This window comes from Aptenodytes patagonicus, chromosome 4, assembly GCF_965638725.1.
Source record: "Aptenodytes patagonicus chromosome 4, bAptPat1.pri.cur, whole genome shotgun sequence".
In the NCBI taxonomy this organism is placed as follows: Eukaryota; Metazoa; Chordata; class Aves; order Sphenisciformes; family Spheniscidae; genus Aptenodytes; species Aptenodytes patagonicus.
In genome coordinates, this window is record NC_134952.1 from 73,896,104 (window position 1) to 73,968,192 (window position 72,089).

At 37.2% G+C, this 72,089-nt stretch overlaps 1 long non-coding RNA gene across 1 annotated transcript; it reads left to right on the forward strand.

Annotated features, from left to right (window-relative positions):
- The first annotated feature begins 12,338 nt into the window (after nt 1-12,338).
- LOC143160124 (uncharacterized) lies at nt 12,339-30,022 on the forward strand. Its single transcript, XR_012995329.1, has 3 exons — nt 12,339-12,571; nt 25,750-25,839; nt 29,259-30,022. It is a non-coding gene; the product is annotated as an uncharacterized LOC143160124 (long non-coding RNA).
- Nucleotides 30,023-72,089: the final 42,067 nt, after the last annotated feature.

Consider the following 72,089-nt stretch of genomic DNA (forward strand, 5'->3'; position numbering starts at 1 on the left):
GAGAGAAGTCAGGATGTTTCTGAGCACTTTGGAAAGAGACAATGTCATTATACTAAGTGAACACCAAAGTAATCTATGGGGTGGAAATTGCAAGATAAAGCTGATGGTTTTATTTTTAATCCTTCATCCACATGCTTTAGACCATTTAGGAAGACCGTGCTAGTTTTACAGAATGTTGTATTTAAAATAAATATATTAATAGAAGATATTAAAAATCACTGTGGCTTTAGGTAATGTTTTTAATGTTCAGCTCTGTTTGACACATCTGTCTGGAGCCATGGGAAAATTGCAAATTAAAAAGCTCCACAAGATATGCACACCCCAGTGTCTGGGAGAGACTAGTCATTTGGGTAGGCCTTTTTTTTTGCATGCTCTGACCCAAATAGCTTATTTTTCCCCTTTGATTTAGAACACAGGAGAAGTTATTTGCTATTTGCAGATCAGGTTATTTGGGTCAAAGCACTGGAGTAGGCCTAAAGTATCTGAACGGATGGAGTTTTTTCTTTTTTTTTTGCATCAGCTCTGTTCTACTTCACTGCTGCTTCACATTACAGCGTCAGCGACTGGTGCCAGCTCCCTGATCCCAGCACAGCAAAACTCCATCTGGGTCGGAGTGCAGGTGGGATAAATATGCCTGTGGGTGTGCGGTGCCTGTGTGTGGCGGGCACTTCTCTTTTCAAACAGAATTAAACATTAGCTGGCAAAGAATACGAGCTGCATGCAATGCACATGATCTTTGATAAGCCACTTGATGCAGCATTTCTTAAGTGAAAACATAATTCAAAAATTATCTTGGATGAGAACTCTGCCATTAGGCAATGACAAGTAAAGGGTAATGATCAAAAAGTACTGTAGCTAGCAGAGAGCTGCAGGAATCATCGCTTAGTCCAGTCGTCCTTAACATCTGTGGAAGAGCAGGAGCAGCATATTACTATTTTGGAGTGGATAGTTAGCTGGGAAATGTTGAAAATACCCATACAGATGAAGAGAGAGGACTGAAGTGGATCTGGGAAAAGATGAAAACTGCTGCTTAGAAAATTATCTGAAAAAAGGATAATGTGGGGAAAAGTGATAATGATATAGACTTCAGAAGAGCAAAAGAGAATAGATTATTAGATGGGCCTCTGTATGTCAGTGTAATAGACAAAAATCAGTTAGGGTTTATATATGCAGAATTAATGAACTGGGAAAGAAAGAAATGATAGTGAGAGAGAATACAATATGCATACACCCTCTGAGTTTGCTTTGCCTGATGAGTCTGATGATAACTTTTCTTGTAACTCAACAGAGAGTCACAGAGAGGACATCTATCAGGAGAATACCTCTGCTTTGGAGTTGGTCCTCCAAAGTAGATGTGTGAACTTTAAGTCTGACAAAACATTGTGGTTTATGCCCCAGCAACGGGTGTCCTGTAGTTCTCTGTCTCTGAATGCTTTCCTTTCCTTTACAGTCTTCATTATTGTCCCACAGGTAGCATCTGAATAGGAACCTTGGGGAAACTGAATCCAGGAATGCTTGGCAAATGCTGTTTATCTGCGATTTAAATACATGAAGAATAGGTGTGAAGCGCTGCTCAGCTGCATCTCTGCTAGGTTTTGGGTTTCTGGATTTAAGCTGAAGTCAGTACCCTTGTCTGTCCACTTCTTAATGAGATTACTTGTAATCACACACCAATTGTGCATGAATTTTTACAGATGTCCATAGCAGCTGCATCCTGCAGGATATACAAGCTGTTTTCACTTTGCTTTTGAAGGGGAAAAAAGAGGAAGGGGGAAAAAAAATCTTTGTAATAAGATGTAACACTTTCATCAAAGTAAACTGAGGCCTTTTATCATGTCCTCTTATGTACTCCAGTTCCTTGCTTGTCCAATTTGTCCCAGCGGCACATGTGAATGTTCCTCTCCTTAATTCACTGTGTTGGGGTAGTAGCAGCAAACTGAGTGACCATTTAACCAGCCTTTGCCCAACAGAACTCAAAATGCTTTTTTGTTGTTCCATCACCTTTTTTTAGGTCTTCTAACACCTGAAATAGGACCAAGGTTTCTTGTTAGCTTGCCTGCAGAGTGCCATGTTTAATAAGGAAAACACTGCTTCCAGTTGCAGTGTTTTGGCATCAGGCATGGAATAACGCTTAGGTAGGAGCCGCACTTGAAATTAATACCCTCAAAGAACGCCTCCAAAGGCTTCTTAGGTGCACTGAAGCTATGGAGGGCAATTGCTGAACAGCGTGCATACTTCCGCTTAACAGTCAAAAATGTCATGGATTTAGAGAAAAGGTAATTTTTTCTGAGAAGCTAAGGAAAACTTTTACTTGCATAAAAGCCTAACAGGGATATTTGACATTCACTTTTCAGAAGATTTAGATGTTTAAAAATGTTCATACTATTAAGTTGTATAATTAAGTAAGCAAACTATGTGCATTTCAACTACAATTTTGCCATATAATGTTGTTAATTTGGCTCAGTTATGAAAATCTAGGGTGCTAAGATCAAATACAAATATTGCTAAAGTGAATGAAAAAACTCCATCCCTATTGCTATCAATAGATTAAAAAATAGTTGAAGAAAAAGCCCCATAAAATTAAATGGTTTTCTCACAGATCCTTGCATTGTTGCATGAACATCCTAAATGAATCCTTACTATGTATAGGGGTTTGTTGTGTGATTCAGTGAATGATGAAATTACCTTCAGTGGTATTTTTTTTACAGGCAGCTGTTTCACATGCATTTCCATTAGAAAGAACAAAGTGTTCAGGATTAAGATGAGAGTGCTCTTTAGTGGCCTCAATAGCTGGCTCATTCAACTCTTCAAACTGTCAATATGCCAGATATTTCTATGTAGTGTTCCCATTAAACATTTTAATCAAGAAAAACTACTGTAATAGCACCAAATTGGGCATATAATTAAAACAGCAAAATTTCCTATTTTCTCTTTCATGTAACTGTACTAATTCTCTAATAAATTTCATAAAGTTGACTCATAATTCTGCTTTGGCATTCTGACAAAAGAACAGAATTCTTTGCAAGTGTTTGCTTAATTTCCATTTTTCAAACCTAATTTCAATTTTTATTGCTTCATTTTGAATATACTGATTAAAGTAATATTAAGTCTTGCGAAGCTTTGCCAAAGAAAATGAAAGAATGAAATTATGTATATTTAATTAGCTACAGTTCTTATTTAGGAAAACTTACTCTTTCTCTTTTAAGGTTGATTTTTTATCAAGTAAAATCTAAATCACTCATAACTCATTAGTCAACCCTGTGAGAAATTTGCGAGGGGTGCAAAACAACACTTTCATATTTAAAACCTGTTCATTTAAACAAGTTGATATATATCATTTAAAGAAAATTCAGGAAGCTATTTTATAAAACAGAAGCCCTCTGTCCTCCTCAAATCTCCACAAGATCTATATTTTGATCTTGTACCACTCCAGCGTTGGCTTCACCATTGTTATTTCCAGGTAACAGGTTTCTGGAGAAAAAAAGAATAAAACATGGTAACATATGAAAAAAAAGTTTATAAAAAAAAAATTAGTACAGTTTAACTCCTGAAATTCCTGAGCATTCATTTCAGTTTAAAATATATTTTTAGGTATGGTTTCTATTAAAACAAGCAGGTATTAGTGTTGTTTGCTGGGGAGAGGGGGGTGTTTCCATGTATTCAGGCTTTAAGTAGCCTTCAGAATGCTTAAGTGTGTGAGTAGTTTTCCTTATTTAAAAGTGGTTTTGTTTTCATGGTCAAATGTTTTGTTGAATTGGGATTATGTTCAGCACCTTCACAAAGAAGTCTTAAATGATCAAGCCACATTAAACAATGTCATGTGTCACATTACAGCATTAACAGTGAACAATAAATCAGTTAATCAAACATAAGTGTGACAAAACTAATTTTCAGTTGAAAACTAAAATTAATTTCTATCAGAAAGAAAAACATCTAGAACTTACAATTCAGCATCATACTTATACAGAACCAAGGGCATGAATTTAATATACCCTTGTTTATAGAAACTAATTAAGATTGAAGATAACAATCTCTAAAAGTTGAAATTGTAAGGTCCCTTTTACGATAGCTTTCCCTTAACTCTGTAGAGAAGAATACAAAAGTTAAACTGCCCTTTTTTCCCCAGATCTGGGAAACTTGTTCCAGTGGAGCACTGAAGAAAAGTCAATACTTTCCCACTCACAAGCAACCTTTATAAAAGAAAAAATCAGGGGTAAAAGCAAAACACACTTACAAAACCACTTGGCAAAACTGAAAAATCTACCAAAGCTGAGAATGACAATACTTTGAAACCACTTCTTCTGCTACAATTGTAGAGTAGCTGATGAAGTAGTTAGTCATTCCCCCCTTCTCCTGGATAAGGTCTTACAGTTTTTTGTCCAAGCCCCCCCAAAAATCCAGTGGTCAGATAGTCACTTAAACTCCAGCCATGTAACCACTAAATGATGTATTTTCTGTGATATAGATAAATCCCCCAAATCATGAGTAACAGTTAAAGGGAGCTCAGAAGAATCCAACCACTAGAAAGACCAAACTCTTATCCTTGAAGCTACATGTGATTTCCTCTTGCCATGGGCTCTTTTGCATTTTTCAGCATTTTAGCTAAAAACTAACCCCTAAGTAAAGGGTTCTCTTTCCTTTCCCCCTCTTCTTTCCTTTTTTCTCTCTCTCCTCTTCCTCCTTTATGGCTCCTTCATTTCACTGTGGGAGGCTGTAGTCAAGATGACACAGATGTCAATCAACTTGGACATCATGTTCAACTGTTCCAATATGAACAGTAGTGTCATATTCATCCTAATATCAGACTCTAACAACTTAACTTTGCAAATGTATCTACAAAACTGGTCTGTAATGCACAAGCAGGTTAGGCATGGCCCATGACAGCAGTTTCTTGGTGCCAAAACATACCAACAAAAAGGTGTTTCTTTAGCAGGACCCCATACACGTGGGGAACTCTGGGTTGCTCTTATGACTTCCTTTGAGTGTCAAAAAAAATATTCCTATCTTTTAAGATTTGGCCACAGACTTTTACTTACAACAATGAAAGTTCTGTACTATATGTGTAGTACTGTACAGCTTCCCTGGTCATCCATGAAGCTCTTTTAGTTTAAAAATATAATAGTAACCACAGGAGCAAGGAAGAATAGCTTCTGGGTACAAATGGCTACAATGCTATAAAATTCTGTGGATTTCCCAGACAATTAGATTTTGAAGTACCACTGAGAGAACAGTCTGTTTTCTGTATTCTACTGTTGGAAATGTTGCTCATGGTATATGCCATATAAAGCATATATTGCCTTATAATACAATTTGGTTTTATTTAGTACATGTTTAATAAGAGTGTCTCAATCCACTAATTAGAACAAGTAACCCAGAGTTCCTTTATAAATTGCTAAAAGGACAGATATGATATCCCTAGAAAAGAAATATGACTGCCTTTATTTATTATTAATCATTACTATAGTTAACCAATTAACAAATCACTTTATCCTTTCAGGCTTATAAGGATAGGCATATTTCTATGTTAATTATTATCACTGAGTTATTAATGCTATAGAATAAAAGAATTAAACATTTTATGTTACTTTGTTCTAAGCAAACAATAGCCCTTAAGGTTTGGAACCTCCAACCCCCTAAATAATTTATTTAAATAGTGAAATAATTCATTTTCTAAATGATATAACCATCTTTACACTGCAAGCCCATTTTCCTAGGTAAATATGCTGCATTTAGGCAGAAGCGCCTCGGTCTTCACAGTAAGGACTATTGCTTTTCCCGCTTGTATGTCTCCAGACATTATTCAATCTCAGAGTACGTTGAGTAGACTGGCTTTGATACAAAGCCAGCGGTGGCACTGCTCTATGGTTATTCCATCTACTTGCCAGAGTCCCACTGTCAATTCTTAGTTTTGTGTGAAGAGATTCAACAGAACATTTCATGCATATCTCTAAAATAACTACTATACTGGCTAGGGAAGTAGGATGTGTCCTATTTTGTTCGCTTTGTGTAGAGTAGTTCACTCTCTTGAGAGCAAATATTTTAGTTCTTGTTTCCCTGATTACTGTGTCAAGGTTTTCAGTGGAGCAAGAACTGGATTCGTGGCTCTTCATCTTAAGGGGGGTACCCATAGCCCTTGGCTAAGGAATTGCTCTCAAGTTTAGTCTTTTTTTGGTGCACTGAATATTTAATTAGTTATTGCAAAGTGGAACAGCTTTCAGGCTGAAATGAGAGGGGGAAAATATTTTCCTCCCTCATGAATATTTTATGGGATATTCTGGAAGGTAAGAATTCAGATCTTCTCAAGCAAAGAGAGTAAACCCAGGTCGCTTACACTCAAGCTCAGGGCATAAGCTTGGAATTAAATTGACTAGAAAGCTGCCTAGTTCTAAATGGGTCAGCCTGTGTGTGAGTAAAAATAGTCCAGGTAAGTTAAGTCACCTTGCTTTTGCCGCAATAGGCAATCACCCTGTGAATCTTAACTAGGGAGAGGGGTCTGCCTCTGATGGGATCCATATTTGAGGCACAGTTTTTCATCATCACAATTTCTAATTGTTCCCTTAAGCGTGTGCACTGAATTTTTGTGAATCCTACTGTGATCCTACTCTTAGAGATTTAATTCTTCTCCTGCAATGTATAAGAAACCTCCAAGCCAAAGCAAGGACGTATACTTGACTAGGTAGCTACACACCAGAAAGCAGTTGTTTTGTCTAAGCTTTAAGCATGTGTGTACCCTTACTGGAGCAAACGCTTACAGATAGCATGGCCCCCCAGGTAAACCAAAGGGAGTACCCTGGGTGCCTGGCTTTCTCAATAGTATCCTTTCCTGATAGACATTGTCAAAAGGGAAGTTTAGGGAGTGAGAGAATGCTCTTAAAAAGTATACTTGACTGGATGTAAGCACTGTGAGAACCCAAAGATTATACTTGGTATCAGGTTTAGCTTCAATACTAGCTGCTTTTTTTTTTTTTTTTTTGTGTGAATTATCTGTATTTTTATTTTAAATGGCTTAGGAGCTAAGCTAAAAAAATATATAATTAAAAAAAATGGGATCTATGTCTGAAATGCTTACCCATTCAAGATTCATGGAAAATAGAAATCACAAAGTTTTTCTCAATAACTTTCCACTTTCTTCTAACCTAGATATTACCTTCTACTTCTGAAAATCATCAGACCTTGATAGATAGCTTGGGTGTTCCATCACTTTTCTTTGTTAAATATTTGAACACTCGGCAGGTTTCCTCTTTTCAAGTTCATGTACCAAGTGAAAGATAAAATAGAAATAATGACAAATTTTTTGTTAAATGAAAACTATGTCAGTTTGAGGTTAATTCTCCCATTGTGACTATGTTCCTCCTAAACATACTTTTACCATTCAGTCAACAAATACAATTTGGGATCCCATTTACAATAAGAACTCCAAATGGAAGATTTATCTCAGAAAACATTCTAGCAGTTCCAAATGACGGCAGTTGTTAATGATGTAAATAAACAAGTATTTTTGTAAATTGATGCTGAATGATTTCTTTATGATAACTGAGAATTCCCTGACTCTCACTAAAACCGCTTTTCCTTGTGAATACCCTGTATAATTTGCAGTTTTTGTTGTTTTCCAACTTAAACTTAAGCCATGATACAAAGCTTTTGTTGTCAAAGTCATGTGCATTTTAAAGGGCATCTATACTATACTTCTACTACAAAGACATAGTAGAAAATATGTGGGGGAGAAAGGAAAATGGAGGGGATGACGTTGATTTCACTTTGGCACTTTCACTGCTTATATTCACTTGTTAAAACCTGCCAAATTTGATTTTGGAGTGTGCACATACAGCATATATCAACAGTGCTAGTAAATTTTCAGAAGGGAAAATCAAGACAATAATTCAATGTGAAAAGCTCATTCTTAACTGGTAGATTAGTTTAGGTTTCACAGCTCACTGTACATTATAAAAGCAACATAGAAGATGCTGTTACTAATCATGGGAAAAAGTTCATCTGAAGAGACAAATTTGTTTGTTGAGGAATGTTGACTTCATGATATACTTTCTACCCAAAAGGTCAGAAATACCTGAAGCCATCTATTGATGCTACACTCCTAGGACAAAGGTCACAAAAGCAACACTTCAGAATCAAAAAATTGGAATAGAGCTTGGGAAGTCATCTACTCTACTCTCCTGTAGGGTCAGCCATCCCTGTCTCTGTGTGGACAGGTGTTTGTCTAATCTGTTCTTTAAAACCACTCGTGATTGATAGAAATTCCACAGCCTCCTTGAGTAATTCACCTCAGATCTTAGCTATTTGAACTGTAGAAAAGATTTGTCTTTTAATATCTTAATATCTTTTAATATCTTATCTTAATATCTAACACGGCGTAGTTTTATACCAGTTTTATACATCCAAAATTTTAAATATTAAAAAAGTCCTTAAAATTTACATTAAATAGATTTCATTATTCTCTTCCTTTTGTTAGAGGAAGAAAGGTTCAAAGAGATTAACTGATACAACTGAGGTCAACACTGCAAGTCCATAAAGAAAAACCTGGGTTGAGTGATCCGCTTCAAGCTTGTTTCAAGGTAGTTTAAGGCAAAAGTCTTTTTCAAACTCCCCTCACTTTTTCAGTCGTATAAAATTCTACAGCACAAAGATATGCTATCTTTCTACACTTTTTGTGTAATCAATCTGTGTTGTTAATAGCTCACCAGTGAGATGATATGTCTGCATCACCAACTCTTTTGATGGACAGCTTTTTATCAGTAAGTTGCAGAAGCTATATAGTAATAAATTCCAAACTTCCTCTTTTATAGAACAAAAATGTATTTATACAGCCACAGTCAGAGCTGTGCACCAAAAAATTTAGAGGTATATAAATTTCCTTAGAACAAACCCCACTTAATGTGATACACTTGCCAAAATTTCATTGTTATTTTTATTCCTATTGGTTCAAATTAATTATTTTTTTACCTCCCAGTGAGCTCCCCCTCTCTCCTTCTCTCTCTCTCCATCAGTATCTCCTCAGTATCACCAGGAATCTGGATCAAAACTTAAAGGGTTTTTGAATGCAGCAGAGTGTGTCTTCTCAGCAGATTAATGAATGGATGGATTTACTAAATCTCACACCTGGCTTAGAGAAACAGGAAAGAATCTGGACATAACAAGAAAAAAAAAAAATCCTTCTTTTCTGTCTGGTTCGTTTTTACAAAAAACAATTCTGAACAAATCAACAGCTAAAGGCATTGCCTATAGCTGAGAGTAGTGCTATGAGAGCTCCTTGCTTTGGCAGTGAACCTTATTCTTCAGCTCAATACAAAAACACTGCTTTATCAAGCCAAAACTTCCAATTATTGCAAAATTTTCCACTATGAGGACTGATCAGAAATCTTATCCAGGGCAGATTAAGTTATGAAGATCCTAATTCTGTTAACTATCTGGTGGTAGCTTCATCCATAACAGTCTCTATCCATCTACAGAAAATATTAAAGTATGGTTCTGGACAATTTACAAATTTTGCTGGCAAATGAGAAAGAGGGGGGGAAATAAAGCTAGTGGTCTTTTTACTGATTCTGTGTCTTTTTATCTGAAAGACAATCGGGAAGAGAAAGAAGTTGGGCAAAACCTGATCCTTGCTGTGAGATTGCGGAGGGGAGAAACAAACGTCTAGCAGGTAAGAAATCTGTTCAGATTTGCTGAAGCTCATGAACAAAGGACAGATGTAGGGACTAACAGCTCTTTTCTGAACTGACTCTAACCTTTAAAAATAGCTCAGTTTGGGTTTGCATGAATCATAGTTCTGGTTTATCCATAATTTTTATTTTTAGCTTAGCTAGCCATGCTTTTGCTGATTTTCATCAAGTAGCTTGCAGGATATATATCGCCCTCCTACCTGTTGTGTCAACACCTGAGGCTTTTTCACCTCTCCCCTACCTCCAGATGCTTCAAATGGTGCATCAAAGTGTGACGGTAATGAGGTCTCTGGGAGCGCCATGGGGATAGCACTTCAGAGGTCTTGTTCCTTTTACGGCTGCGATGGCTGGCTGGGAGCAGAGTAGCTAGGTGGGTGGAGGAGGGAAATGGAGCAGCAAAGTGAAATTACCAAACACTGAAGCGCTGGAGCCTGCATTAGTGTCACTCTGCTGCTCCTAGCAGCCAGGAGCCAAACAGCAGAGGTCAGACTGGGACCCGGCGAGTCTCGGTGCATGCCCTGCGTCCCGGCCAGCACCGATCTGCACTGCACACCTCCACCTCCAAAGAGGGGAGCAATCTCAGATGCTACTCTTGCTCCACACTTCATATCCAAATACCGACCCCCCCGATACCTGAAGAAAGTGTTGATAAGAGATGGACAACACACTAATTTATTTTTTTTACTTAGCTTAGAAAATCGAGAACAATGACATCTTTTTGTATAATTAACCCAGGAATGCTAACAACTTTTTGGAATATAGTCTATCTTTGGCTTTAGGTATTACATAGTAATTAGTTACTTGCTAATACTTAGAAGATATTACAGTTGAAATAATGTTATTTACTAGAAGTTAAATAAAAGTTAGTCAGAGATATTACTTAATAAGTAATTTAGTGGACAGTTTGGTAGACTCCTTTGTTTCACTGTGGGCTTAATTATTTTATCTGACAGCTTAAGTAAACACTTGATCATACCCACTTACACATCGCTCATCTTGAAGGTGATAAATACTGTATCGTACCACAATAAACACCAGATAAACTGTATATGAAACTTCAAATTTGCAGAATGTACATGACACATACGGCCTCTAAGTGGTCTGTTACAGTAAAGATGTTTTAAAAATTTTTAGCCCAGATTGTGTTTTTATAACAAAGATTAGAATCTACTTCCAACCAACAAATCTGAAATGCAAGTATACAAGTTCCCTGCAGTACTGACTTTTAAGGGCTAAGTGTTGATTTGCCATAAGTCTTCTCTTCCATCGAAGTTTGAAGAAGTGGGGAGACTTTCTCATTGCTAGGTATCAGATGTGTGTTGAAAGAGATCCCTTCGTGTGCTATGAGTTTTTCTGTAACATAATTCCTTAGGTACTCCAAGTATTTCAATTAAGCTAAGTACTGCAATGCGAATGTAAGGTGAACTTTGCAATATCACTTAAGACGGTTCTTTGGTCACAGTAGGGCTGTGGAAGTTTCAAAGGACATCACAGAGAGCTAGAAAAAAAATAATTCTTTACTGTTCATTATTTAATTGATCGAATTATAAAAAGAGGAGAAATAATTAAAAAAAGATATTGAAGAATAATAAAGGTAGGTATTGAAATTGAGTTGTGATATAAGATGAGAAGCAGGAGTAATTACTACTAAATTATTTCCTCTAGTCAGAAAATAGCTGACTTTTTAATGACTGGCAGCAGCTCAGTTCTTTCAAGGCAAAAGAAGGAATGGGGAAATACTTCTATTTTTGCCCATAGTGATTATACATGCCTAAGGAAAAGAGAAAGTATATTATGCAGAGAGTGACTGACTACTGAAATTTAGTATTATCTTTATTTGCTCTCATTTCCTTTCTCCTTAAGACAAAATAAGAAAAACAGTTTTATCTTTAATATCAAGAACTATACAACCAAAGGTTTCCAGCTTTCTGTGGAATTCAGCCTCTTTAGTGGCAATATGATAAAATAAATTTCTGGCTTTTACTGAAATTATGTTATTGTTTTTTATGTACTCTGTTATATGCTATATCAGAAACATCTCATGCTGAATGTTACTCTTAATAGCCATTTCCAAAAGGCTTTTTTTGTATGTCATGTTTAATAATAAAAGTTTTGATTGAGTTTGCTGCAGTTTATTTTCAGAATGACTTTCAAATGCACTGCTTGTCTGCACACTGAAGTGAAAATGTAAGCAATACTAGTGACAAGCATATTTTGCTCTTTTGCAGATTTCAAACACTTTCTAAGGTCATGTGGGTATTGCTGGCCAAACATCAGTAGTTTATTCGTTGCTTGATTACAAGTGGAATTGTAAATGGAATGAAATAAGATGGATATGGAGGATTACCAACTGCTGTTGGCATACAACTGCATGCTTAAAGATGTCTTCATTCATTAACAGCCTATTTTAGCCTGCCAAGGTTGAAAATGAAATGCAAGTCACAGCTTGTACATTTATCACTGTAAGGAAAGCATCCTGCCAGTACTGGTTAGGCAAAGTGTACTTGTAGCCATTAGTAGTCCGGTCTGATTATCGGGCTCAATCCGTTTCTAATGGCAACCTTTGCAGTGACAGCATTGTTTCCATCTGTGCTCACATGAGAGATTTTAAATCTTAGCGTTTACAGTTCTGAAATAACCTTAGAGACACAATTCTTTACTTTCTTAGGGATTGTTCCAGCTGGTGTACGGCAACCTGCTGTACCTGCAACAAGCAAGCTGGCCCCTACCTTTGGCTTGCTGGCTCAGCAAGCCAAATAATAGCCAGTATTGCCTCTAAGTACAACAGGTACTGTGACTTGATATCTTAGGTTTGTTCTCTTAAACTACCTGCAGTTCTCCTATCCAGCAGTATAGTGAATGACGGCACTGCTTCTCCTTCTCAGAGAGTGCTGGTAAGTGCTTGTTAACAAATCTAAAGTGAAAATTGCTTGCGGGTGTTAATACATATGTCAGGAGAAAAGTGAGATATGGGGGTAGGTGGAGGGAGGGAGGGAGGGAGGGAGGGCAGTAGGAAAAAGAAGGAAGATGCAGGGGACGGTGGTGGGAGCGTGCTGGTTGGTCCTGGAAAAAATATGGGACAATATACAGGAAAAGAAGCAGTTGCATATAGCCTGATGCTTTTACTAAGATTTTACTTTTGCTCCTACGTTATGCCTTGTACAACAAATTTTGATCACATACGTGTCATGCCATACATTATTTCAGCTTTGCTAAATCAAACTGTTTATAAACTTTTTCTTTGTAGTACATGTAAATATTTCTCCTTTAGTGAATAATTAAGTCCGGAAAGCTGCGTGAGAAAGTGGGTGTATCTATGTATTTTCTTGTGTTTTAAATGTAGGTGTCTGATGTAGTAGAACTTTTGTTTTCTGAAGGGCCTTTTTGTAGTTACCGTGGAGGTCAGGAATAATAGTAAACCATCAGTCAAACTATTATTTAAAGTATAGGCATAATAATGCAAAAAGAGAAGAGGAAGGTGCCAACTCTTTTTCAATTCTTACCAAAATAAAATACGCCTACCTTTTGAACCGATGTATTTTAAAAAAGCTCTGTTTTTTTCCTTTATCTTGAATAGGCCATGGTAAATTTACAACTGGAATTCTTCCTCATCAAAGTTTTATTACACTACAGAAGAAACAGCTATGCCAGTTTAAGATGTTACTGACTCCTGGCTGCTAGTACCTCTGCTGTAATTTATTGATCTTCCAACACAACTGGAGAAACAAATTCATACCTCATATGCCGCCAGTTTCTTAAGAGAAAACCTGGCAGTAACAGCATGTGTCACGCTAAACTGGCCTGGCTGACTTGGCTGGGATGGATGGGCTTTGTGGTGAACTCCAGGAGAAGCAAGAAGTCAGACTGGTTCTAAATCGGCATTTCTGCCCTGAGCATCCGACAGCAACTCGGGCACAGGGAGCCCTAGTCGGTACCTTTGTCCGAGGATAAGGACTGACTTAGCAACCCTTTTCTGTTCTCGAGTAGGAAAATATGGAAACATTTTGCTCTCCCAGTGAGTACATGATGATGGTAGCAAGTGTCTGAGTGTCTGCATAAATGGATGGTGACCATTTAAATATTTGTTAGTATGGAAAAAGAAGAGTAAGTGACAGTGCCTATGTGCAAGTTAAAGCGAATGTTTATGTTGAAAGGCTAAAAACCAAATCTTAGTACAGGATAAAGAGTGCTTTCCACAAGGCCATGGGAGAAACATAGCTGATTGAAAGAAAAAGCAAACAAGGAGATGGAGGGGAAGGCAAGGCAAGGCACTGAGGACACAAAGTCAAGAGAACAAAAATGGAACAAAAGAAAGGAAAATCAAGAACAACTATTGGGAGGAAATAAAAATGTTTTCATAGCTCTGACTATAACAAAATGATAAGTGCTAAATAAAATAATTCTACAAAAATAGAAAGGCCTGAATACACACATGGTATGTTCCTGAACATCTTTCTTTCTCAATCTCTGAGTAATAGCTGACAAATTGTGCCATTTGAAAAAAAAAACAACCCACCACAAAACCAAAAAACAACTGAATGACAAGGACTGTTTCAAACAGTCTTAACTTCAACCTGTTTTAAAGTCTGAACATATATCTTTATCCAAATTTCATAAAAAAACTAATAAACTGAAGCAGAGGCCAAAAGCCTTTGACGTGGAGGTTTGAAATATCTGAGAATTGGGTTCATTGAGGCAAAGCTTGAATATCTGATTTATCCAAATTCTTCCAAGATTTGTCAGTTACTACTGTGCACGTTGCATTTCTGTGATAGTAATTTAGCGCAAGTCCCTTCTCCAAAACCAAAATTCAGCTTCCTTGACTGGAATTGAGAGAAAAATGGGCAGAAGAAAGTGATCATATCTTCCAGGGTTTAGAGAACAGTAGGAGAAATTCACATAAAATAAGGACTCATTCTCTGGAGGTGAGGGTAAGATATTAAATTATTAATATCTTTCAAGATATTAAAGGCCAGTGGGATGTTTTGAACAAATAAACATAATTTAATTCTTAATGAATTATCAAAAAACTCCTCCCAAATGACTAAAAGCAAAAATTGAGTTACTACAATTTAATTTTAGCTTAATTCTTTTGCAAGCAATCTTAATATCTGAAAAATGAATTGAAACCGTGTTAACTGTCTGGTTAGTGAGCAGTGTAATAATTAAGCTACAATAAACAGGAAACTAGGTCAAACAGCTCAGATATATTACAATAGGCCAAGGTTTAGAATACCCAAAATTAATATTATATGGGAAATAACTAAACATTACTGTTTCATTTCGATGCAACTCTAAGACTGAGACAGCAGCAATGTTTGGAGAAGTTAGAAGAGAAAGAGGAAAACTCTGAATCCTGAGGTGTGTATAGAACAATTGATTAGACAAAATGCATTTCTCAAGGTAAAACAAATGCTGAAATAAGGACGCTTCACAGAGTCTTCCTTTTTCTGTCCCAAAGTCAGTTTCACGTGCTGTAGTTTTAATGAAAGTACATTGGAGAGAAAGAACACGGAGGCGAGTTTCTGATTTGATTATAGTTAGTCACAGTTTAAAACAAAGACATGAAATCATCAAAGATTGGGAAAAAAAGGCACAGACGCGACGAGAAACATTAACGCTAAGGAAAGAGGTGGAGGGGAGGGAGGTGGCCACTCGCCAAGGCTGAGGGTTGGTATGTTCCCAGGAAGGTGGCTGCTGGCCTGGGGGGAGCATATTAAACTATCCTGGTATTACGCTCGCCCCAACCCATTACGGCGTGTTTTAGCAATACGTAATTGCATATGCACCCATTTTAAGGGCAATCATGCTTTCAAGTCTCCGCATTCAGTAAAAGCGATCATCCAAATTGAAGCGATCCAAAGACTTATACGGGCAAAATTAGTGTCGTGAGGATGAATTAATCTCATCTAAGCTTAGCTGCCTGCACTGCAGACATTACAGCTGAGCTTGTCATCCTCAAATTAATTTATAGTCAATGAAGACTTTTTTAGGGTGCAGATGTGCTGAATCTTACCTTAAATATGCTCTTTTTTTCATCTCATGTACTCATATGAGAAGTTTAACAGACTAGCTGAAATGCAGTAACTCTGGAATATTGTTCTCTGTGCCTCTATTGTGTGCTGATATGAAAATTTTTAAAGAAGATTAAATTGAATTTTCTTCAGAAATATTTTTTTGGTGGTATATAAAACTACTACTAAAGATGCTGTCATGAAGACTGGCAGAGTGTTGTCAACTACCCAAGGCACTTGTACTAGGAGTTCATTCTCTCAGCAATACTCTGCATCATGCTTGCATCTGAAAGTAGGTAAAAACATCTATGACTCAGTTAAACAATACTTGGAATTCAGTCAGTAGAAAAATTATTTCATATTCATATGAGGCTTTTTTGTTTTATTTTCCCTCCTCCTCCAACAGCAGTTGGTTAACATTTTCCTCCTTTTCAAAATAACCCAGAGAAAAAAACAGTGTTCTGAATTAGCATAATAGCAGCTTTGGCACATTTATTGATAGATGCAGAAATCAAACAATTAAACAGCTAATAAGGAAAGAAAACCCAAACCCAAGCTCACATCTCTTTGGTATATTTGTACCAACATCAAAAATGTGCTCAAAAAATGACTGTAAAGAGGGTTAAAGTAGAAACATAAACTCAGCTATATTCAAATCAATTTGAAAGCATGAAATAATCGCTGTTGAAAATTATGCTATTAAAAAAAATCAATTAAGATTTGTGACTCACTTCAGTTTTGATTTTATCCCTTCTGCTCTAGAAAATTACGAACTGCATATGAAGTGCCCGGTGGGGTTTGGGAGGCAATGACGAACATTCATTTCAAGACAATTCTTTTGGATTAAGACAGTACTGACTCTATGAAAAAAGGGATTAAGATACCTCAGTGAATTTCTTACATATTGCAACACTATTGCAGTTGACCTGTTTTTCTTCAGTGTAGAATGTTTTGGTGTTTGTGATTCGTTTTACAACATTTTGAGAAGGAAATGTTATTGATTATTTTTCAGGGACTTGATGTTGTGGGATTTTACATTTATGATACGTTTTGAGTAAAATATCTATTTTGAAACCAGCAGCAGCATGTTTCTAACCTTCCCATTTTACTGCGATTTCCAGTGTTAGCTACAGTAGAGAATCCAGAACTGTTGAACCTCTGTATCTGACACAGAATCGTAGAATCATAGAATAGTTTGGGTTGGAAGGGACCTCTAAAGGTCATCTAGTCCAACCCCCCCTGCAATGAGCAGGGACATCTTCAACTAGATCAGGTTGCTCAGAGCCCCCTCCAACCTGACCTGGAATGTTTCCAGGTCTACATCTACACAAGCTGTTCAGCAGCAGGAGAGTGAAATATGCAGCTATATCTCTTCCTATCATATTAGCAGTTATAGTGTTTCTGTTGCTTTTATGGCACCTTCTCTCACGATCAGCTGAGCTCATGAGAAACTAAGGAAGAATCATAAAAATGCTGGTTGGAAGGAGCCCTGACCTGATGCTTGGACCAGGACTTACACCAGTAGCAGCTCAAGTCAGCCTATTGTGTGCAAATAGCATTAACCACATATCCTCAAAACCAGACTTACTTTCATTCCAGATAGCCTTACCCGTAACAGGGATGGAACTTGCAAATTGAATGTATTAAGGAAAACCAGGGACAGATAATACAAGAATGTGACTTGTAACGGGTGCCACATTACTGATATTGCTGCTTTGTTCACAGTCCTAAACACCAGGATACAGACCTGAACCAGAGGAAAAGGCAGGCATCTTACTGCATTTCATTAGCAATCCTTTAATTTTGCCAGTGGGGCTCTCAGTAATCTCACAATTTTTCAAAACCAGTGTGTTCTCTCACTTTCTCTACCAAAACCAAAATATGTTATAAGGTCAAGTTTTCTAAATTTTGTAAACAGATGCTATTGCTTGTATGCGATTGTACCTCTCACCAAATACTTTTGGGAAAACAAGATTAGCAAGTGATTAATTTTTTTTCCATAATGACTGTTAACTTTGTTTTGAACATGTAATAGAATTTTTTTACCCCACAAATATGAATTTCAGATTGTACAGTATGTTCTGTGTATACACATGAATTTATATTTATATTAGAATATAATGGATCATAGCTAAGTAATTTTTTGCAGGAATGTGGAAAAACCAAGAGCCATTTAAAAACAAGTTATATACTCTGAGGAAAGCTAGAAGACCTAGAAAGAAGCAAACGTGTTTATATATTCATACTTATTTACATAAAATTTTTGATTAATTTTCCTAGTTCACTTGAAGATGATTATGGATAATATAAGCAAATCCAAATCAAATTATATGTGATCTTAAATATTAGTTTATATCTTTGTGTTCAAAAGATTACATCTGTGATTTCCATTTTCTGATTCAGTATTAAGACTCAGTTGTAAATGGGTGCCTTTCTTCCAAGAACCCATATGAGGTCAAATATCAACTGTTATCCAGAGACACTGCCTTTACAATTAGTAATGTATGGAATTAATCTTTGGACAAAAAGAAGAAATGGTAGATTCTGAATTTGACGTGTTTTTTCTCTAAAAAACAAGGAGAAATGCAATCTGGTTTTCTTCACACCATAGAAGAGGCAGTTAGCCTAGTACTGATCTTATTTATGTTAGCATTATGCCAGTGTCAATGAAGATACTCGTCTGTTACTGTGGAACCAGTGAGAAGAAAATTAGGCCAATTTCTGCACAGAGACAGCAATGAAGGAACCATTTGGGAATACCACATCTAAATTTAATAAATCTATGCCACATATGGCTCTGCAATTCAGACCAATCTCATATCAGTTGTATGTCTAAATGACATCAGGATCTGACCTACTAATTCTAGATTTGAAAAAAAACCAAGTCACTTCAGGCTTGAGAGGGCAAACCCTGAAACAACAAGAGTTTGAACCGGTTTCGTGATTGTGGTATTTTCAAAACACCTCCCCCCCCACCAAGTATTGTAGGAACATAATTTTTCTGTATGGGACTTGTATATTTATAGATGAAGATAGAAGAAGGGAAAGAAAGGAAGCAAAAACAAGAACCGTATAAAAGAAACTAGAACTTTACTACCTAATGCAGCCTTAGGATCTTGAATAAAAACTCTGACAGGTGTAAGAAACTACAACACAATACTAGTCAGATGCTAGATGACCTTTTTTTATATAATGATTTGTAGGGCTCATGTCACCTTGGAATTAACCTCTGCATAGGATGATCTAACCCAGACAAGTTATTTAGGCTCCATTATAGTCAAGAGAGAAGATACGCACTTGGAGAAGGCAGTTTCATCTCGCCCACATTATAGCACAGAAAAATGTGGTCACAGCAGCAGTGAAGCAGAGGAGGAGGATACAGTCCTAACAGGAAAGGGAGATGACCAGCCACAGGAAGAATGAACAGAAAATGGTTGCATTATGATAATGGTGTTATATTGATTTTACAGCATCCTGCAAAGGAATCTTAGCAAGATTTTGAGGAGAAGGTTGTCATATGTGTTCCCCCTCCAACATCAATTTTATCATTAGTTTTAAGAGGTAACTTCACATGAAGTAGTAAACATCGTCTTTGTATAACTCTGAGCATAATGGAAATACAACACGTGCTGCAAAATTAATGTAGATGTAATGAAATCACTGAAGAAACTCTCTCTTGTGGTATATCAGGACAACTTCAGAGGTGCCAGTTGGCTTATATAGGCAAGGCTAGGCACAATTTAGCCTGACTATTTCAGTTCATCAGTATTAATGTTCATCAGAGCACTGTTTGTTGTGGGGATTAGTTGTTGTCTCATTTCACCTCGCATTCTGCATAATAAATGGTTATGCATGTTGCCTTCAATATAATTTGTCATATAAATTTTATGTAATTTAGTTATTAAGATAAGATAATATGTGACAATATTTATGTAACAGTATCCTCCCAATCACTCAACTGCTTCTAAATGCTGAGGGCCAATTAGATGATTTTTGCCTCTGAGATCTGGTAATCATTTGTTGACAGGTATGAAATGATTCATCTAAGCACATTCAACTGTTTTCTCCCATAAAAGAAATATTATTTTCCTTTTCTTTTTTTCTTTTTTTAAATGAATGTAGTAGTTAATTAAAGCTCAAGCAGTTTACAGCACCCAACATTTGAATTGCACTACACTTCACTTCAAAACTATGAGCACTTAATTTATAGTGCACTTTTTAAATTAATTGCAAGCCCTACCATCAACGTAGTGTTATTCTCCATTAGGAGAGGATTTTGCTACCCAGCTGCTTTGTGCTGCAGCCACGTCTGCACTCTGGCCTACCAAGAAGCACATTGATGAGAGAGACCTTGCGAGTCACTTACTATGGCAAATGTCTTCTGTTGACAACATCTCGTGCTACATAGTGTAGCGTCTCCGTAAAAGCTCATTAAGTTTGCTCCTTTCCCCATGGCCAGCAGCACAGCATTCCTAAAACAGGAGCGGGGATTGTAGCTGAAGAAAAAGAGTGGTGGCCTGTGTCAGCCCTTCCAATTTCGGTGCCACTAATAACTAACGTGACCAATAGAAACTCTTGGGCTCCTCTCACGAAATGTGAACAAGAAACAGAAGGGACACGGGAGAACAAAGTTCATCTCTGCAATGCCTAGTCTATGGTCCATCTGCCTCTGAATACCGTACAGTGCTCCTCAGCACCACTCATGAATTTCATGATCTGTTACGAAGGCTTTCCTCCCAAGTCTACCTATTGGTTTGCTAGTCTGTGAAATTTAACTGAAGCTGGCGAGTTCCTATTTCATTTATATAAAAGGATAAAAAGAGTCATTTTAACAAAACCTCAACTGATTGCAAGTTTATGAATTGCATCCGTCATAAACCAAGGCAGGGATTTGACCTTGAAGTATTATACCCAGTTAGGTTTGAGACTGAGTTGGAAATAAATAGGCAAAAAGTGTGCATAAATCTGCTACAGTAGCTGCTTTGAAGCCGGTATTTACTACAAGCTCATAGGCTAATTAAGTTACCATAGTTTTGCATAGGTTTATATTACATATAACCCAGCGCAGTAATTTATAGCTTTCCTGCTAAACCAGTGAAGAGGCATCTTGTCAGACTCTCTGGATATCCCAGAGAGTCTACAATTCTTTTTTACTTTCTGATGGAGAACAGAACAGCAACATCATGAAATTTCCAACAAAATAAACCAGTCCGTCTAGTGCCCGATGCTGATGAGCTGAGTTTGGGGCTGCCATTAACTTAGCAGAAGACGTGGTCTGACTGTGAGCCAGCCACAGACCCTACCCGACGTCTTGCCAGACCTCCCACCAGCTTCTCAGCTCGGCGTTTGACATATGCTGTCTTTCCACTGGCAATCAGGAGGTAACTCCTCGATTTGGAGTGAGAAAACTGCGAGCCACTGAACTTCTGCAACTCTTTGGGTATGTCATCTGACAAAGTGCACGTAACAAGTAGTGCCTGATTGTTAAATAGGCCTAGAAAGCGGCATTTAAAAATAAGCCAGGGCAAAGAACTTTCCTTTTCAAAACGATGCATTTTTGAGAGTCTTCTCTCCTTTTCATTCGATCAGAAGGAATTAAAAGATATTACCAGGGCATTATGGCAACATAAGAGAGAATTATGTGGTGGTTGTAAACAATGCTATTCTGATTGTTTCAAGTTTTGGGTGTGGAGTTTTTTTCAAACTACTACTACTTCAAGAATCAAGCAACAATACAGCACAGGTTAAAAGATCCAAGAAATTCTATCTTTCAGATAGATTTTTTTTGTATTGTTGATATCAATTTTTTATCAGCTAGATATTTTTCAATCAATTCATATACATACATATATGTATGAATAAAATATATATGTATAAATGTATATGTATGACTATTGTCCTAGTTTAAATCAACTTTTCTATTTGCTCTATGTTGTTTTTCTCTTTCTTCCAGAAATGACTTAGTAAACAAAAGGCAACGTACAACATTCTCATCGTGTGATTTTCCTGTGTTTAGTTTTAATATTATATATTCACTTTTCAAACTTACGTACATTTATTATATTCAGGTATTTTTCACTTCTTGCTATGCATACCAGAATCTGTCCTTCACTGTCATTGTCTGGCTTACTGCTTTATACTGAAGTAAAGCTAACTGCAGGGAAACTTCTCCTAGTTTAAAAAAAAGGAAAGAAAAAAAAGTAGGCCCTTTCTTGCAAATATAAACATATCACATCTTGTTTTCAAATTGCATTGACACCCACAGAGAAACTGGAGGTGAATTTAAGCCATCGCCAGCTTTTTGCACGTTTTTACTGGCGCATTTAACGTTCTCTGTTTAGCCACAGCTATTTGAGATGCCTCCCACATTCACCGTAGAAGGCATACTGTTAACTAACTTCTTGTTTAAATGAAGGGCTATGCTGACAATTAAATGTGGGATCGTGCATGCTTCAGTGCCGTACCTTATTATAATCAATGTGAGTAGAAGCAGAGTGCTGAAATTATGGGGTTTAGCCTGCATCTGCATGGCATTATTATGCTTATCAAGGTGAAAATGTCGACGCTGAAGAATGTAATTGTGTACCTTAAGCTGCGGCGATAGTTAAACTGAGCTCCTGCCTCCACTATTAATGCATCGGAGGGCTACTCTTAAGAGGCACTATAACTCTTTAGGTAGGCAGAGCTTTCAATTCATGGATTTATTTCCTTTTTTCTTTTTTTTTAAGACTTTCGGAGATAAGGTTTTTCTGTTTGGGTATTAATTCAATATAGATTTTCTGATGCATTTTTTCCTTATTAACAAAGTCAGGGACCAGAAAAAATAGCGTACGTTTGTATATAGCTCCACTGCCCTCCAGGAGGTCAAGTGTGAAATGAGTTGAGAGACACATTGACAGTCCATGCGTGAGCTGAAACAACTCAAGCTAGTTATCAGTAATTTGGATCTGTGGCTGTAGTCTGGGTTCTTACTATATAAAAACAAATCAAATAAGAAAATAATTCAGTGAATTATCCATGTTTAGTAGATTATCATTTTCATCTGAACATTGTCTCATACAAATTATGCATGTTTTATTTGTTGATTTTAATGTTTAGTCATCTTGAACATTTTGATTTGTTACTCATTTATATTGCAAAACAAATGTAATTTTCTTAATACAAGATATTACTTTGTTGGGTTTCATATACGTGCATTGCTTGTAAGTCAGTCACCTGTAAGTTATCTGTATGGATAGATATTCCACTTCTCTTTACACTAAGAGGGAGGGAATGTTTTCCCCTCCAGAGCCACAGTGATTCTCTTGAGCTACTTAGACTGTGCTGAACCCACAGCATTGGGTCAACACATATGCCAAAATCCATCCCCATGCCTGCACATTAGTTAGTATTTCTCAAATTATAATATTGCCAATTCTGTAAGTCCTCCTTTTCTTTCTTTTTTTTCCCCCTCCCCCCACAATTTCCATAGACAATAGAATTTGGCAAGAAGACAGAGTAGGTATGCTAAGTCAATATAATAAACAATTTCTTTTGAAATTGTTTCAATCTGTTTCAATTTCTTGAAAAAAAGAAATTGCACAGGCTTCAGTATTACATGAATCATTATTTTAAACTGATTTACCTAGTTCTAAAGTACTATTTTGCTACTCTTAATCTGATTTTTGCCATGAAGAGAAATACAAAGGCCACTCAAGTGTCTAACGATTACATACATGATAAAAGTTTGCTTTTCTACTCCTTTGTGTAAAAGAAATTAGCTAGAAACTATTTGTCTTGAAGAAGCTTCACTATTTATGATTTATTTGGTTATTTCCTTACAGATAAAATGAATCTTAGCTACAAAGAGAGAGCATTTTACTTGCTTTTGTTTAAACATTTGGTAATCTAATTGAAAGAGCAGACCACCTGGACTTTGAGAAGCTTTAATGAACTAGCTGTGGCAGTGAAGGAGGACTACAGCTACACATTAAGCATAGCCAGAGCTCTAGATTTACTCCTATATAATTTGTGGAAGTGAAGAAGTTATTTATGCCACTCAAAATAATTAAGAAAAATACTTTTGCCCTTGAAGCACTGAACCTTGGCATGCTTTTCAGTTGTCAAGAGCCAAATTTCTGCTCATCCATATACGAACAGAGCATGGTGAAAGAATTAACGCACTATCTGTTTCTATCTTATGGCTATCTCTGACTGTAGTTTTAGGTCACAGTGATTAACGAAAGACTCCTTGCCTCTGTATGAGAAAGCAGTTGAAGTCCATCGATGGTCAAAGGCAACTCACCGAGTCTTTCATAGTGGACTTCTGGGGTCTGGACTTACACAAATTTCAGGTGATGGCATGTTCATTCTGCAGGGAGAAGACAACTTATAAGGCTAAGCAAGAGGGTCAGATTTCTATTAAATGCTATAGCATTAAAAGTCATAAAAAGATATTCACTGTCATTCAGCAGAAAAGGTATATTATGGGATGGGGAGGCTTGGAACAGTAATGGATCAGTCTGAGAATCACAGTTTTCTTAATAATAAATGGAAAAGTTGCAGATGTCGAGTTTGTTTCTATTCTTGCTTGCATCAATATAAATCTAGAATAGCTCCGTGAAACTGATGAAGTAAAACTAATATGAATCAGTATTTTAAAATGAGACAGTCAGCCACTTTTTACATATTACTGACAGAGCTGCATATCTCCACTGATTTTCTTAGAGTTATATATCAAGATCAGACTTCTAAATCATTCTAAAATCAAACCTCCTGTTGCAATGACAGGTAAGACCTTTCTATTACATACATTGAAAGATACGTGAGAGGCCATTATCAATTCTGCAGTTGTAAAGTAGAGCCTGCGTTTCTGACTTTTTCTCCCTTACTCCCCACGTAGAGTTCTCTATGCAGGCCAATATTCCTGTACAGGCAAATCTTTTAGCTGACCTCCAGGAGCAATAAGCCCTTTGAGACAGAATCACTGACTGGTTCAGGCTGGAAGGAACCTCTGGAGACCACCTAGTCCACCCCTTTCCCCACTGAAGCATGGTCACCATGTCCAGATGGCTTTTGAACATCTCCAAGGACGGAGACTCCACCGCCCCTCCACGCAACCTCTCTGTGCTGGTGTAGCGCAGAGTGAAGCAGCTCAATGTCATGTAGCTGGAGTGCAGGTTTGTGCTATACATGCCTGCGAGTCGAGTGGGAAGGAGGAGAGAGAGGGGAATAGGCTGTGACATGACATTGCTGTGAAGCTCCTATCAAGTGCAAATAAGGCTCATACTAAGTCCCTGCTAGGGAGCTGTCTGTTTTTATTTGTAGTGTTTAGCTTACAACCAAAAATCTGTTTTGGTTCAATTCTTGCAGCATTCAGAAAAGTATCAAAATGACAGTTTACTTCTGGTTCAAGAAAAATAATGGTTTGCATGATTATCAATTCAGCTTCATGTTTGGTTTGATTACAGAAAGCCATGGTTTTAAAATATTGAGCTTATCTCTGCCAAAGGATCAGACCTCATAATTTTTTATCTAAACCCGACATTTTCCTAGTGCATGTAATCCCTCTCTGCCCTTCCTGTTTCTCTTTCGGTAATAAACTGCTGACAAGCCATGTTTGATTGTCTTGTGAAGGCGAGAAGATCAAATACATACAGAGTATTAACAAAAAGAAAGAATGTCCTTAGGGAAAAAAATGTTGCAGAACATGAATTCAGTTGTACTGCTGGACAGACTTGTCAGTCACCGTGAAAAAACAGTTCAGAGGCCGCCTGCCATGGGGAGGGAGCGGGACCCTCGGCATCGATATGGGGGCTTTTTCAGGAGGACTTTGCTCACCCCTGTCAGTCACGAGCTGGGCTGAGGGAGGCGCAAGGGAAAGGAGGGGGTGCTGCTTCCAGCCACTGACATTATGACTATTCTGCCTGTCTTTCTCACAACCAAAAAATCCTTCCCCAGCATATTGCATTACCCAGAACCAAAGTCCTTTTTCTTCCCCAACAATGCTGTCTATCTGCTTCTTGCTTGTTTATTCTTTTTCCCTGGTTTTTTTTGAGTGTAACATTCTTTTTCCCCAGCTAGTGCTACTCTATGGAGAATGAAACAAACCAAGGTGAATCATTAGACCTCTGGAATTAGGCCCGCTTGAGTGACGGTCAGGAAAGCAGGTAGGGGACTTTGCTTACAAGAAGTTTGGCATCAGCAACGATTCCCCCAGGCTCTTAACGACCGTGTGGTTACACCACGCACAGGACCCGAGTCTTGGCCATTTGCCGTTGCCAGCGCTGTACTGGGCAGGCTGGTAGCACTGCTCAGTGTGTTTGGAGAGCCAGAGCACAAAGGCTGACTTGCATCTTAACAGCCTTGGAATTTTGCTTAAAAAGTAATACTATGTTGTACGGGTTCTATAAACATGTTTGCATTTACTGTTCTACACAACTACATTTAGAAAAATATTCCAAACAATTTTCTGTCTATAGCTGATCCTTCACTTGGTGTCTGTGATTTTGGTATCTCTCCTTAGTCTTGTCCATGCCAGTTTACGTTACAAAAATATTAATTTGCTGCTAGCCTCAGAGCAGGTCCTCTTCTATCCTCATACTCCAGCCAGAACTCAGATGTAGCACTGGACAGAAAAAAAAAAGGAAACATAGAATCAAAGAAATAGAAAGAGATAGAATGAAAGTAAAAGTTTTCTTGAGAGAAAGAAAGAGGTCAATAGTCTTGAATTATTCACAAAGCGTCAGAAAAACTCAGGTTCATTTAGCACAGTATATAAGTGGTCTGTTTATTCTGATAAAGCAATTGCATTATATGTATATCCAATGAAATGTTCAGAAAGCTTACGAAGAAAACTCTATAGCCTCAGAGACAAACGTTTATTTTGAAAGAAAAGAAACCTTTAGAAGTTAATGTTCGTGCCTCTCCGTCTGCACCAGTACCTCTTGAGTAAGAACTTTCTCATTTTCATCATGAGTTAATATACATACATATTAAAAAAATACACACACAAAGACATATTGAACCTTCACGTTTCCAAGCTGAATAATGCAGCAATTTATTTTAATATGAATGAAACTGCGACTCATGCTTGACTTGAGCTTAATTTGAAACAAAAATTCTCTGGCACCGTGAGAGGACTGTAACGTCCCAGCTGCTGTCTTGACCCAGTTGACAGGTAAATCAGGTACAGCTTTGTTCCTCCAAGGTTATCCGTTCCAGGGGTAAGTTTTCTGTTTGGTATGCAGGCTTGCAAAACCACCCTTTGAAGATGTGGAGTTGTCTTGCTCTCGCTAGGTCTTAAGCTTCCTTTAAACTGTGATGAAGTTTAGGTAAAAGAGTTCTAATCACCAAAGAAATCCTTTAAAGCACTGATGTTTTCAGCTGTTAGATCACCTTGTAAAAGCAGCAACAGAGAATTAAAACTCTCGTCCAGTTGTGTATAAAACTTTGGCTATGCATACAGGCCTCAATGTGATGATAAAAGGAATCAAATATTGGACTTGTACCTGTTCTTGTGTCAGTCACTGTAAGAAAACTCTAGCGCTAATTTACTTCAGCTTACAACCTAATCCATTAATGATAGAGCAAAGCAAAGTCAGAAAACAAAACATTTTACTATGCATGTTTCTTATTAGAATAGAATAATCCAGCCAGAAATACTCAGAGATAGTAAATATTTGCAAGTTTGGATAATACGCTTGCCATCATAATTGGCAGAATTGATCTTGCTGAGTATTCACTTCACAGATCAAAATTATCCCTTCTCACAGGCAAGTCACATATAGACAGACCCCCCTTCCTTTTCAAATTTGTACTGACGAGTAGCTGATATAAAATACAATTTCACTGCAGGTTAATTTAAAATTTATTAGAAAAGAAGGTGAGGTTTTAGCTGAAAAAACCTCACATTACTTTTCAGTCCTCTTTTCTGAAACTATGCTTATTTGTCACAGTCTCAATAAATATGATAATAGCATTATATTGTTAGCATCTTAACAGATATTTTAGTTTTTTGCAACCCTCCGATGTAGAAATCCCAAAACTTGTTTAGCATATTTTGTATCTGATCCAAGAGGAATTTTAAAATCATTTCACAAGATGTGAATCTAACAGTTTCTGTAATTTCACAGCTCATTCAAGTTTGCTTTATCTTATGCTGCCATTTGCACCTCTGTAGAGTAAGCATTAAAACCTGAAGTGGAACGCCAGCACTTTAGGTTTTCCATGGGCACTGCAATTCACATAGACACAAAAGACAGATGTTTTAGTCTGGTCAAATGTCTTATGAACTATTGTGCTCGTTCATCAAAACACCTGTCAAGTAATGGCAGAGAAGTATGAGTGATGATAAAACAGAGGCTGTGGGTTTATTGCATTTACCGAGGGCTGTTTCAGATGTGCTCCAGCTACTCAAGTTTGTTGCGTTATGAGACATCAGTTGAATAAACCAAGATTATGCTCTATGGAACAGCAAAGTAAAAACTTAGGAATCAATAATGACTTCAATTTAAACTATAGCACCGCTGACAATTCAGCATTTCTGAATTCTATTCATTTGGAAAATTATTCTGCCTTAATTTGGCTGATGTCCCCAGAGAGTTGGTATTAGAGCAGGAGGACTTGCATGCGTAGTGCAGCGAAAAGCAGTCTAGTAAGCTTCCTTCCGTGATGATAGGCTAAAGCATGAGCATGGTTCTAGTCAAAAGATAGAATTATTCCATTTCCAAAGCCAGGAAACTATGGAGCACATAATCTATTTGGAGTGCAAAGTCACTTGGTAACCACAAAAGTCAAATAAGGTCATCTATTCCAGGTGATTTACAATGAAGGAAGTCCTTCACCAAATGCCATATGAAGACAATCCATTATTCAATTTAAGTGGAAGCTTTACAAATATTTTTAAAACACTAGTATGATGAAATAATACTTTTCACTTTTTTGAGGAACTTCTCAACAATGTATTGACTCAGCTTGATATTAAAAACTGTTTATATTCCATACCAAACTTCAAGAAGCAAGGTGCAAGGAGCAGCTTGCTCACCCTTCAGTACTAGCTTCAACTAATCCATTTAACCATACAGTGAAATAAAGCAGGAACACTTCTGAAGTCAATTACAGCAGACGATAGATGTTTTAGGAAATATTGTCTCTCAGCTGAGGTGCTGTGACGGATTGTGCGAGGGTGGTTTACTCCATAGCCATGCCGCAAGAGGATGCATATGTAGTTGCACGACGAGAATCCTGCTCCGGTTGCTCAGTTTTGTCACTTTCTGAATACTGCTGGCTATATTAAGCACGTGTTAAGATACTTTATATGCAGATACAAACTATACCATTGTGATACTGCATTTCTGTGGCTTCCTAACATGTCATCATTCCTAATGTCGAGCTTTTATGATCATCCTAAACTGACATAATGGTGGGCGTCTGCTTAGAGTCTTGCCTTCTCCCCTCCCCGTCCTCAGGTACACGTGCCCATCCCTATGCTTTGCCAGCACCAGTAGTCATGTTTCTTCATCTTAAGCTCAATCAGGAACATGCTCAGACTGAAAATATATTTTTTTTCCCCACACATGCAAATCAGGCCTGCGGTCCATCTCCCCATGTAATTCCACTAGTGCAGCTATGGGTACAGAGAAGGATGAAGCGGCAAGCGGCAGTAAAAACAGTGGATGGGAATGCCCTGCTGTACATCAGCCTGCATTTCGATGATCATCGCACTGCAGCCCAGGACACCGGAGGTAAAGCTACTCTCTCTACTATCTCTAGAATGATCTGCTTTTCACTGGCAGAGAAATAAAATGTTTATAGTGCAAAAAGCTCAGAATTTCATTTCAAAGTATAATTAACTAAGCAATTCACAACAACTGTTTTGTTTTTTCTGTACTCACCACTCAGTAATTACCACTTTAAAAAAATAATGGTTCCTTAATGTGAGCTCCTGACAGCGAAAGTACAGGGGAGCTAACATACAGAGTTGTCATCAGGCTTACTGATTTCCCTGGCATAACATACAGCGTGGACTGAGGTGATCGTGAAGGTGAGCTGCAAAGAAGCCTACACGTAAATGAGAACAAGCATAACCTGGAAAACTGCTGGGAAGAGCTTATAACACTGTACCATGAGTGAGATTTACCAGAGAAGGACTACTTTGCAGGTGTAAATAATTTATGTGCTAAAACAAAAAGAGAAAATAACATTGAGGAAAGAAGGAAAAACAAAAGGAGGAGGAAGATGTGATAATATGAAAGGAAGTCAACAGAATGTTGGGGAAGGGGAAGGAATTGAAATGGCAAAGAGAGAAACAGGGAAAAAAAGTGACGGGTTGCAACTCTGTGGTATCATGTAATGGAATAAAAATGGAAAGAAAAGGGAATTTTAAAAGCCTGAAATTAAAGCTAACCCATAAATTCACTTTTTATTTGAGATTCAAATGGTTGCTTAAGCCTAGTTTTCTAGTAGATGTTGCTATGCAAAATCCAATTTCCTTTGTAATTTTGTTGACTTCTTTTTTTCAAATTATTTTGGATTTCTATAATAGTATTTAAATATTATTTAAATATTTATCATGTGTATCTAAAAGCAACCAAAAGAGATAACTAAGAACTTAAATTTTCTGACATTTTATAGTGCACGTAATGCAGAGGCTTTATAGAATGCAGATAACTTTCCTTGACCTATTGCTGAAATCTGAATAAACATATAATTATGGGCTTTAAAATGTGTTTTTTATTTATAGTGGGACATTAAGACCTGATGTGGCAAGCTTAAAGTAGCATATTAGAAAATCTTTCAGCTTGCAGACAATTAGAGCTATTGTGGGGTCACTGTGGGTTAACAATTTGTTCCTGAAATGAATGGGAGTTTTGTCATTGATTTAACAGGATCGGTAAAGTACATTTTGCTTTTTTATTTTTTTAATAGTTCTTCTGAACAGCACATTGTATTCACAGAAATCTCAATCTTATTGGAAATCTAGCTCTGGAACAGTAAAGCTAAGAAACAGGTACACTACACTGTGAGCTGGTGTTTCTGTGCCCAGAAGTGCTGTCTTCGTATGGATGCCAGCAGTCTGGCCGATGACTGAGGCTTCTCCACATCTTTCGCCCAGTATAAACACATGGGTGAATTCGGTGAAAGCAAGTAAATCAGAAAGCATCAAATTCCTTCAGGCACAGGAACTAGCAGAAAGCACATTCTGAATTTCCACTTCTAACCAAGGAATCAAACGCATCTAAGTCACTTCAAATAGCCAACGCACAATGGCAGCCAGTTCCAAGTTATCCACGAGGGTAAGCACATGCACACAACATTCATTAAATAACTTTGAGCCGTACATCAATTAGTAGAGATCTGCTAGTTTGTGAATCATAAAAAAAGATTGGTTAGTTTGGGAAAACTAAGCATTAGTTCCTTATCATTTATAACTGTATATTGGGCACAAGTATTATAATTTTGTTGGGTCTTGGTTTTCTAACATCTTACAACCCCCTGAAATTGCAAAGAGAAATAGTAGGTAAGAATATATTTGCACTAAAACTGTGAAATTATAATCCAATTTTAAAAGCTATCTTGTTGTTTGCTTTCATATTTTTATGATTCTGACATTTTTTAATCTATGATAGCATAACATAATATATAATTAATATACAATAAAATACATAATTACTACCTGCTATAATATACACGCTATTTTTATAGAATTGATTCAAAATCTTAGGTCATGATGAGAGGTGCTCTGCAGACACAAGGTAAAGGGATATTTCTGTACCGCAGAACATAAGAGGTGGCCTGCAGGGTTAGCTGACAGTATGGTCGAACAGGTACGCAGCACTAACGCTTACTCAGAAAGGGTTATTGCACACTTAAAAGTTCACGTAGGGAATTGATATGGAATAACTAACATGTTGCAATTCCTCACTTACTTCATTGTCACTTCAGAGATAAGCCCTAAGGCTAAGCAGATAAATATATCTTCACTGTAGCCGAATTTCCTACTGAAGGTAAAGTGTCACAGAAGTATACGCTAAACACGAACAAATGATTTGCTGAACAGGAATGGACTAGAACAAGAGACTTCAGAGTGGTTAAGTGTTTTGCTGAAATAGGAGCTTTAATAGAAAAGACAGATAAAAATCTGATTGATTCATGAATCTAAACACACTGACAGCCTCAGGGTGTGTTTTACCTGACCCACGTATAAGATGAATGGGGGCTGTCCCTACAGCCTCCTCTTCCAAAGAAAAGCGCTTTCCTTCATGGACTCGTTGGCAGTCAGACCTGTTCTATCCAGAGTCGAAGGATGCCGGATTCTGGCATGCCTTCCGTGTTTACAATTCATATATATATGTATATATAGAGGATTGTAGTCTGCCTTGCCAACGCCATGCCAAGTCTCCGTATCATCCCTTACCTGTGATTAAACCCGGTAACATTGCTAACATAGTGTTTGTTGTCTGGGTAGCCCGATCCCATCATTCCAACCATCATTCCCTTTGTCTAGTAAGGAATTTCTGCTTTGGTCTCAACCACAATATTAAGCGATGATACCAGTGTTGTAAAATTAACATAAGTATATATATCTTCAGTATCAGGTCTGGCGTCTGATACAGATTCAATATAAGTAGAGGCTAAGTGTGATATTCATAACTGATAGCAGAGTTTCATTCTTCTAATACAAAAAGTGAAAACCCAGTTGAAATGAGTGTTTCCTTAAAAGGGATGGAAAGGAAAGTGATTCTGGGTCTGTCTGCGTGTACGTATTCAGGGTGGTGTAAATGCCAAGAAACAGCTCCCAGCTACTGCTGACGCTCAGTGCCCAGACTGTGTGGGCATCTCTCTCCTGTCTCTCCTTCTCATTCTCAAGTGTGTTCCTTAGGGCTTAAAGACAGTTTGTAATGTTAATCTCTCTGCTTAGAGGGATCCTTAAAATTTCTTGAGCAGTTACCACTGTATAGAAGCAATTTATCTGCTACTCATCTCCATTGAAGCGTATACCACCTGAAAAAGCTCTTCAGCTTTATGCACCGGTGCACGGCTCGGCTAGGACTGCCCCAAAAGGCACCGATCCGCAAACGACAGCTCAGAGAAAACCTTTCACAGCCGACCTGAGGAAAGGTGTTCTGATTTTGCAAAGTGCTCAACACCATTGTAGTTAGATGCAGAGATGAAATCTACCAGTATAAAACTGACTTCAGACATCCATAATGGAAGAGCTATTTTTCAGCCCATATTAGTAAAATTAGTAAAATTCAGCTCATAGTAGAAAATGTCAATTGAGCAGTGTCAATGTTTTTCAAACTGATTTGCAATTTTCTACAATATCAATATTTGCTATGTTAAATAATAATGCTACCTTTTAAGATCAAGCCAGTCATTTATTGTTGTTATAAAAAATAAAACAAAATGGTTATTTTGAAAGGTTATTTTAGCTTAAGCTATTTTGTAGATTTCTCGGTTTTGTTTAGCATGCATTTTGAGTCCCTTGCTCTGACTGATAAGAGCTTTTTCTGAGAGAGTGACAAATTAATCATTTTGATTTGCAAAACGCATTTTTGCTTTTCAAAATTAACATCAGATTTACTTATTTTTCCTTTTCATTTAAGAGGCTGGGAGATAAACATCACCCTTTCTTCTAGACACTTTAACAACAATGTCTGTACAGTAATTTACTCGGTCAATAACAATAACCTGACCTCGTTTTGGAGAGCATGAGAAAATGCGTTAATGAAGAAAGTCTCAGAAGCCCCATGTATCTATTTCAATACCTTTGTTTGAACTGTGGACGAGTTTGAGGAATACTGTGCGTGTGCGTAAGTGTTTTATCCGTGGAGGTGAGCATAGACTCTTGTGCAAAGCTCAGTCTCCTTAATGACGCTCTGTAAAATAAAAGGTAAGGACTGACACAGAAAGTCAGCTTTAGAAATCTTCCGTGGTACCTTATCCTTGAACTGAAATTCTGAGGATATTTAGCAATAGGTAGTCATCAGAAATATAACATAGATGCCTGACCGGACAGTAGTCTAACAAAAGGGAGTTGCCTATTATGCACTAGTACTTCATAATAGTTAAAGAGCAATTATAAAAACTTTTAAACAACTGCTTCTTGAACAGTTTACATCATTTGCTATTGGATACTAGTCTTTCCACTGCGCAGTTTATTTAAAAAATGGGGAACCTTGTGAAAAAAGGCCAACTTTTGTTGGTTTTGGGAAGGTGATGGTAGATATTTATATGGCAGAATTAATCACAGATGGTTTGCTCAGAACATGAAATAAAATAAACAGTTTCCTTTGGACTACTTTTCAGTTTTGCTTTATACTTGAGAGATCCAACTTTTCCAAGTAAAAATTTTGTTGCTCACCTGTCTGTTGGGGTGCTTTTAATGTTATTATCTATTTTAGAATAGGAAATTTTACCTTTTTTTGCAGCATCTATGCAAGATCTTTAGAAGTCAGTACAGTATCTGCTTGTCTGTGCATACAAACAGGAAAAACTATCTGGGGAACATAATCATTACAAAAGGTCATGTTTGCCTTTTATTTGAAATACTTTTAGACTATCAAGTGGTTTAGAAGTCACTCAATCAATACCAGAAGTCAAGAAAAACAGTTTGTTTTATCAACATTAATATATTTTGAGTTTTCTAAGATGGAATGTTATTTCCCTCTGCATTTTAATTGAGATTTCATAAAATCGCTGTTTTAGTGTATCTGGCAATGGTATTTTAAGTTGCACTATACTGCAACAACAGCTTGAGACACAAATGATTTAAAAACCTGCAAAACCCACGAGGACCCTTCCCCTCCTCTTTCCCCTTCTACCTTCAAAAGGTGAATCAGCATGAAAGCTGAGACTATAAACAACTCCATATACATGTAAAAATAGTAAGAGGGTGCTGAGGGATATATATTTAATCCATATGTACCATAGACCAGTTTTTATTTTCTTGCTGCATGTTCCGTTAACAACAGGAGGGACTTGGGGGGGGGGGCACATTGCAAGGTGAGAACAAGTCCTCCGGTGCAACCATGTTTGCTAAACCACACAAATGGTTTCATATAAAACCAGAGATGGTGAAAAGAAAGAAGCATGTCTGAGGCTCCGAGGTTTTGGGATAGATGTTTTCAGAGTATTTTACTGTATAGTCCATCTGAATTATTTTAATTTAAACAATTTTAAAAATTTGTTGCTGTCTGCAACTTACTGTCTAGTAAAAACAAAAAGGTTGTTTTCATGTAAGTAATTTTGCTAAAAATTCCTCCGTAAAACAGAACCCTAAATCTACCTACTTCTTTGAATTAAAAAAAAAAAGATGTGAAAGATAACATATTTTTAAAGGACTGATGAAGGATCATACTATCCAAGACTGTATGAACATGGACAAGTTGACAACAATAATCAACAGTATTAAAATAGCATTCCTTTTGGTAAATTCCACATATCTCTTTTCAATCTGACAACAGAACATTGACAATTAAATAATGAAGTGGAAGAGTAATACTTCTTGAAACTGTAGAAGCAGCAAGAGTCCAGAGGGACCAGCGTTAATACGGGCTACCAGACTTTGCGAACCATGAAGATTAGCTGACTGAATTATGAGTGCAAACTGCAAGATTAGAATTACTATGGGGAGATGGGCTAAAAAATTATGGAGAATTGGGTCCATGTCTCACCAAGGCTGTGGCTGCACCCGCACTGCTCTTGGGTGCTGCACTTTAGTTGAGACTGGATTTCTGGAAATATGGTATTGTACATTGAGTTTTGATGCAACCTAAAAATCAACCACTTTAATTACTCAAGGAACCCTAATCAATATTAAAACCCAGTTCTTCCACTATGCCTTGCCAGTCCTTTCATTTCAAAAAAAGAATTAAGAAAAAGTCTGTAATGCTATGCTAAGAAATACATGTATTCAAATGAAAAATAACTTGGTTAGAAAAAATGTAAATGCTCAGCCTGGGCGAGCATTTTCTTAAATAGTCATTATCTCAAACTTAGTATGAAGGCTGAAAAACTAAAATAGCTTATTAATGGACTGAGACTCCTTAAACTTTTTCATAATGGGAGTCAGGTGTGTAGAATCTTTTGAAAAACCTCACTAAGTACCTATCTGCATCTTTAGGCACTTAAATGCCTTTAAAAACTTGTTCCCTATTGTATGATTGTCAATTAATTTCAATTAGGGCGCTAGTATTGGAAAATATTCTAATGTCTTCACAGATATAAGAACAGCAGTCATAAAATAAGACTGTTTCAAAGGCACTTAAAGAAACACAGGAATTTAACTTTTAGTGGGTAAAATTTAACTTTTAGTGACGGAACCTATATATTGCAGGTTGCAAAGTTTGGATTTCACTTCCGTGCGGCTTTTTAAGTTAGGGGAGTCCAGTTTCACAAAGGAGAAAGTCAAGAATATGCCTATGATTGTTGTTAGGTTTTTTGGCAGTATAAAGGGGTATGGAACAAAGGACAGAACTGAAGCGGGGAGCCTGGAGGTATTCTCCAGACATGCATTACAGGTGATAGTCACTACTGCGTTAGGTGGGAACAAGCACTGAGGGGATGGGAAGCAAAACATGGTTCCTCCCCCTTATAATGGCATAGCACTATGTGCCAGGATGGGACATAATATTGTTACCTGGGCTCAGCGCAGATTTTGGAGCTCAATGGATCCTAATACCTGAGCAAAAGCTTCATTCCAACAATGCTGCGAAAGTTACTGGCAGGAATAGGCTCCTCTTCTGTACCTTATGAGGAAAATTCACTGTATCTCCATTTTTTTCTTTTCCTATTTTTCCATCTTTCCTGAAAAAAAAAAAAATCACAATTCTTAACTCCTATCTAACGTTTCATACTTAAGCATTTCATACTTGTAAACAAAACGACTGAAAGCTGTCAGTTGGAAATGTCATGTCTGCTGTCAGCGGTTCATGAATAATTGACACTGAGATTACCTAGGGAAAGCTGCAATTATCCTGACTCATTTACATATGAACTAAGCCTGGTTTTGTTCTGTGGTTGTAGGATTTTCATTTAACTCCTTGATGTAGGAGGTAAAAAAATCCCGGCAGGATGTTGCTATAAAAAGAATAAATCGGAATGAATAAACAAAACCTCAGAACTATGAATATGTATCAGAATTTCAAGTAGTGTTCCATTTAATCTTGTATATACTCTTTTGCTACGGTGTTATTTTACAGCAAATATCGCTGTGATAAATTTGTTTGCTAGCCTAAGTTTTGGAGGATAGCTCTTCTTTGGAAACATATATGCACATGAAATAGAGGTATCAAGGGGAAGATCTTCTTACCCATGTTCGTAATTTCATACACAATGCAGCTGTAGGTGTCTACTCAGAAAGCAGAAATAGTTGGTGATCAATCAGAGCACAAACAGAAAAAAATTCAAGCAAGCAAAGTCTCCTGGCTGACAACAGCATCAACAGAGGGAAAAAAAAAATTTATAGGAATTCCCTTTTAAAAAAAAAAGTGTTAACTTGGTTTTAAAACTAAAGTTTAGCAAATCAACGTTTACCGCTGAAACAAGCAAGCAAAGAAAGTAGTCAGAAATTCTACAAGCCCGGAAAAACACGTAAAGAAACAAGCCCACAATATTTACAAAGATAATGTAAATTACTAACTGCTGCTTCAGAGGCAAGATATGTGAAATGCTTTCTCTCAATCTGTACGCTATGACAGACTCAAAATGTTTTAGCTGCTGTGCAAAGTTGTAGGGTAGCCTTGAGGTTTAGGTTACAGACCGAGTTAAAAGTTCTTTCTCTTGAAAAAAGCCCTTTGAATTGTACGTTGAAACCATGAAGCTATTTCCCACAAGTAATTACCATTTTGGATGCCCCTCACTGCTGGTCCCATTGCCTTTAGAAGCATACCATGAATTGGAGGCCATCATATCAATCTATAGAGCTGAATTATAACTTCTGTGGTATAATGAGCTCTCTTTGACAGCCGCACACAGTCAAAGTCATTGTTCAGAGAGGATAACCAAGCTATTGCCTCTCAAGTGTAATACACTTCATTAAAATGCAAGTCATTTCTTTAGACACACATTCACTGAACTCCAACCCCTCATAAATCTTGTAACATTTCATTTCTTGTTCACAGCTCTGGAATCTTTAAATTGGGGCCTTTGGTAACTTTCCTCATAACCTCAAAACACATATAAATTTCCCACTTCGGTCTTTTCTTTTTTCTTCTTTTTATAAAAAATTGCAAGAGAAGATGACAAACAGTTTTGAAGATCTTGCCTGTTTGGCCCTTGTAGCACACCTGTCAAAAGCAATTATTCAGACACTGGGTCTTCTCACACTGTTGAAGCCTTCCTGACATCCACCCAATTTTTCCATCCTTTAATTTCATATCTTTGTTCTGGGTGATAATATCTTGGAAAAAAAGAAGTATTTCTTTCTCGTTTTCATAGGTAATTTCTTCTATGTGGCCTTTATAAGGTCTTCATTCCCTCTTAGTGATTTAAATACAACACTATCCATCTCAATGCAAACACAGAAAATAAAACAAACAAAAAATCCCTACGTGTGTAAATTAAACAGGAGAATAGGGAATTATGAAGAAACAGAGGCCAGTTCCTGAAGTTTCCTCTCCGTCTTTATAAGCACAGTATTAGTTTGAACCTTACTGCAAAGTAAGTGCCAAAGAAATACCAATGACAATGACAGATATCTACTTCGTCTTCTCCAATAATTTTATATATTTATCCAAATCCTCTTTTGTCTTTCATATTGAGGTGGGGTTTTTAACTTGTTTAGCATACAGTTCCTCTAATATCACATACAATGGCCTATTCACTGTTTCTTCAAAATACAGTGTGAACCTGGTAACAGATGACTGATGCTCAGGTTTCCTTCTTAGAGGGGGTTCAGCATTAAGCAATGTTTCCTGTGATATTCCTGTGATGTCACAGTTGTATAGATCGTATTGCATTCAGTACCCACAATTCTCAAGGAGCAAGGCAAACCTATTTAAAAAAACCTTAATATTTAAATTTACACCCACTGCCACATAATTCTGCAGTGATCTCTAGAAACTGTCAAAGATAATCACTTTATATAGCTGAATACAATGATGCATCATTTTTTTCCCATAATCTATGGAATGAAATCAATTGTATACAAATATAAGCAAAAATAACACAATGTGTTCAAAGCCATTTGTATGTATAATCCATATGAGCTCTCAGCATTCTGCTTGTACCCAGGCAGAACCAGAAAACCCTCAGCAGACATTCCCCAGAAATTATCTGAATTTACCTTTTATTGGGATTGATTATTGCTTATGTACAGAAATTCATACACAGCAATGTAGGGATGGGGGTTTAAGTACGCGTGCGCATGTACCGTACATATATACATATGCAATCTGTGCAACATGCCTGTACATACATCTACAAAACCAGTCTCTGTATGCATGTTTCAGCACAGTTGTTGTTTTAAGCGACCTGAGGGTGGCTTTCCAGCCTCTGGAATTTAAATGCCTCTCTCCGTGGAGAGACAGAACAAGACGAGAACTCTAACCAAAGATTAAAGTGGAGCACAAGCCTCGCACACAGAAACATCACTTATTCATGAGCACTTACATATGTAATGCTGTAAGTCAGCAGAGAGAGTATGTTTCACCACACTAGCCCTAAGTAAGTAGCTCTTTGTTTCTTTTATTTCCTAAGAGTCAGACACTGAATCCCACTCTTTAAAGATGTCATTCACATATAGTCTAGTTGTCCTCTTTTAACTAGCAAAACCTTTCACACAGTAATATTTCTCATTTTAAGAGGCTGTATTTTTAATGTCAAGGCAGCGATTTACACAAACAGCAGTCACTGGCTATTATTTAATAGAAGACCATATTAAGGAAAAAGGAACAGAAAATAGAACGTACACTTTCCACTTTGAGGCTGTAGTAAAGCTGACAGTCTAGTAGAAAGGACTAATCAGTACATAAGAGATTCAAGGTTGCCAGCAATTAATTCTAACAGCAAAATGAGCATATTAAGGGGTCTTGGTCAAATCCTGAGAGTCTTGCAAAAATTTAACTTAATCTTTGCCTTCCACTGAGAGCTTGCCAGGGTCTAGACCATCATCGTATGGGGGAATATAAAATCCCCTTGCACTATTTTCTATAACTTATGAAGCATATGCTAGACACCTATGGAAAAAAAAGAAGAAGAAAAAAAAATCTACCCTTCACATTTTGTTCCTTCATGGAAGGAGCAAATATTCTTCTTGTCACCCCATTTCTTTCAGCTGATTTAGCTCCCCCTTTTTTTTAATCATCCTCTTAGGTATTGGTAAACTTAAGATGTCAAACATCACTTTAACTTTGTCATGCTAGCACATTTGCAGCTATGTTCCTGTCACTTTTTAATTCTAGCTTTCAAGAAGAAACACTTACGGTTACTTTCCAGCAGCATAATTTTACAGGCTGAGTAAAGAGCCTAATTCTACACCAAACTGATAATACACAGCATTTTTCTGAGAATTATCATTTTCACCTGGCTTCAGTGGCAACTGTAGAAACTCAAACATCTTGTGTTCAAGAGGATTATCTTATGAAGGCAAATTAATTTGAGTGATGGCTCACAATACTTTAGTCTTAACTGGTGAGTAGAACTTGAGCGACTCCATCAGCCCCGTTCTTACCGTGCGCTGAAATGGGAAGAGCCACAGAGACTCTTTTACTGGCCACAGGACAGCTAGAAATTATTGCAGACCTTTAGGATAAAAGAATATAATAATGTTTCCATCTTAGCGTCCTTAAGATTGCGTGATCATCCGACAATGAAAAAAGGGAAAGCAATGGTCTCCAGTGAGCCCACAGACGCTGCTGCCCATCTGTTGCTCCTTCCCTGCCTGTTCTCCAAATCCATCATTGGCTTGTTTCCTCACAGGCTGCCTGAGGAGCTGTCTGCTCAGGAGTTGTCCTGGTTTCGGCAGGGATAGAGTCAATTTCCTTCCTAGTAGCTGGTACAGTGCTGTGTTTTGGATTTAGGATGAGAAATAATCATTTTTCTCACCAAAAACGCACCGCTGTTTTAGTTGTTGCTAAGCAGTGCTTACACTAGTCAAGGACTTTTCAGCTCCCCATGCTCTACCGACTGAGAAGGCTGGAGGTGCACAAGAAGCTGGGAGGGGGCACAGCCAAACTGGTCAAAGGGACATTCCATACCGTGTGACGTCATGCTCAGTACAGAAACTGGGGGAAAGCTGGCCGGGGGGGGCGGCTGCTCGGGGACTGGCTGGGCATCGGTTGGCGGGTGGTGAGCAATTGCATTGTGCATCGCTTGCTTTGTGTATTATTATTATTATTATTATTACATTATTATTATTATATTTCAATTATTAAACTGTTTTTATCTCAACCCACAAGCTTTTCTCACTTGTACTCTTCCAATTCTCTCCCCCATCCCACCGGGTGGGGGGGAGTGAGCGAGCGGCTGTGTGGTGCTCAGTTGCCAACTGAGGTTAAACCACGACAGGAGTATTTATGGCCATCAAACATTGCTACTTGAATCACTTGACTTTCCTCTATGAGAACTTCATCCCTTGCTCCTCAAAACCCAGAGACCTTTAACATAATATACCGTCTCTCACTGAAATAAATGAAAAGGAGTTTTGTGGCTAATCAAGACAGTGTACATTTTTATTCCAAGCAATATTATAATACCTTGTTTTAGAACACACATGGAATAAACATTTAGATAAGAAATTAATACACAAATTATTAAGAAACAGGGAAGCACATTTGTCAAAGTTTGGAGGATTTACAGAAGCCGCCAATGAGTGAAAAAAGCAGTAAACCATTCTCAGTTATTGCACTTATATACTAAATGTGCTTGTTTGGTTGGGGTTTTTTTTGTTATTGGTTTTGTTGTTTGGGTTTTTTTTTTTTTGTTTTCATGAAATACCTTTCAGGAGACGAAGAAGAGGATGGGGTTTTCCTACTGTCTTTCTGTATAATGCGTCAACTGACTGCAAATTTTGGTGTGGCTGCACTGTTAGAAGTAGCAAGTCTTAAGTGAGAGAACATCTGAGACTGCCCTTTTCACTAGACCTAACATCCTTGATTTAGTCAATCTTACCTTCTAGACCCTTTCTTTTAGCCATTTCTTTCTTTTCAGCTATTCTATAGGGTCTGTTCAGTGTCATTCCAGTTCTCCAAAGGGGGCACAGTAAAATTACAGGCACTGGACAGGATCTAGGATACCCTGGGCTGGGAGGGACCTTGGGAGGTCTCCAATCCTACCTGCTGCTCAAAGCACTGTATCAAGGCTGGGTAACACAGGCCTGTGTCCACTCAGGTCCTGAAAACCGCCGAGCACCCTAGGATGAAGCTGATGAGGCCCATTGAGTTTGACAGCACCTAACTCAAATTTTCTGTAACTTGTTTCTTTGTAATTACAAGCTTGAGACCTTTCTTCTTATAATCAATAGTAACTGCGCTAACTAGATCCTTTTTTAGTGGGAACTGAAACTTAAATAATCAGCTTTAATTGGCATTGCTTCCTGATAATTTTCTCAAGTACTGGACCAACATGTTCTTCCACTTTCTTCTAATAACAAGATACGATGCTTGCTGTTAATCCTGGTATCTCTTGCGAATTGCATTTCATGTATGCCTTTGTTTTTCTTATTTAAACTTAGGTTGCAAACTTTATATTTTCTGTGCGCCCATTCATCTAAATGTAAGCTAAAAAACAAAATGTATTTATTTTTTCCATATAGTCCATATTTTCCAGATCTGTAGTTATTCTTACATCTGCAGAACTGTGGATGAAAGGATTTATCAGGTAAGCATATAGAGAAAAATCTATGAGGAATGTTTGATATAGGAAAAAAATAAAAATCGGTTCACTCTTTCTTGCTCTTGACCCAACTGCAAAATGTAATACACGTTAATGTGTTACAATCTAATTTATTTTCTTTTTAACTTATAATCAGATTCCAGGGTTAGTTTTTTGTAGGACGTATTTGAAAAAGAGACTAATTCACGACTCCAATTTCGCTTTATCTTGTTATATTGATAGTGGAAAGATGGGGCTGCTGAAGCATTACAAAGTCAGTATATGTTATTTGTTGATGTTATTGTTGTTTTACTATTAAATTATTTCTTCTTCTTTTGGGTTTTCTTAAACATGATGATTCATATCCTTAATACATTAAAGGATAGCTTTATAGAAATATGCAACCAGAGCCGTAAGACTGAATTATGTGTGAACAGGTGAAGACACAGCTTAAGTACACAGAAGAGATTCAATCCACAGCATAAGTATAAAGAAAAAGAGAAAAAAAAAGTCTTAAGGATATTAAAGATCTCAGGTCTTCTTCTCCTAAGCTATAGTTAGACTAGGTCAAACTAAAACTGCAAAATCAAAAAAAAAAAAAGCTTGTTATACTTAGGGAGAAACATCAATATTTTCGAACTATCTAAAAGATAAATGATATAGGGTTTTGCAATATTGGTAAAAGACAAGCAAAATGTAATTGAGGCAAGTTTAGTCTGTGGGTTGCAAAAGAAACATTTGTCCAAATAGTTTTTCATTTCTCTCCTTATTGCTAGTTAAAGGACCTTTTATTTTTTGAAACCAGCAAGAAAGCCACTTCTCATCAGACTGAAATGCATCTGAAGATTGTGTTTTTAGCCATGTCACAGCAACAACAGCATCAAAGATGGAGAGCTTTATTAGTGTTATTACTAAAGAAGGTGGGACTTGGACAGAGACGGTGAAGTGGGCATAACCAGCAATTGTGGGAAATAAGAGTATTATTACCTGCCATTGAAATGCAAACAGGTCGGGAGCTCTGAGAGAAGGGAAGATCAAAAGTTTCACCAGACTCAGCGGTCAGACTCAGCCCTTAAGCCTTGCGGTTCTTCTTCTCTTTTTAAGTATTGAAAATACAAATCAAGAGGGTGGAAGAAGAAATTGATAAGCATCAGTGTTCTGTGCAAAGATTTTTTAAAGTATATATGGACATCCTGAGCTTTTTACCAACATGTATTGCAGTAAGTAGGAAATTAGCTATTTGAGGGTTCTTTCCATCAGAACTTCTTTTCCAAGTTAATCTTTTCCAGCAGTTCTGTGTGCAGGTTTGTATGTAATACATTTTGAACTGCATAGTGGTTGGTCAGACAAGAGATATAGGATTATTTCAGTTCCTTTGAGACAGATCTGTTTTCTTAAGGGCCCTCTTGCTGTATGTAAGTATGTGCCATGGTAAAAAAAGGAACTACACAAATACGAAGAACGGGTATTTTATAACTTTCAGCAGAGGACTTGTGCTTCTAAACACTTCATTGTTTCTGAAAACCTGGAGTTGATAATAAGCCAATTTTATGTCTGAAATCAAAAGGGTAAATAAATGATGTGTATAGAAAACCATGTGAAACAGTCTGATACTGCAAATGTCTAATCACATGACTTCAGCAGGAGGTTAGGAATGTAAATAGGAGTTACGAACCCCTGCTGAACCTGGAGCATGGTTAACTTTATATACTTGAGTAATATTTAAATCAATGGGAATTCAATATAACATTAAGTAATCTCATGTTTAAAGGAATAAAGCTGAGATTATTCTTCTCGATGACGTGCAGTTACCTACACATTATTTTATATCCCTTTATTTTCATATCATTTAAATTCACAGTTCAGTTTTCCTTCTGGTTTGCTGAACCGAATAAATGTTTGGTTTATCGATATTTTGTGAATAATGAGGTCCACTAGAACATTCTCATCACTCATAAAATGTCAGTGAGCTCCATGTTTATTCAGCACGATATAAGTCATTTGAATTCTGAGTTGTTAAATGAAAGAAATTTGATCTTATTGATATTTGTAAGTGATGAGATCACTCAGTAGTATCACTCACCTGTAATAAGTACTCCGTTTGACACGTCAGACTATTATTTTTATAGTAGTATAAATACATCGTATTTTACCAATTCACTTAAAATGGTATGGTCATAATATATATAAATACTTCCCATATCTGAACACAGATTTTGATGAAAATATTTTTATTGTTCATATTTTTTTACTGAATACAAAATTACTACTGTATTTGACAATTTTATATGCATATGTCACATACATTAATTACAGTCATATATAAACAGATCCAGAAACAGTCCACCCTGTTATGACAAAGGAGAAAAAGCCCCGCTCTGTTTCATCCCAGTCAGCCTAAATAAAGGTGTCCAGGGTGCTCCCCTTTCCAAATCCTGAACAGAAAATCAAGGCTTCACGTAAATTCAGGTTTCAAAGCCTGAAGTCAGCTTCCTCTAGGCCAATATAATCTCTGTATGATATTTTTGGTAATTAATGTCTGGTAACTAAGAAATATCCCACGTATGTTATGCATATAAAAAGCAAAAGCATCATCAGAATTACTGTAATTTAAGAAGGTTGGATAGCGAAAAACTGTTCTTCTAGTTTTAAGACAGTAGGGTTGCTGAAAACCTCTAGTTTGAAGAATCCTACAGACAGAGTCACTGATATCAAGAGAGCGCCTCTTCAAACCATCATTAAAAATGAAAAAAAAAGTCCGATCTCTTTGTCATTGGTAAGTGTTGTTTTTCTCACCTATTTTTGTGTGTGTGTGTGTGTGTGTGTGTGTGTGTGTGTTTACAGCCAACTTTGCTTTCTTGTTTCCTGTACAAAACTTTGACATGTGACAAGCCAGGGTGTTTCACACACACTGCGTCTCTGGACAAATGAAACAAAAAAGACAATTAGGTGGCACAGCTGTAGCATGACATATTAAATTCTCTTTTAACTTACAGCTTTACATTTTACACTTGAAAAAAAATGCAAATGCATATTCTCATACCAACAGATGCAATGGGTAGTCAGATTATGACTACCAATTATATTCCAGACGTGAGGTTTCTTGCAGACGCAAATGTTTCTTTAATAGTCTATAAAATTTTTACAAGATTTAGTTTGGGCAAACTTACAGTTCTCAAAAGTTACCCTTTTTTGCCAAAATCATCCTTTTAGTCAACCAAAAAATAACTGTGTTTTCTGAGTCACTTTGAAGCTTTTAAAGTCTTATACTGAAACTTATGGTACGGAAACCTATCAAGAAGTAATACTGAAAGTGACATACTGCTTTTCCAAGGAAGAAAATATACACTTATAATGAAAGGTTTAGACTACATTTACCTTTATAATGTCATAGATAAATGAGAAATTACATTTTAGGCCATTCCAAAACGGTCATGATTAATGCACCAAAAGGCTACTACTGATTACGGAGGTTGTCCTAGGTATCAAGTGAACAATCTGTAATAGCTGTGGCATTATAATAGTAAATAAATCTGCATTTGCACTTAAATATAAAGCATGGAATAACTTCTCTAACAGTTGATTAAGACAGTATCTTTATGACCTACTAACCCTTGCTATATCTGATAGTGGGGAGTTAAAAGAAGAATGTTATCGAGTCTCAAATTATCAAGGCTACATCAGAGACTTCTTTTTACAGCCTTTAGGTAGACAATAACAGTAGATTTATATGTTTTTGCTATTGATTTTAAACACCACATCTAATCAGTTGAGGAGGTGCTACCCATGGGAGATCTATAGTGTTAGAAGACTCAGAATGGTTGCAGCAATGATCTGTTTTTTATTTATTGCAATAGTGATCTGACAGTTTTAATCTTGCACCCAAAAAGTTCAGAAACATGTTAGAAACATCTGTACTTATAGCTGATATCAGCATTGTATCATCCATCTGTAACCTCAAATGTCATAACCGTTTAGGGTCAAAAAGATACTGTCATCCACATTGATTTTATTTTGACCTTTTTAAAGCAATTTGGGACAGACTAAGAAAAAAGCTATTCATTCTTATCCAGAAGTATTTCCAATCATTAACAAAACTGCTTAACTGTATTAAGGAGGCTCGAATACATTAAGAGAGTTGTTAGCCATCAGAACTAAATAAGTAAGGTGTGGGAAAGAACTTATTTAATGGAAGAAGTCAGCCCGGAAGCCCATTGCAAACTCCTGCCTGCAAATTTTTCTGTACACTTTAAACCAGTAAAATGCCATTGTACAAACAGTAACAGAGAAGGTAAGCAAGAAGAACCTCAAAAGACAATTCACATAATAGGAAAAATTTTGCAGAACTGTTTGTTAGTTTAGTTGTCAATATTACCACTTTTAATAGTGAGTCATAAAATTAAATGCAGCAAAAAGTATATATGAAATAAAAATTATAATCATTTCAGACCAATCTAATACCTAAACTTAGTTACCCAATAAAATAATGAACTACAAATAACATTTATCAAAAATCATTGAATTTCAGAACTTTGAGTCAGATTACCAGAGCATTATTTTCCACCTGGTCTTATTTTTTTATTAGAATTATTGTTAATCGTAGAGAGGGCTTTTTTTCATTTTTTGGTTCAGGATACTATATTTTTGAAGCAAGGAACAGCTACATGGTACAGAATCTTACCAACTTCCAATTAACAATAAAAATGTTATGAGTACTGGACTGTAATATAATGATAAGATTAAACTGTGAAACAGGTTTGATTATAAAGGACCTGGTCTGAAAAAATGTAATCCTGATGTAAAATGGTATATATTATGGCTGAGAAGGAATAATAAACCAACTTATGCATACACTAAAAGTTAAATATTCAATTATATTTTGGAAGTCATTCTTATCAGTGAAACACACTTGCTCTGCCAAAATAAAATTGCGTAATTGGAAATGAGAAAGTTATAGCTGTGTCCTTCAACATTTTCCAAGGTCCTTGTTGATTTTTCTCTGGAAGAACACTTGAGATTATCTTATTTCGGGGGGGGGGGGAACTTACTTCCATTTTGTTCAGTCATTTTCCTCTTAACGGAGCTACACTGTTCCTGTAAACTTCTCCAATGCACATCATATTTCAGGATAAGTATTCAAACTAGTAAACCATGGACCATTTGCTTATTCATTTTGCATATGGGAAAAATGCAGCACACAGCTTTTCTATCCACACACTCATACAACACTTTTTGATTTGATTATTCAGTCAGTTTTGAGTATGTGAACTCTATGCTTCTGGTAAAAGTGCTTTCAGGTATCGTGGTTGGTTTATTCAGGCTTTTATAGAGACATTGCTACCTCCTAATTCAGTTTCCAATACAAACACAACATATTAGCTTCTGCAGAATGATCAAATACAGTGGCTGTTTGAATTAGATAAAATCAAAACATTAAATTTGCTGAACGGTACAAATATTTGACTCACAATTCATTTGCTCGTCGCTGATTAACAATAGGTTTTGTAAAAGCCTTCTCAAACCTAGAACAAACTCTAGGACTTAATCCCACTAATCCTCCAAAGCTGAAAATCCTAAAAAATATCAAGTTCATTTTGCAGCATGTCCTGTTGGTCATGCAGGTCAGCAGATTCAGGCCCTAGGAAACAAAGTGGTAGGTTAATGGGTCAAGCTGAAAGCTGAAATGCATTTTTTTGGGTCCCAGAATCTAACCAGGTAACATTATGGCTCATGCATCTGAATTTAGAGGCATGGGTCTAAACAGTCTCTTTCCATCCTCAGGATTTAAACAGCGTAAAGTCTTCAAAAACTTGTAAAGGGAGCTGGCTCTTCAAGGGATTGGAAACAGCCAAGGATCACCGTGGCTCAGAGGAGTCACTGGTGAGTGCATTGGTAACTCCCGTGCTGACACCCCCTTCCCTCATGTGACTGTTCATTTACCTGGTATTGTGTTAACAAATCCTTCCCACCAGTACCGTTTAGTTTTCCTGTTACATAGTTTTCTGCTCAAGGCAGAAGTTCTTACTTGTTAGGCACCTCGGAACATTGCAGAAGACACGGTTTTAGTTCAGCATCACTAGGTTTTCTTACCTAGTTGAAAATGCACAGACTTCTGCAAAAAGTTCATTGAAGGAAATGTAAAGTTAGGAGCTAGGAGCCAAAAGATCAGTGCAAAGCAATGGGGGAGGGGGAATAAAAAGCATAAAAATAAAGCAAGATTAAATTAGCCATAACTAGCCAAAAAATGATCTGAGCAAGGTATCAATTTATGCTAAGTATGCTATGCAATAGTTATTTTGTTTTTTTTTCCCCAGTAACAAGGAGGTGAATGATGGACATAGTCCCACTCTTCTTTCGACCATGAAACATGGTCGAGAACATGCCACTTGTTGCTGTGGACTAATATACATCACTTCCATTAAAAGTAAGAAGATGACATTTTCTCCACCCCATCATACGAATGTTTAGGAGAAACCATGATAAAAGCCACAAGGTTAATGGAAAATATCCAATTTTATGGTATGCTACCTCCATAATTTTCAGGATTTCAGAAAAATATTTTTGTTTCTACTCTAATTCTATTTCAGATATGGTATTGGAGTTTTGCATTTAGATCATGTGCATGCCCTCATATTTAAAATTAAAATACTCACAGATTTTCTAGATCACCAGGGAAAATGATTATATTATATGCTGGTACGCTGTTGATCTTTTATACATGTTTAAGCAGCACTCAGCATTTATTATCCATTTTGTCTTCCACACCTAACGAGGAATTCTTTAGTGGATTTCCCCATGAAGTGCAGTTCAGAATACTCTACTCTTCATGTTGTTTCAAATTTTCTCTTCTCAACATGCTATTTTACATGCAATAACTAGATATCACTGCAGTTGTCTTTCTCCATGGACAATTTGCACTGTTCTAGTTCAACAACAGTTAGTTTCTATGCAATACTATATTGGTTCTGTTACTTTTAATTATTAAGAAAGTAATCAGAAAGAAAATAAGCTAATATTATATTTGAGGAGGCAGAACAGGATGTGTACAACACTTCTTCTGTATGCTGATTGGCCTCGATCATACCACCTCCTGCCATATTCTCTATTTTGCCCACATAGATAAAGGAACACCGACAGCTACTCTTTGTTTAAAAAAAGATAAGACCACTAAAGGTTCAGCAGGCTTTGATTTTGGAAGAAAGCTCTTCATAAACACTTACCTGCATAACTTCATGGTTAACTGAAAATACGCTAGTACAGCATCTTTACAGGTTATTGTTACATGGCTTGCAAAAGTCTAAACCTATTCCAAATGTCAACATAAATGCTAAGAATACCTTCAGGCTATGAAAAAACCCACTGAGTCTGGGCTCATTTCATTACATTTCATTTCATTTCATTTCATCAGACTTCACTCAAAGCAACTAAAAATATAAATTTAACTTTCACGTGTAAAAAGTATCTTTATATTATCAACTGCCAGCTGCATTTTGTATTACTTTTCAATAAGTTCCCTCCTTTTAAAAATGCTGTAATCTATTCCATTTATTTGCAATAGCGTTATTGTATTTTAGCAAAACAAGTCAACTATACATCATCTTTGCAGCCAAAGTGTTGCAATATGCATTTGCTGTACCATAATTAAATATCTCCTTTCCTCCTTATTGAACCGCAATACTTTTGCTGCACCCATTTTGCAATTGTGTTAATGTGCTTCTTAACTGCATCTCATGGTAACAGTTTTGCTCCAGATCCTTGAAGAAGTGCCTTGTAAAACACAGAAGTTTTGATGCATATGAATGCTAATAGAGTTATTTCCACCATGTGTATATGCTGGAAATAAGACTCAATCATCTGGCCAGTGCATTTTAAAGTTGGCAATCTTTCTGCTCAATTGAGATCAGCAGATTGTTGAACATTCATGGGTCAGGACTTTTTATTAGAAGACCCTGGTCTTATGTTCTCGCTTAAAACAATTCATCATTGCCCTTTCCATCTGAAGAAGTTTTACGTTTTGAGAGTTAATTTACTGTATAAAGCTTGATTTGATAGGCTCTGAACCTTCTGCTCACAAGTTAGTTAACATTACATTTTTCCTACTCTTTCTTTTTAAGCTTCAAAATCATGCTTGATTTCCCTGTAATGAATAATTAATAAAGTAAACTGTTCTGCTGGATGAATTAGAAAGGAAACAGAAGAGCAAAATAGCCTTTTTCCTTTATAGTTGGGGTAGAAAAGTGTGATTGTGAAAGAAGAATATGAATATATGCATAAATGTTCAACTCTTTCACAGACCAGCAGTGGCTATCTGGAGACATCCCGCCAAATTCAGCCGCAGGGCAAACTGGCTCGCATTTCATTCAATACCGTAGAAGTTGCGCACATTGAAGCCAGAGTAACGTATTCTATCATGTTCATATTAGCTATATGTAAACAAACAAAATGCCCAGGTTTTGGTACAGGTAAACATTCAAAAACTGAATTAGAAGGGTTTACCTAAGGACATCCCAAAACCAAATACCTGACCTGCTGAAATGCATTATTCTTTCACTAACTTTTAAAACCTTTTGTAGCTCTTCTGAGCTCTTACATAAATTGAATTGTTATATTAAGTGATCACCACAAAAATTAGAAAGCAAAACAATGAATAAAAGCTAAAAAAGAATATTTGCACTACATCTGAGAAGCTAAACATACAGCTTCTATACTGAATTATTTTACACCGGCTGCTGACAACAGAAAATATTGTAGCTATGCTTCAGCACGTTCCACAGCAGATCTGTTGAAATCTCTACTTTCTTTTAAAATCCCTGTATTCTGTTTCTATATCCCAGAAGAAAAACATACTTTCATATTCAAAAATGGTATACAAATTTTTATTTGGTATTGTTGTGGTTTAACCCCAGCCGGCAACTAAGCCCCACCCAGCCACTCGCTCACTCTCCCCCAGTGGGATGGGGAAGAGAATCGGAAGGGTAAAAGTGAGAAAACTCATGGGTTGAGATAAAGACAGTTTAACAGGTAAAGCAAAAGCCACACACGCAAGCAAAGCAAAACAAGGAATTCATTCCCTGCTTCCCATGGGCAGGCAGGTGTTCAGCCATCCCCAGGAAAGCAGGGCCCCATCACGCATAATGGTTACTGGGGAAGACAAACGCCATCACTCCAAACGTCCCCCCTTCCTTCTTCTTCCCCCAGCTTTATATGCTGAGCATGACGCCATATGGTGTGGAATATCCCTTTGGTCCGTTGGGGTCAGCTGTCCCGGCTGTGCCCCCTCCCAGCTTCTTGTGCCCCCCCAGCCTGCTCGCTGGTGGGGTGGGGTGAGGAGCAGAAAAGGCCTTGACTCCATGTCAGCACTGCTCAGCAGTAACTAAAACATCCCTGTGTTACCAACACTGTTTCCAGCACAAATCCAAAACACAGCCCCATACTAGCTACTAGGAAGAAAATTAACTCTACCCTAGCCAAAACCAGCACAGGTATACAAATACTTCAGTTGAATTAAAAAAGAAACAGGAACAGCAAACTTTACATCAGAAGATGAAAGATGTGTGTTTCTTGATACATTGGAATCACCTTTTTCCCCAGAATTCCAAGAATTCTTATAAAAGCAAATATGCAGCATACATCATGTTTCCCAGATTTAGTGAATTCCCTTTTTCTCTTCAAAATTCCCCAAGAAATTTCTTTACTCTGTTCTCTGGACTATGAATCAGAATTTCTCAGGGGAATAAAAAAAAAAACGCATGCCTCTTGATTCTAAGCTAATAACAGTTCCTGAATGAGTCTCTGCCATAATTTAAGAAGCCTAAGGGTGTAATTACACAAATGAATTATTGAGAGGTAGATTTACTGTATTTTGGCCGTTCTGTTAAAAGCCTACATATATATCTCTTTCTCTGAGGTAACTGAAGTTATTTTACCTTATATTCACAAAGATGCATGCTTATTTACACCACATTGTCAGAACCTGGATTTTCTTGGCTTTAGGCCTGATTTGGAAGAAGTAAATGTAAAGTATTATGCAACAAATAATGATGGCCTGCTTGTGATATTATTAATATGTTCTTTCTTATATTAGAAAAGAAAAAGAAAAAAAGTGCAGACTATTCATTTCAAAATCTGTAGGAGAAACTTCTCATTAGGAAAAACCAATCCCTTTAAAAAGCCCACTCTTCACTAACATCACACTACCAAAAATTAGAAGCTATTATTTGAAAGTTTCTTTTCATTATTTGCCTCTGAGTTCTGAGCCTTGCAGGGCTTTTCATGACCATCTTTCATAATCAAGAAAGACAAGAGATTTTCACTATATGAATTCTGAAATAAGTATGTGCTCATACAGCTCCAATTTAATTGCAACCGTAGTGATACTTCTGATTAAAAGTCACATACCATGCAGGGCAAAAACTGTAAATGTTTCAGTGCATGCAAGGAGCGTCCTCAAGAAGAAATCTCAGTGACTTGAGAGTGCCTTTTTCACTGAATATGATCCTATTACTCCGGTGTTTCTTCAGTTTTTTCCACATTATGAAATGTCTAACATGTTCTAAGTAGAATTCTTTTTTTTCTTATTATTGCAAAGGCATAGTTGCTGTGAAAGATAGCAACAGGAAAGTGTATTTGGAAAAGTCAATAGTAAGAGGAAAGGTGTGAAACAACTCATCCTTTGTCACCGCAGTTTGGTTACTGAGATGAACAAAAAACGTAAAAAATAATGATATACCAAATGCTGATCAGAAAATGAAAGGCAAGTCATTTCAAGGAATATTTTCTCAACAAAGTTAAGACTTTTCTGGGGAATAAACAAAAAACAGGAACAAGAACAATTCCCTTTGACCTTTGGATAAAAAATAAAATGTTATGGTCTTCAATTAATAGAGTGCTACATCATGTAAATTGCAATTATAATTCCGACTACTTCCACCCCCTTCTATGTGCCAAAGTTCATTGTTAGATTATAACTGGTCTTCTCACGGTTTCCCTTTGAAGATTATGATAGCTTCATGATGATGATGCATGATGGGAGTTCAAGCCTCACGAAGGAGCCTCATGGCCTATAGAGGGTAATGAGAACTTTCTTACCGAATTATTTCATTTACTTCAACCTGAATGTTTGTCTGTTCTCATGTCCACTTCCCAAATATTTCTGAAGCTATCAGCAATAAAACCCCTCATATTCTCTGGAATACTTCATGTGGGTGAGACAAATATATTTAGCTTTGTATTGTAAACAGATAGTGATATAGTAACTGTAATAAAATTTAAAAAGCGATATTCCTCCCCCCACTTTCAGATCACTTGTAATGCAACTTTGCATCAAAATAACAAAAAAAATCTTCCAATGTCAGCATTACAGTAAGGTAAGCATTTACTATTTTCAATTCACAGTTATCTACTTAATTTCAATCTTCAAAAAACAAACGAAAAATGAAAAATGTGAATTGTTTTGCTAAGATTTCAGCAATTTGAATCTGGTGTCTTTTTTACTTAAAATCATTCCTTACAAAAACACATATGCCATCCATTTAAATTTATTATATGGAGGAGGCAGTATATTATCATTACTGTTGGAATGTAAACTCTCGGATTTCTTGACTTTGTGAATGTTCCAGTGAAGTGTATTACCTTTCATAATATTGGGTTTTATTAAAGCCCACAAACACACATAAACCCAAAAAGCCTGTAAGTACAGAAGTGCTAGCTGCATATACCATATGAAATGTGTTCAGGACACCTAAGTCTGGAATGAAGTGGCTAAGTTACGATTTTGAGACCTTACTCTGCCTGTTATATAGTATAGCTTATCCCCAAGAATGCTGTGCCAGCCTGAGCCTGAAACCAGCAGCTCATCAAGTGGCAACGCAAGGAACGTCATTTAATTAACCAAACGTAGTTTTTGATTTCGTTGGCACCCAGCAAAACATGCGAGCCAGCCACTGCAACACTCACCAAGATGCCACCCATCTACCCAGAAGATAATTCAACATAATCGGATAGGACGGAAAGGGAAAAGGAGGTGTTCAATGAATTCACATATACAGGGCTAACACAGCGAGCGAGCTATTGAAAGCTGATACCACGCTGGCCTTAAACCAGTGAGCTGTGCAGAGGTAAGGCAATGACTCCCCACGCACACTCCAAATTTGTTATACGAATTGTCATTGCAAAACCTCCCAGGAGTATAAGCAAAGCACTTCTGTACGCACCAGGGACTGTCACTGTCATGACTCTGGCTGGTCGGATAAACCAGTTTTACCTCTTAGTGGCATTCTCTAGTCTCATGGCCTCTCCTTGCTCTCAGCTACGATGCCTGAATTGGCTTCTGCCCCTAAATGCTGCTAAATCCCCCAGCGATCATGAATCAGAGCTCTTAGTCAGGGTATTTCATAGATCAATATATTAACACAGACGAAAATCAATGATGGTTTGCATTAATATGCTAGATTTTGAATTGCAGCACCTTAGGACCAGACCCACTGCTCTTCGGCCAGTTTTGGGATTTGTAAGCACCACTCAATGGATGTGATGGACAGCTGGAGGTGATAACCTCTTAAATTGTCCTAGCATGGATCAGTAAAGCTTGTCAAACAGAACTCATTAAAAACTCCTTTTCTCCTAATGCAAAAGAAGTACCTTCCCCACTTCCTAGTATAGCTTTCTACCCTTCTGCTGCTAGAAGAGAGTATCTTTTATTCATACTTTGTGTCTGCAAACTCTTCCCTTCCGTCATCTCTGTTTTCTCCATATTTTTCTCAGTTAAACTCAGAATAAACAGCTAATATTTTTTCCCTTGTCCATTGTTCAAGCTGTGTCATTTTGTTTAGCTAATCATCAGTACCTCTTGGCTTCTGTACTAAATTAAGTCTCCTCTTGACTTTACATAATCTGAACAACATATAAAAATATACAGTGAAAAACCTAGAAGTTTTCAGCTCAACAACTTTTAATACAGGAAAGTTATAATAGTATTATTGGTCATGACAACGCTGAGAGTTCATTTTTGTTTCAGAAGCATATCCTGTAACTCGGAAAAGTAGACATGATTTGATAAAAAAGAGCTAAAATATCTATTTTGCATGAGTGCCTGTTAAGTGCTTCCCCCTACACAAATACTGCAAAATATCATTCATTTTATACATAGAATATCTATTAACTTAATACAAGGCAACAGGACACACAAATAGCTTACTTATCTGTCATATGGCTGCGCAACAGAATGAGCTAATTACAGTAGCCTTTCCTTTGTTTACTGTAAAACATGAGGGGTTTGTTTGTTTGTTTGTTCCTATTTAAATACAGTTGTGGAGAACACAAAGTGTGCCAGGTAGGAAGCAGAGCTGAGTATGTCCAAGATTGTTCATGCATTCAGGTTTAACCAGGTTGGGGCTACAAAATAATTTTCTCCCAGGCTTGAGCTGCAGGAATTTAAAAATATTCTTGCTTTCTCTCAGCTTGAAGAGTTAGTTTCTTACTTCACAGGCAAGTTTTGTTTCATAGACAGTTTTGTCTGACAAATTCCTTCTTGCAGCTCCATCGACCTAGGACATCAGTGATCCCCTTCATCTTTTTCATTGCCACCCCATAGCTTTTGTAGGTTTTTTGCACTAAAGACTGAAGTTTGCTATAGAGTTTCTGTGTCTGTACTGCAGCGGGAGTACGCAGGGGTAAGTAGCAAACTGCCAGCTCCTGCAGGCTTCAAATTGAAGTATAGGGCAGACAAGTATGGACACAAACAATCTTCCCGTTCAGAACAGCCTTTGGTTTCTGTTCTGTACAGAGTTCCCAACAGCAAACAACGCATAAGCTGTCTGTTTACATACTTTAAGTTGTCACAGGTACTTACACCATTTTCCAAATCGTATTTTGGCCAAGATTGACTACAGTGCTGTGTAAATCACCAAAGACAGTCTACACATACAATTTATTCTGGAGAAAGTCAGTTGCATAAATGCAAAAACATCTGTGTGAACACAACACAGCCTGGTTAATGGGAAGAAATCCAGATGTTTTACTCCAGTTTTACCTAGAAATCGTTTTCTGCTTGAGAAAATGAAACTGCAGATGTGTTCCTGTGCCTACCATTCCACGCTGAAGCACTTTGGTGGTCCATCTGACAATCTTTAGAGCACCTCATCCTATTTCAGTAAGTCACTCCCATAGTCTCTACTGCCTGCTGGGCATTATCCCTTGCTTGTATGTCTGGTTTGCTTTTCACTGCAACAATCTACAACACTTTGGCAGTACCTTGAACATCTTACCTGAAGGGAAGAGAGCTCCTCCTTCGCACCTGCCTGTTGCACTGCTTCCAAAAGACAGACACAGCTCAGACATTCTTAGTCTATGGGGGGGGGGGGGGAAGTTTATAAATTTTGTAAGGTAAGGCACAGAAAAGAACATAGTGACTATGGCACTGCCTGAGCTGGGCCAAAAGGCAAGTGCTGTGGAGCTGCAATCAGGATAAAGGAATCTGAAGCAGGAGCACAAGAAGGAGGACCATACTTCTAAGACGGAAAACACATATCTAACCAGACTCCAGCTCCCAAACCACAAAGAACTGGACAGGATGCCAGAATACAACTTAATTTCATGTCAACATGGGCAACAGTCATCAAAATATCAATACTGGGACTAATGATTCTTTCTGAAGAATGGACCTGACATCAGAAACTCTTTTGTTTGCTGGAAATCTGTTCAGGCAGTACATAAATCATTCAGACTCCTTTAACCCTCTTCCATCTCCACTGACTGCTAGAGAGCAGGAAGCTTCCCAGCGCCAGAAGGGCAGAGAATGCTAAATAATTGCTACCTTGTTTTCGTGGTACAAGTCAAATCATACACGTGCAGTTGCAGACCAGCTCTGCCTGTTTTCGTAAGGGGTGGGTATGAACTAGACTCTATTCTGACTTCAGTTTCCACATGCTGCTTCTTAGTCTCTTGCCAGTTGCTCAAAATTGTAACCAGTGCTTTGAATAGAGGCTCATTCTTCCCTCTTCCATTTGCCTGGTTAAAATGTAGCCCCTCGTGCCCTCCCACCTCTGCCACCACCACCACCCACACACACTTTGCATGACCAGTGTAGTAATCTTGCCACAGTACCTGTTCATAGGGGAAAGTCAGCTTGCTTTTGCTACCCTCAACGTTGCCTTCATTATCTGCCTTGCCACAGCCCCTACTCCTTACAAACAGCACGCAGACACACACACAAAAGACAGAAAACGTTATACAGAATGTGGGTTTTGAGCACTTGGTAATATGATAAAAAAAGAGACAAGCAAAACGGGGATAAGGTAGGGAATTAAAGAAAAAATCAGTGAACATTTATGGCGTGTACAATGACACTGTTAAAATGTCTTCCATTTTATAAAGGTAAAACTCTGAAATTCTTCTGTAAAACAAATCCTAGAAAATCATTCAGGGTTTTTTTGTTTGTTTTGTTTAGGGCCAATACATATACTTAAAAAGCTTCTTTAATGTAAGCATAACTTTTAAAGTTTTTTTTTATTTTTCCCTTTCTCCAGTAAAGCTTTTATCAACATCATTTCTCATTTAGACCGAACCATACAATAGTAATTTCCAAAGCATAAACAGGCAGCAAGCTGCAAATGAAAATTACCAGGAAACCATCACCCTTTTTCCCTTAAAAGCCTGAAATGTTCTGCACAACACAACACGACACAATGATGTCTAAACACGTTGCTGGCAACATGAAGTGGAATTTCAGAGTCAAAAAGTGTACTAGCCATAATACCACATGAAAGGACTAGTATTTTGCTGTTTCTTGAGTAGGCAGGTATGGTTTTCTAGACAAGTAAGGAAAAAAAACAGTGTTATTTTAGTGAACATCATGAATATGTACCTTACAAGACTCTACTTGCCTTTCTCCTGTAGGTATATGGGATTTGCTCCCATGGATTAGTGCAAGGCTGCCTGAAGAACATTAGATGTAATCACCAACCTGACCTCATCAGAAACTGTATTCCCTTTCTCCCTCAACCTGTGCCCTTCTAATGTCATTAATTAAATATCTGGCCTCATGCAGCCTCCTTAATGATAAATGTAATGCAGTGCAGCAGCAAAACAGCATAAAGACCACATCTATCAGCTCTGTGGGCAAATAGGATGAAAAGTGAAAAAAGGATTCTCTGTCTTCAGGGAAGACACTCTTAAATTAAAACAGCAATACAAAAACCCATGTCATGGGAACAAACAAAGAAGCACTCCAAAAACACAACAAACTCCCTTCATGCCTTCACAACAAAAAAAATAAGAAACAAAGGGGGAAAAACCCCTCTTATTTACTACCACTGACACTAAACAACACAACAGGACTACAGCAGGTGGGTTTTTTTAACACCCTCCCCAGAATAAGAATACTCTCCGGTGTGCATGTTAACTCTGACCGGAGGGTAAAGCCAGGCTTCTGAGAATGCACCCGACTGAGAGAAAGCGGTCTTTACCAGGATGTCTCCAGCATAAAAAAGGAAAGTAAGTTCACAACAAGCCCAGAGGAGGGTTTTACAACACATGGACCAAATGCTGAAGGAAAAGGGAGAGTTTCTGCTACAAGGAAAGGCAGGCACACACAAACACAGCCACACACACCGAGGACGGGAAGAAAGTCATGTCATTGCCCCCACAAAGGAACGGATTTGGTGCAGGGCATGGTGTGAATGAGGATTACAGCAGCTGAGAAAGAGACAGGGAATCCTACACTGCAACAACTTGCAGACATTACTTAGCCTATGCCAAGACGCTGCTTGCTTTATACATCCAGTTAGTGGTCTTTATGGTCTATCCAGGTGCTAGGGTATACTTAAACCCCATCCCGGGGGGGCAGCCAGTAGCGAGACTTTCTAGGTGCAGCAATATCCTGTTGTCTTTAGTTAATTCCTCAATCCCAAATGTCAGCATGGAAATCATGATGCTGCAACCTAGACAGACTCAGTAAGAGAAGCTGTCCCGTTGAATGCCCTTATAACGAATGACTCCTTCTCACCCTCATTCTTAAATCTCATTTATTTTATTTTATTTTACTTTGGTTTATTTTATTTTATTTTAATTTTTTACTTTTCCCACTGATTCCACTCTATAAGCACAAAGTCCTAATAGCTCCTATGGAAGCATCATATTTTCAAGTCAGCCACACAGATCAATGTAATAAACATGGAGCCTCAGATTTTATTATTCAGACATCAAAGTGCATTTGGTCTTGAGCACAGGATGCCAAGGAATTAATTCCAGGATACTAAAAGCTAAACGTACACACACTGAAAGATGTGTGCACGAACAGAAAACAGACATGAGCGCATCTTGTTTAAGATCAGTGCGTCTTTCTACAACTTCAAATGTTCTCATGGGCCATCAGGTCTTAGTCTAATGTCAAAATATTTGAGGACAAACAAGATTGTCTTTAAAAAGTCTTGCTCTCTCTCTTGTCAGCAGAGGCACACTGTGCTCTAGTCCACATAAATTTGAATCTGTTTTAGAACGTCTGTGATATAAATAATGTTTCTGTGGTCAGAAAAAACTGTTCTTTTTTTATTAATTAAATACTGAGGTACAATCAATTTTCCATTTCTAAAGGTACTTCTTCTGAGAAAAATGACAGTGTGCACAAGTTGAACAAATATGTAACTCTTCAAAGTTCTAGCACATGTACATAATTTTAAATTCTCTCACTACATCTACTGATTTCAACAGGAACGTTCCTAACACATTAACTTAAGCATGAGCAGTCACTGTGGCACGAGGCCCCTGAACAGTAGTCTATACTAGCAATGCTGTGCATTGCAATAATCAAATTTTCAAATGTAAATGCCCTACAGAAAAAGCAATACTCTCTCCATTAAGTTACAGCAAAAAAAGTAAGTCTGACTCATTTTAGCTCTATTTTTAAAGCACTCTTTTAAGTATCTCACTCAGGCAATGAAAGAATTTGCAACGAGTTTTGGTGAAACATTAAAAAAACCTCACTTTTAATGTTTTGAAATCTTGCTCATTTAATTTTTTTCAACTTCACAGCATTTTTAACACACAGAAGGAAGCAGATCAAATTAAAACACTTGCTGCTTTCTCCCTACCTTGATATTTGCTAAATACAATACACAAAATAGGACATGATAATGGCTTCAAGGTAAAGAACAGGAGAATAGTGCCAGTTGCGCAGCTGCCTGAAAATACACAGAGTACTGTGTGAACCAAAGAACGACATTTGCTACTCTTCTACCATAAATGTTAAAGTTGCAATTCGGTACTACACTGACACAAGGCACTGCATGGTTTTATGTTTCTAACACAAAGTTATAACTTTTCCAGGTAATTGCAGTACAGTCATATTTCTCTTAGGTTCACAGATAAGGCATTTATGGATATTAAAAGAGTTATTTCACCTATTATGGCAAACTGATGAACAAAATCATCACGCTAATTTCAACATAGGAAAAGTTTAAATAAAGGCTATTAATCCTTTACATCAAGTCTAGAGTCATCTATAAATGCCTATTAATATTTTAAGGGTACATCTTTTATAGGTGGAGACAAGATTTTTCTATCTCATTTTGGAACTTACGAACATAATTACTCTTAGTTTCCTCCTCATGAATCTCTGTAAAACTGAAATATGATTTTGAGGATTGGCAAATAATAACAGAGAGACTGTAGTATTTAATTTTCTTCCTTTTGAGTTCTTTGAACAAGAAAAACAAACTTTCAAAATATTTTCATGTAAGAAGGGTCCTTCTTTGTTGAGAATGTCTTTTTTCTACAATACCCAATAAAAATTCAAGAAACAATTTTATTCCTGTGAAAAGCATAAATCCAGCACAAGTAATCCTTTTGGAATTTTACTATAAGAATCGGTACTCAGAAAAACAAACAGGTTAAAAAAAGTTTAGGCACATTCTGGAAAGTACGCTGTAGTCTATGCAGCTATCAAATTGCAATGGCTTCAGAGTTGCTTCAATATGTTTAAAGTTGACAGATGCATTGTTCTCTCTCATGAAGACTAATTTTTTTCTATCCTGTTGATTTTTATTAACATAAATAAAAATATTAATCATACAGCAATAACATAATGACTTTTTCTTTTGGAGCCCTAATTGTTGCTAAATTATCTCTAATCCTTTTACAAAATCCAAACATAAACAAGTTTTAACTCACACATCAGAGTTTTTCTCAGAAGCTGAAGACAATATAAAGGAATTAAGACGTTGTAGAAATTATGATGTCAAAAACGTATTTTCATAAGGAATTCAAGGAAGCCAGAACTTGATTATAAGATACAGCAATGTGAAAACCAAAAAAAGGTATACACATTTTTGAGTATGTGTACGGTCATGCTATTAGACAGTATGTGAAACAAAAGTTTGTGGTCACATAAAGGAGAGTGTCTAAATTCCAAGTTTCTTTTATCTGAATATAATTTTCACAACAGAGGGATGAAATATTGCCAATTATAGAAAGGAAATTATTTTGAATCTCCAATCCTCCGTGTGAGATATACTAGCCCTTTCAAAATGTCTTCTTTGCTTGTTTGTTTGTTTCTTTCCATTAGGCAGAGATGGAAGAAATCCAACAAATACAATGGTACAGAAACCCCAGAAATTGTTTCTTCCTGCTATTGAGCAAGGAGTTTTATTTGATCATGGAAATTGGCTTCTCTTTCTTCTGGTTTTACTTCATTTTTTCTGATGCTTATCCATCTAGATCTCCTTCCTTTTATTCTTTTGAAAAACATCATGCATTTGCAATGACCACAATTTTCCACCCAAGTTAAAACGTATGCTTTTTCTTCTCTCCTTTTCCTGATTATAATGTGGACAACGGAAAGCAGTTGAGCTAAAACAAATCTTTTACTTAATCAAAAACTCACAGCCTCTGGTATTCTTTCATTATCGGGATTCATCGGCTCTAATCATCTTTAGTTCTCAAACCCAGAGGGTACACGATAACAAGAGTTAAGTGAGTTGCTTAGGGAAAAATCCTTCTAGAAGTAAGTCTAGTTGTCAATATTGAAAAGATAATCTAATAATCTATTATCCCACAGAGATTCATATTTTAATTTAACTTGACTAATTAGACCTACAACTCTAAGGATCTGCAAATACTCTTTAATGCTATTGATGGTAGAAATCTGACTGAAAGTAAAGCTGTGACATTAGTTTGTTGGAGATTTAGATCATCTCTTTTTCTTCTAAATATTTAATGCCAAAAAGCCAGTGCTTTGAGGAAGCGTCATCTTCTAGCTTTCCCAAAAGAAGGTCAAAATAGGTCTCTCATTAGGTCCCTTAGAAAAGAGTCTGATACAACTGTAAAGGTAAAGCTTAATTTACAAATTTGTTCAAAGACCAGGAAGCTGACATAATAAATTTGTCAATGAAATATTAAAAACAATTAAAAACTGGTAGTATTTTGACAGCGGCCTTTCAAGTTCCTCTTAAATATACATTCCAGGCAAAGAGGAATGACAGTTTCCACTCACCAGCTTTTGATAACAAGAGTTTTGAACTTACTTAGCCATCTTTCTTTCAAACCTGTTAAATGAACAACTTATTCTATTAATTTCTCTAATTTCAACTTTCAAATAGAATAGAACAGAATAGACTATTTCAGTTGGAAGGGACCCACAGTGATCATCTAGTCCAACTGCCTGACCACTTCAGGGCTGACCAAAAGTTAAAGCATGTTGTTAAGGGCATTGTCCAACTGCCTCTCAAACACTGACAGGCTTGGGGCATCGACCACCTCTCCAGAAAGCCTGTTCCAGTGTTTGACCACCCTCTTGATAAAGAAAGGCTTCCTAATGTCCATCTAAACCTCCCCTGGTGCAGCTTTGAACCATTCCCATGCGTTCTATCACTGGATACCAGGGAAAAGAGATCAACACCTCCCTCTCCACTTGCCCTCCTCAGGAAGCTGTAGAGAGCAATGAGCTCTCCCCTCAGCCTCCTTTTCTCCAAACTAGACAAGCCCAAAGTCCTTAGCTGCTCCTCATAGGACATTCCTTCCAGCCCTTTCACCAGCAATGTCTCTTGAGGACTCCTCCCAACTGACTGGTGGCCCCGAGAGGTCCCTCAGGAGACCAGCACTGTAAGAGGTGGGAGAGCAAAACACAGGCCGAGAGTGTCTGCTTTGACAAATTACTTCTAGCTCACAAAAAAAAAAAAAAAAAAAAAAAAAAAAAGAGGAAAAAAAAGGTCTGTTCCTTCCTCCTTGGTTTCCCTCACTTGCAGCCGCCAGACGCTCACTACAATCAGTCACTAAACCGAATGGCTGACTGCAATGCTCTCTGCAACCTGTACTACTGTTATTTTACCCACATTACTCCCTTGGATGCAAACTTGCCCAAAGCTAGCCTGGTGAATCAAGGAGACAGTTTCAGAATAACTGCCTGCTTCTTATGTTGTTTTAAATTTTAATAACCACCTAGGACTAGTTGCCAGAACGGATCCGCTCAGAGTTAAGTGTGGGGTTTGCAGTATGTGTGGGTGGTAGTTAAAGGAACAGGGAAATGACAAAATTTCACAACTGACCTTTTGCTAATGTTTCTTTCAGAAGCAACAGAAAACAATCTTCTATAAACGGCAGAGAGGATTATGCCAAGTGTGAATGCTACAGTTACTCAGCAATAGATGAAACAGAGATGTCAACCCCATTTTCAAGTCAGAATCTCAAGCTGTGCTTGAAAAAGAAGTAGTGGTCGATATTTCCCGTAAAACATAATTGCAACATTATTTGTTATGTAAAACTCCAAACTTCAGGAATATACATATATCCACATATATATGCTAACTTATTACTAAATGGGCTTTTTTAGTAAATACACGACATACCGAAAAGTCATTCTCTGTCATTTAGAAAGATTAATATGATCATTAATCTTCTAACTCATTACCACGAGTCACATATATTTAACTACATGCAGGTACAAAATCCCCTTATTTCTTCTTCTATATGACTTTTCTGAAATTGTTGTTGTTTGCTTTCAGTAACCAGCATCAGTAAGAGGAAATAATATTCACATACATAATATTCAAATACTGAATTTAAACAGTGAACTCATCAGGTCCATCTTCTATTCAGTGCCGATGAACGGTAGTGCACATGGGCCCTGTTTACAGAAATGTCATCTATGTCCCAAGTTAGGTAAGTTAGGCATGAAATCCAGAAAGTTTAAATGTTTTCTGACTACACTTGCTCAGTGAAAGCCAGAGACTGCTCATTCCCTCATCTTGCACAGCTGGTGTATGTATTATCCAATTCTGAAATCACTTAAAAACATACTAAAGGAAGACTCTCAGGGCCATGATATCTTTTCAGGTTATATGGAAGTTTTTTTAAAGTCTCAAAGCTAAACCTATGCTTAGGCAGCCATCTCAGTAGCTATACATTACATAGTTAAAAGTTAAACAAGTGGTTACATGCTATGATGACCCAGTGTTCAGGAACATTTGGTTCAAAACCAATAAAAATTATTTGTCAGATAAGTTGACAGATGAGATACGTCATAGAAATAATGATCGGAGTGTCCACTGCAGGTTGCAAGAAAGGCATGGTATATCATATTGACTAGACTGCCTATAAAAAACTGGAACTTTCTTCTTTGAGGCCATCTGTATTACCCTCAGCCCTTTACTGACAATCATCTTTAGGTAGGCAGCAGTGCTAAGGAAACAAGATTAAATACAGGAGGTAGATGTGCAGGCAAGGCAGGCTGATAAATCCAAATAGGCTGCTGCTGCACCATGGAGAGTACCAGCTTTGGACTGAAAGTCCAGTTCAAAATCTGTGGGTTTTATAACCTTGAACATGATTCTGTATTCTTAACACTACACTGATTTCAGGCACAAGCTGACTCAAACAGAGCCCTTTTGAAAGCATTTCTGGCCAATGTTTCCAGTTCAAAGACTGACTTGTTCTCTTCCAGGTCGGTAGGACCTGCAATGCTCACCTCCTCCCCAGCTTTCTTCCCTTCCCAGAGGTAGATACAACTTAATGCCTCATGCAAAACAAGGCTGACGAGTCACCCTGCTGACTTCCTGCTGTAATATATAGAAATCCTACATCTGAGGATGTCATACTTAATTTGAAACTTTTTAAAGTCTGCAGGTTGGAAGGAATGAAATACATTTTTCAGATTCGGCAAAGGAAAACAGAAGTGAATAATGGTAAAAATAAAATAGAGTATGATGAGTATGAATAAATGGTCTCAAGTGATCATTAATATGCTGTCTGGAAACTGTAAGTAAATGAGTTGTCTAATGCCTAGTGATTGAAGCAGAAAAATATCAGTCTAAAAGCAATGCAACGTTTTTAGGTATAATGAAAATGTGAGAAAATCATCAGTTTTCAATTAAGAAGTCTCTTATTATGATTCATTATGACTGCATTTCAGGTCTTTTTGAATTGCTTTTGAATTCCTAATTTTACTAGGTTTCCCTTTAACATAGAGTTACTCTCAAAGTCTATTTGCTCTCTTTATGTCTCAGCGTAGGTGTGACTGCACTTTGACTTGCGTGCATAACTTATTTATTATAACCCTGATTAAATATTTAATGCTATGGATAGGTTATGGAAATTGTTATGAATTGCTGACAGCGGTGGGTGTTAACAGTCACTTGTCATTTAGGACAGATGTAAAGAACCATTAAGCTTCTTTATGCAATTAGGCAGCTGAAGCAATAACTATGGGACAACTCTGACACAAGGTACTGTCCTTCTTCCTGTCCCCCAACATCATGATTTTGGGAGCTAGCTAGGCCCAAAGATGTGGATAAGTTCAACTACTGTTTGGGGAGAATTAGTAAATTATTTTAGAGGACAAAGCAGAAATATGAAACACAGTAAGCAAGCACAAAACTGTCTCAACAGGTATAGCAGCATGTCTCCAAAAAAGCGTTAAAGCAAAGTTCTCACTTCTTGGCTGAGTGATGGTCATAGGAGGCCATAAACAAGGAATATTCTCTTTTCCGAATATTCTCTAAGTCAGGAATATAGGATCTGGGAAGTTTCTTACACATAAATTGTAACAATTTCATCAGTGATACCTGATCCTAAAATTTTTTGCTGTTAACACCAATACACAAAGACCAAACTTTGGAAAATATTTCAAGTAGTAAAAATAACTGAGTTACACTATTTCTCTATTTCATTAGCCATTGTCCTCTTTGGGGGAGAATCACCCTATTTTCCACTGACAAAACTGTTGAACAATTGGTTCTGTAAAATGCTACATACAGTTAAAAAATTAGGCATGGTGTTGTTACTTACCATGTGTCTGAAAGGAGTAATGTCTCACAGACATGGAGTGAACCAGATGGTACAACAAAGGAAACTGGGAGTCATTAAATTTCAGAGAGGGAAAAAGATGATGTGGAAGAAAATTAAAGAGCTAAAAGGCGCATATGCCATGTAGAGCAAAAAAAAGAAGTGGGGAAAATACTTTTGTATCTCCCTATGAGCTATTAAAGGCAGAAAGGGTGAAAAATGTTTTAAGATTTCTTTTTTATTTTGTTTTGGGGATTTTTTTGCTTTGTTTTCTGAAGGACAGTTTTGCCAAGAGTTTTATGAGAGTCAGTGTCTTAAAAGTGTCTTAAAAACTCTTCCTGTGAGCCATTTTCTTGTTTCATTATTTTATTCTCAAAGAAGGAGTTGCTTATTTTCTCCTCCTTTGAAGAGGAAAAAGACTATCAACTACCAGATTTAAAAAATAAAAAAGAAAGTCTTTGAACTAAAATTAACTACGGTATTTCAAGCTATTATTATTAAGTTGCAATCTTCTGTACCATCAAAGAAATGAGTCAGTATAAACTCACTATCACTTATTAGTTCTTAAGATTAGCTGTAAATGTAAAGCTGGCATAAATCAGTATAGGTTACCGGCTGCTGTAAAGCTCTGTTGATACACGCTTGTCCTGCCTTCACCACCAATTGTTAAAATCTAGAAGTTATTTACTAAGCTGGGTGGGTACAGCTGGATAGCAACCTCTATTCCAAGACTTCTGCTCTGGGACACTCGGACACTTGACACTTGCACAAATCAAGGCTACCGGCACCACTCACCCAGGGAACAAGGCGCTCACCAAAACCAATCAACACGTCAGGTCCTGGATGGCAATTTGGCCCCTGCACATAGCAGCTCCACCTCCTCCACTCTTCCCGTGGAGGGCCAGAGCTCATAACTTAATTTACCTATTGCTCCTTTGTTTTTCTAGCTCCTACCAGATTATCTAGTAACTTAGAGCTGAGCAGATGTGATCAAGGCCTCAGTTATCTGAAAGGTGCTTTTGGGTAGGCTTCACCCTACACAATCTCACTGTCCAAAGAAGAGCAACGAGGCTGGTGAAGGGTCTGGAGCACAAGTCTTATGAGGAGCGGCTGAGGGAACTGGGACTGTTTAGCCTGGAGAAAAGGAGGCTGAGGGGAGACCTCATCGCTCTCTACAACTACCTGAAAGGAGGTTGTAGCGAGGTGGGTGTCGGTCTCTTCTCCCAAGTAACTACCGATAGGACGAGAGGAAATGGCCTCAAGTTGCGCCAGGGGAGATTTAAAGTAGATATTAGGAAAAATTTCTTCACCGAAAGGGTTATCAAGCATCGGAACAGGCTGCCCAGGGAAGTGGTTGATTCACCATCCCTGGAGGTATTTAAAAGATGTGTAGACACGGTGCTTAGGGACATGGTTTAGAGGTGGATTTGGCCGTGTTAGGTTTATGGTTGGACTCGATGATTTTAAAGGTCTTTTCCAACCTAAATGATTCTATGATTTTAAGTAATTGACAGACTCAACAATAACACATCAGGTTCACTTCTATCTACATAATCTATTTTTACTCAGGTAATTAGGTCCAAACTTGGGTAGTCCTAGAATTTAGGATTGTATTTCAAGTCAAGCTTTAGGAAAGACACTTCATAAATAAAATTACCAAACAACTAGCAATAGATACCAAACAGCAAAAACCTCCTCCTTTATGTGGTGAAATAGAGGTTTTGTACGAGGGATTCTAGAAATTCCATTTTCAAAAGAGGGCCTTATTCTGCAAGTATTAAATTAGGACCTTAGAAGTGAAAAAAATCCTCAACAAAATATTCCTTCTGAATGGAAAGCAAGTATTGAATTTAAGAAAAAAAATATTCCATGGCTTTTTTGTTACTACTTGTAATATTTTGAAACGTAAAAAATGTTTCGCAAAAACGTTTCTGTTTCAGTGATGTTTTAACAGATCCCTTACCTTTTCCACATGTATCACATTGATTTTTCTCAGTCCTGATCTCCCCCTAACTTCATAAGAAGCTTTTTCATTCCAGAGGCTTGTGTACAGAACAAATTGTCTGGGATTTCTGAGTTCCCACCTACTTTTCCTGCCAGATGGGCAACTAAGTGCTATGATTTCCTGAACTTCTGGACTCTCTCTTGGAGCAGCAAGCAGGATGGCCACTGCTGTCCTACACATGCTTATCATCAGTTTGTCTGGTTGGATGCCAGGCATAAGCACACGAAATTAGGAAATTAACCTGAAGCGAACAATCACAAAGTGACCCAGTATCCTTCAGAGCCCCATGAGCTAATTCTTTAAACACTGATCAAACACATTACAAACTGCAGCCTCTTTTACTTTGTGTGTTGCCCCTTCCAACTTAGCAATGAATTTGTTCCTGGGTTGGTCCATGATTCATAACAAGGTAACTTAATACGGAGATGAATATCTAAAATATTTAGAGATGCTTACATTATGAAAAAAGCAAACAAATAACCGTCCTTTCTGTGTTTTTAGAAGTTTTAAATCATTTAAGGTTCTATCTACCTCTCAGTGATACATTTTCATGTAGAGTGATGTTACTGCTCATCCACAGGTTGTTCTATGGCCCTGTATGATAACAGTAAAAAGATTGCATGATCACGATTCTATACAAGAACAATTCTTCATAGATGTGAAATTATTACCTGATGGTCAGAAGATCCACGCTGGAAGTGCTTGCACGTGTAGTCAGTCCCATCTTCAACACAGTCTCTTCTCATATTTTATCTGATCCAATACTTCGCACAGTCTGAAAAGTATCAAATAGGAGAAGAAACATTCTTGAGATCAACTCATACAAGTTAAAACAACATTCAGAGAAAAAGAATAATCAAATAATAATAATTTAGTGGGAAGCTAGTCTGTTCTATAAGAAGAGAAAGCAGCTAAATACACTGAATAAATCATTCGGTAAAAATTATTCACTCAAGTCTAGCACAAATAGTAGATTTTACAAATCTGCAAAATTGAAAGAGTATCTTGTACTTCTTTCACAGCGACTCCTTGCATATGTAAAACTTGCTTGTCTGTCAAATTCTTTCTGCAAAAATGACAGTCTAAAGGGCTTGTCATGTACAGCATCTGCTTTCAGACAATCCGACTGCACCATTCCAATCTTCTTCCCCACCGATTTAAATGAGGGAGGAATCAAGCGCATAGTCATCACTGTGCTTATGACAGTGCTTTCCTGTGTCAGGAAGTATAAAGTGTCTGCAGGTATACTCTTTAATTATGAATTGATGTGCCATAAGTAAAGTCACACCAACTGGCATGAGCTAACACACAGAGCTGCAAATTATTCTAATAGTTAGGCTGTGTTATAATAGCAAGTGCTCATGCACCATCCAGAAGTCTGTTTTGCTGTCATCGGCAAAATAAATATCATTATTTTGGTAAAGCCATGTAAGTAATTTTGTCTAACCAGAGCGAGTAAGGGGAGGTAGAGAATGGAAATCACTGACACATTTTCTTCTAATATTTTAACAAACAGCCGTATTCAATCAAATGGAACACATTAAGATTATCTCAAAAAAGCAGACAATAGCTCTCCTTAGATTGCTTGCCTCTGCCTAGAAGCGGTATGAAAGTTATAAAAGTAATTTGTATCAACTCATTACTATGTCACCTCATTTCAAGCCCGTGTTAGATAAGTAGCAATAAGCTCTGGGTTAGAGGATTCCACATTATAACCATTAGTACAAATTCTAACGGCACCCAGCTGTTGAAGATTACCCTAGACAGTTACTGAGATTTAGGAGGGGCAGCTTTCTACTGATTTAGGACAGATTCTGTAGACAATTTTATCATTTATTCTAGAACCGAGGTAAAAAGCTAATTTCATGAAGAGCACTCGTGAACTATTTCCTTCCTATAGGTACCATAATGCTCCCAGCAGAATGCTCTTCTTGCTCTTTAATTCAAGGTAATGATGTTGCCGCATCTTCTGTTGGCACTTAAAATGCAGTTTAATGCCACATCGTCAGTCAAAACTTCTGTGTGATTTCCAAAGACATTAAATTATCTGAAAAACTGAGCAGAGAAATGAACAGCTTTGATGTATTAGAACTTTTCTGGGCTTTTTAAGGGACATTTCCCCCTTCCTTGGGACTGTGGAATGAAGATGACTTTCTTATCATGTGAGAAAATCTGTTTGCATGAATGTCTGCTCTGAGTTTCATAGGAGATATGTGTATGAAACCATTTTATTGTGCTCCTCTATAGTGACTTACACAGAATAATTCTTACAAGGTGTCTCTGACATCTCCTTTTCACTTATTTGTAATCAGTGACTGACAAAATGGTATATTTATTAATTTATTTACACCCTTCTGCAGTAAAGTATCTGGTATAAAAAACCTAATCTACTGTATATTCAATGGGGTTTTTTTCCGCTGTAGATCAAATCTGAGAGTCCTAAATCAGCTTTTTTTCCTTCCTTCTTACAATTAATGGGGATTGGTAATAGTATTTCTTGGATCTGCAGGGGCAGATCAAACTGAATATTCACTCACTTTCATTTCATCATAGCCCACCTTACAATAACGATTAAAGCACCTGTAGAGATTAATACAGGTGTCAGAGCTTTTTATAAGTGCTAAGTAATAACTAGGTTTTTATCAATCACTTTGTTTTTATATTTAGTCACATATATGGCAGAAAAAAAACTCAAACATGTTAAAAGGGTTTGGTTTTTTTTCTTCTTTAAATTGAAGACCTTATGCAATATAGAGCTAAACTGATATATTTTTAAATGGAAGGAGAACAATTACTTCAAGTTTTCTAGTATTTCCAAAGTAAGTTTCAACAGCTAGTTTATCTATTTACTAGAGTATACACTTTAGCTAACACTTGATTATGCATCTTTTTCTTATTACTGTGTTACACAAAGCTCTAATAACAGCATCAAATGTAACTCCATGCTTTGAGCAGATAATAAAGTGACAGAATAGGTACTAATTGTTATGGTTTCATGTTTATGTCACTAATAAAGATGTAATTTATGCCAAAATTTAAAGGATTTTTGATGCTGAACGTAGATTTAATGTAATGCCTTTGCCTTTGGGTCAAAACACAAAGAAAGAGCAATACAGAATTACAGTGCCCAAGTAGAAACATTGGGAAGCACCATGAGATAATATATCTGCTCTGGGGAGAAGGCGGAGTCACTTGTAACATTCATTAAAGAATCCCCAGGTCAGCAGGCTGAGCCTACGAAGGATGAAGAGGAATTATATGTTTCACTATCCCTTCCTGGTAAGCACGTGGTGTTCTTTTCTTCGCCATGTTTAGATGTGTAAATAG